This window comes from Panthera leo, chromosome F2 (assembly GCF_018350215.1).
Source record: "Panthera leo isolate Ple1 chromosome F2, P.leo_Ple1_pat1.1, whole genome shotgun sequence".
NCBI classification, from domain to species: domain Eukaryota; kingdom Metazoa; phylum Chordata; class Mammalia; order Carnivora; family Felidae; genus Panthera; species Panthera leo.
In genome coordinates this window covers 1,712,563-1,773,510 of record NC_056695.1, presented here as the reverse complement: position 1 = coordinate 1,773,510, position 60,948 = coordinate 1,712,563, and the positions used below count along the sequence as shown (strand labels likewise).

At 43.8% G+C, this 60,948-nt stretch overlaps 1 long non-coding RNA gene across 1 annotated transcript; it reads right to left on the bottom strand.

Moving 5' to 3' along the window:
- Positions 1–18,527: 18,527 nt before the first annotated feature.
- Positions 18,528–42,565, bottom strand: LOC122210831. Its single transcript, XR_006198298.1, has 4 exons — positions 42,404–42,565; positions 41,119–41,241; positions 31,969–32,189; positions 18,528–19,390 (listed from the first exon to the last, which is right to left on the bottom strand). It is a non-coding gene; the product is annotated as an uncharacterized LOC122210831 (long non-coding RNA).
- Between the last annotated feature and the right edge of the window lie 18,383 nt (positions 42,566–60,948).

The window sequence follows — 60,948 nt, the reverse complement described above, 5'->3', positions numbered from 1 at the left end:
ACAGCTTTGGATCATTCTAGGGTTAGTCTCAGGACCTCCCCCCCACCAGTCATTTGAAACAGTAACCTTCCACCATCACGAGGAGCGAAAGCATAATGCCAAACTGCATGGCGCTCCTAAGATAAAACACAGGGCTCCATGAGAAGATGGCAGGTGAGCTCCCTCCACGCTTAACTGACTGATAAGACAGATTCTTACAATGTTTCTTGCGGAATTCTATTTGAGAACAGCAAATCTGATGAGGAACTTGAACCCCAGATCCCATTAATTCATTTCAGTTAAGGCCTTCAAAATACCTGGAAATCGAATCTGGAGATCTATTGGGCATGTGAGCTTCTCTAAACTGGGAAGGATGAAATAAACCTCTTTCTTAACGTGCTCGTGAGCTATTGAATCGACCAACCCAAAACCTGTCTTATTTCTGGACCTCTTTTTTTTGTGAGGTCATAAAGGTCTTTGTCCTTGGGGTTTTCTCTCACCTGAAGCTCCTTGAATCTCTACTAATTCTCTTCCTGATGTCAAAGATCTTAAAGATATTAAAAGCAGTGAGCCAAGCTCATCTAGGAAACTATACTGCATCTTGGATAGTTTAGTGTGAGACAAAGTGCTATCATCATTTGCAGCATGAAAGTCCAAGAAGTAGGATCTCTTCCACACTGGAAATGATGTCACCTACCGCTCCAGGGGCAATGTAGCTGGCAACTGCCTGAGGACATCTGAACATGATGAGGAGAAGTCTAATCTCTCATCTGTAATTACTTGAGAAACGTCCTAAGCAGAATGTGTTTCCATCTCATTGCTTTATCTTTAACTCTATCTGAGTGTATTTTTCTAAATTAATAAAACTCCCAATAAGGAATGGGAAAATGAGGTCAAGAAAATGATATCACTCGCAATGTTTGTCTGGTACAGATGTGGACCAACCCACAAGGATGACCTCCCCAAACAAGAATCCACCAGTAAAATGGCATTGAGAGTGCTCCATCATGTTTAATAATGATATTTGATAAGGATGATTTCATGTGTCTCATAAACTCAATCAATTATGGTGTTCTGGTTCTAAAATACAGTGGGGTTGGGGAATGTGTCAAGAAAGCATCAGCATCATATCAGAAGCCAGAGTGTCAAAAAGTCAGGCAAAACAAAAAAATGTATTTTTCTTTAATAATGAAAAAGACCGTGTCAAGATGAATTCAAATACGTGCACCAAGAGACATCTATTAATATAATAAAACTTTGAGGAATAAAAACAATGTAGTGATAAAGCATCAGGGGAAAACTCTGGCATGTTCCAGAGACGCAGGAGAAATTGAAGACAGTTCATCTATATAAAATATGACCCTCTGAGTATTGCCAAGGTCGAAGAGACCCAGAACAGTCAGCTTGGTTTAAAACTGGGCTTGTTCGTTTTTCTTATTTGTGCTAGTTCCTCCCTTTCTTGTATATCTGCCACTTTCTTTTACTTCCCTGCCATCCCTCCAGTTTTACCTCCCCCACAGCATATTTTAGAATTGTCCTGGGGGAGATACACCACATGTGCTGAAAACCAGAGGGAAGATAGTATGTTCAAGCCCTGTTTTCGGGGACTTCTTCCGAATGCCTATTTCTTAAGTAGATGCCACTGCCTTTGTTTCCTTATAGCCTGACTCTCAGTGGCAGTGGCAGGACAGATGTGTGTTCTCAAATAATCTGAACCATTTTGTCACAAATTGAGTCAAGTGCTCTCTCCCCACAACTTGGCTTTCCATATTCCTCTCTTCCTTGAGATTTGTTACAAGTTACCAACCTTCCACAGGTGAGATGCTCCCACAAAAGAAAGTTCATTGGCAGGTTATGGGGTGTATGGTTTTGACTGAAGTTTAGAGTTATATATTCAGTACTGAGGAAGGAAAACCTGTCTTTTAGCAAATAGGTTTTAATGTTAACGACAACTGAATTTGATTTTAATTGATTTAAAACCTCCTGGCAAATATTAAGGTAGTTTAAGTAGGAAATGGCCTCTGGAAACAGTAATCATTATCACTCCCCAGGTGTACAATTGACACCCCATCCAACTTTCAGAAACACTGATACTTTTTATTTCTTTTTTAAATTTTTATTTAAAATACCAGTTAGTTAAGAGACAGTGTTAGTTTCGGGTGCACAATATGGCGATTCAACACTTCCGTACATCGCCCAGAGCTCATCACAGCAAGTGCCCTCCTTCATCCCCATCACCTGTTTCACCCAAACCCCCACCCACCTCCCTTCTGATAACCATCAGTTTGTTCTCTACAGTTAAATATCTGTTTCTCAGTTTGCTTCTCCCTCCTTTTCTTCCCTTTGCCGGTTTGTTTTGTTTCTTAAATTCCACATATGAGTGAAAGCATATGGTATTTGTCTTTCTCTGACTGATTTGTTTTACTTAGCATAATACTGTCTAGCTCCATCCATAACAGTGCAAATGTCAAGATTTCATTCTTTTTTAATGACTGAGTAATATTCCATGGTGTGTGTGAATATATATATCACGTCTTTTTTTTCTCTTATCATTTATTCTGAGAGAGCATGCGCCCATGTGCGTTCGTAAGGAGGGGAGGGACAGAGACTCTCTCTGGGAGAGAGAGAGAGGGAGAGAGAGAATCCCAAACAAACTCCGTGCCGTCAGTGCTAAGCCCAACTCAGGGCTCACACCCACCAACCGTGAGATCATGACCTGAGCCAAAACCATGAGCCTGACACTTAACTGACGAGCCACCCAGGCACCTTACTACATATTCTTTATCCATTCATCAGTTGATAGATACCTGCTCTGTTTCCATAACTTGGCTATTGTAGATAATGCTGCTATAAACATCAGGGTGTTCGTATCCCTTTGAGTTAGTATTTTTGTATTCTTTGGGTAAATACCTAGTAGTGCAATTGCTGGATTGTAGGGTAGTTCTATTCTTTTTTTTTTTTTTTTTTTTTTTTTTTTTTTTACTTTTTGAGAAACCTCCATACTGTTTTCCAGAGTGGCCGCACCAGTTTGCATTCCCACCAACAGTGCAAGAGGGTTCCTTTTTTTCCACATCCTCACCAACATCTGTTGTTTCCTGTGTTGTTCATTTTAGTCCTTCTGACAGATGTGAGGTGGTATCTCATTGTGGTTTTGATTTGCATTTCCCTGATGAGTGATGTCGAGCATCTTTTCATGTGTATGTTGGCCATCTGTATGTCTTCTTTGGAAAAATGTCTCTTCATATCTTCTGCCCATTTTTAATTGGATTGTTTGTTTTTGGGGTGCTGAGTTTTAACCGTTCTTTATATATTTTGGATACTAACCCTTTATCAGATATGTCATTTGCAAATATCTTCTCCCATTCTGTAAGTTTCCTTTCAGTCTTGTTCATGGTTTCCTTCACTGTGCAGAAGCCTTTTATTTTGATGAGGTCCCAATAGTTTATTTTTGGTTTAGTTTCCCTTGCCTCGGGAGATGTATCTAGAAAGAAGTTGCTACAGCCAATGTCAAGGAACACTGATACTTTTTAAAAAACATCTTATGTAGTCATGGAAACAAGAACAGATGATAATAAAGAGAATTTTAAAAATCTTTTCATCCAAAGTAAAGCAGAGTTTCAAGTCAGAAACAAATGAGCACCTATTACAATATGTAATTCTGTTGACAAAAATTTTAAAAGTGAAATTTGCAAAAAGAGAAAGCGTTATTACAGTCATACTAGGAAGAGAATGTTATAGTTGGAGTTACATAAATATATTTTCATCAGAACTCCCATGTATCTCATTTTCCTTCATGTATGATTTTCTGAAAAACAAAGTATTTTTTCCTGAAAGCTTTCCACGCTATGAGTCTCTCTTTCTCCAGGGGTCACTTATTTACATTTTGGAAAAATCTAAAGAACATCTGTTCAAGGATTTTGGCTTTTAGGGAAGAATGAAATGGAAGAAGCACAAAATAATAGGCTTGTCCCTAAAAACTATCCATTCATTTTAACTTTGGATCACAAATTAATAAAGAAAAACAGCTACACTTCTTCACAGACCTCATCAAGAAAAGTAATTATGTAAAATGATTGAGCCTAAGTGGAAAAAAATGTATTAGACAGCGAGCTTTTCTCCAAGTGCCCTGTTGTCTTTATAAATCAGCCCCCGGAAGCATGGGCTGGGTGCTCCATGTTTCCCATGGAGCACCCAGCCCATGCTTCCCACATTTCTTTAGCTTGAGAGAGAATATGAATTCCCTGAGGATAAATGCTGAGAGCTGGTAGTCTCGGTTTAGCATTAGGCCATGTAATTATGGCAGTACTTGAACTCGTGTGGCTTTCTGTCCTTTGAGGACTCAACAGCCATTGACATGATGCTACCAACTGACTCCCCAGTGACGCCCATGAAGCACGTGCCACGTGGCTGTGCGCTGGCTCGGGGAGCCTGGTAAAGAGCATCGACAGCCCCCGAGCCTCAGAATGGGGCACGGAGTCTCTTGCTATTTGCCCTGGCCCCGCGCTCACCGGGGTCCCCCTCGCTCATGTTTTCTTCTGGAACCAGGAGACACAGTGGAGACAGAGGACGTAATTTACTGACTTTACATACAGGTTACCTGCGCTTGTAAAGTCTTAGGATTGGAGAATGGCTCTGCCTAGTGACTTGGGGCCAGAGATCACGGCCAGGCTTCCTCAGCATCCACCTCCCTGAGAACACCGCCCTTTCCTTTTCTCCGCAGTTTACAACAAATTTAAATATTAATTCTGAGTTCTAAACTACGTATATTTATCTTGTAATCAACCATACATTTCCTGCAGAGAGTGTCGATCCACTCCTATCAAGGGGTTTGTAAACAGCTGGCAGAAAAGCATTCCTAGGAACGCCGGGAGTGTGTGTAAGAACGGCCTTCAGCCAAAACGCAGCGGAACAACTCATCCAGGCTGGAGAACACGAGTGCCGTAGCCAAAGTGGGGGTCTTCTCTGTAGATGGCCTAGTCCCTGTAGCTGCCATCTGTATTTTGGGGGTAAGCACAAGGCGTCATGGGAGCTCATGACAGGGGAAACCAACCCAGGATGGAAGGGTCAGGAGAGGCCCAAAGGTAGTGCCCAGGTTTAGACGTGACGGATGTGCTCATCTGCTAGGGAAAACGAGGGAAAGCCTTCCAGGGAAAACGATGGAAAAGCAGAGGCATATGTAACAGCTTCCACGTAAGACAGCCAGCAGCAGGAATTGCCACAGCTCAGTACTCCATTAATCCTGAAGAGTGTTTCAAAAGGACAGCAGAAGCTGAGATTGGAAAGTTAAACAGAGACCATCACTTGTGAATAAAAGAGTAAATGATATCTCTGGAATGTTCCTGGTGTGGGATTCCAAGCAAAGACTTAAAATCTCTTCACACGATAACAGAAAATGCCTCCTCCTGAGACCAGTCGTCCATCCCTAATCTAACAGGCAAAAACGTATTACCCACAGGCCGCTTCCTCTTGTGTAAGAGGCCTCACTTCCTTTCCATAATGGGACAGACTTTCCCTTTGCACCAAAACCCATGGCCGCCTTGCCCAAGGGCCAGTGTTTACACAAGCAGTATAATTTCTTTTCATTGGTGATTTTTGGCCCTGGGGTTATATTTCTTACACTCACAATGTTTTGAATGTGACGTTTAAACCCAACTTAGCCCTTTTCTTCCAAAGCGACGTTAATATAGTAGAAGGCTTAACAGACAATCCAGGCAGAAATGCCTGCAAAAGTTCACTGCAAGTGCCACAAAACGTAAATTGTTTTCCTCTGCATATGGGGATTTAGTGTTATTGCAGAGTTTCAGATTTTTATGAGCACTTAAAATTTTGGATCTGATTGGGATCTGGGCTCACATTAACTCGTTTCAAATTATTGAAATATCCATCTTCTGGCTAAAATAAAAAGGTTACCGGATCAGAGCTATTAAGAGCCTGCGTGCGGAGGAAGAGTAGGTTTTCAGATCTCTTAAGAAATAATCATGAAATTGCCATGGAAAACTAACCAAAATGTACACACCTAAGTGGGTCCAAAATAACCTGACTGCATCAGAGAGTACCAATAAGGTTGCATGATTCAACCGAAGGAAGGACATCACTTTTACAGCACATTTACTCTATTACCTAAAGAACTAATGGCTTTAGAAACCATGAATCCCATCCCAGGTGTCTCGGCCCTAGACATTTTGTAATGATCAAGATAATAGTAACTCTCTGAGCCTATGGTATGTGAAGAGGCATGTACGTTGAAGTTTTGCAAGGACCCCGTATTCACTTTTCTCAGCAAGCCTTCTAATCTGGGAGCTACCCACGAGAGTGGTTGTACGTTGGCCTCTCCAGCTGTCCCACTGCATGGTCTCCTCAGATACCCAGGTCCCACATAAACTAGCCCTAGTCCCTGTGCATTCAGACATTATTTCATTATTTCTACACGTTTAAAAGTGAGGTTAGATAACACTATACTCAAATTCCCTCTAGCATGCAAAATACATATTAAGGCATGAAAAAATGTGTTGTAACGTTTATTTATTTCTGAGAGAGAGAGACAGAGTGTAAGCTGAGAAGGGGCAGAGAGAGAAGGAGACACAGAATCTGAAGCAGGCTCTAGGCTCTGAGCTGTCAGCACAGAGCCCGACACGGGGCTCAAACTCACGAACCACAAGATCATGACCTGAGCCAAAGTCTGGCGCTTAACTGACTGAGCCACTCAGGCGTCCCCAAAAAAATTTGTTTAAAAAAAAAAACGACAGAATTTTCAACTTTCTTGGCATACAGAATATCTGATGTTCCCTTGACCAATAAAGCTGACAGTATAAAATTTTGCACAAATCCGATGCAATTTTTAAGCTGCTACCTTGGTTTAATTCTGGACTGTAGTGAATGTGTTTCTTTCTCTTATTTACTTCTTCCTGTTCCATTCAGTGTCTTCCCTTTTGACCCCTTCCTACTTCTCACATAGAAAACTTCTCACTCCTCCAATGGAATTACCAGCACCAAGCTCCCACTCGGTGAATATTACATCTGTTTCCATATTCAGATCTTCTGTTTGATCTAGAGTAACGTTTGCAAGACAAATCAAGTCTAACTTGACCCTACTTCCTAAACATTCAAGAAGGAAAAAGCAAGTACTCTTCCTAAAAATGGGAACAGGTGAAAACCTGTGTCTTCTTCAGTCCTAACCAGGAAGGAGCTGAGAAGCCTCACTTGGGTAAGAAATGGGAACAAACTCACGACAGGACCAGACGCAGAAGTTCCAACTCCCTCCAGCCCGAGGGCAGAATCTGAAGAGGAAAAGCGGCTTGGTGGGTTCTTCTGCTAGGTGGGAGTTTAAGACACTTGAAAGATGTTCTAAAAACTTTAAAGAATGAAGGACATGTGACCCCACCACCTCTGTCATTTGTAACAGTTTTGATAAATAATTTTCATACATCTTATACTAGCTTTCAGCTACGCAGATTAAATCACAGGATTCGTTCAATCAGAATTTCTGAGAAGCAGCTAAGAGCACAGGCGATCGGCCAGCAAGAACGAAAGCTAATTCACTGGTTTTCACTTCTTTGCGTTTACTACTCACAGGTCTATGAAATGGGAAGGGAGGAGACTGAGGGTTGGAAAATGTATTCTGTCGCTCTGAAAAAGCTCAAGAAATCCTTACTTTCTCATTGTGTATATGATGATAGTTCATAGTTAGTACTGCGCAAAATTTTAGAATATTATGTAGATTTCAACATCTATAAGTAGAAGACACATTATTGCATACCCACTCTAAGAAGTTATTTTAGATAAATATTATATATGTGTGGCATATAGTATATTTCATATCTCTGATATATTTAAGTGGGCAAAGAGGCCTTCAATTTAGAAAAAATAAATCATACCAAAAAAAGTACCAAGTCAATGACTACTACTTACTCTAAGATGTAATATGCCACATAGACAAAGGCAAGCTCAAAAAAGTTTGAGTACGTGCATTAATAATTAAGTAATCCTAAATACCATAATGAAAGAAAGTTTGGGGTCAACAGAAGCTTAATGATGATACTGTACATTTGGATGAATCGTCTGTGATTTTAGTGGTGACTGTTCTCACAGACTCCAAGGGATACGTACCCTAGAATTTCAGCCATGTAATGATAGTGGCTATTGACACATGATACCACTGTATGTTTTCCTAAACCTTCCACATCCATCATATATCGAATGACACTTTTTTACGCAATCTTTCTCCAATACTGAGCTATTTTGTTATCTTTTGTCGTCAGAACTTCACATCTGACATTAGAGATTTTCAGAATGTATAGGATGTGGAGATTGCAGATAACTTTGTACATTGTAAGGCAGTTATTGTGTTTTAGATTTTGTCATCGTTTGTTTCCGGTTTCAGTGAGAAACAATTAATACACATCGCTGTGTAATTTTAAGGCATACAGCATGACGGTTTGATTTACACATATCGTGAGATGATTATCACAATAGGTTCCACTAACATCCATCTTCTCATATAGATAACAATAAAAAGAAAGAAGGAAAGCAAAAAGGGGGAAAAAAACTTCTTGTGATGAGAAGTCTTAGGATTTACCCTCCTGACAACTTTCCTGTAAAACATACAGCAGTGCTTAGCTGCCGTCAGTATGCTATGGGTTACATCCCTAGTACTTATTTATCTTACAGCTGGAAGGTGGCAGCTTTGTTTAAAAAAGTTTCTTAGTGTTTACTTTTTCTTGAAAGAGAGACAGAGTGTGAGTGGGAGAGAGGCAGAGAGACACAGAATCCGAAGCAGGCTCCAGGCTCTGAGCTGTCAGCACAGAGCCCGACGCGGGGCTCGGACTCATGAATGGTGAGATCATGACCTGAGCTGTAGTCCGACGCTTAACTGACTGAGCCTCCCAGGCGCCCCCAAAATTTGCAGCTTTTGACCACCTTCTTCCCGTTCCCTATCCCAATCTCCCATCTCCCTCGATTCTGGTGAACCCCAATTCTGATCTCTTTTTCTATGAGTTTGGGTCTTTTTTTGTTTTGTTGTATTTTGGGGTTTTTTTCTATTTTACTGTGGTTTATTTTGTTCTAATATCTTTATTAATGACTTGGATTTTTTTTAGTATAGTTAACGCATAATGTTACATTAGTTTCAGCTGTACAATTTAGTAATCTGACAAGTTTATACCTTACCCTATGCTTACCACAAGGGTAACTACCATCTGTCGAATTACATCACTTTTAACATTGGCTGTATTCTTTATTCTGCTTTTTATTCCCATGACTTACTCATTCCGTAACTGGAGGCCTGTATTTCCCTCTCCCCTTCACCCATTTTGCCCAATCCTCCTCCCTCCTCCTCTCTGGCAACCATCAGTTTATTCTCTGTATTTATAAGTCTGATTCTGTTTTTTGTTTGCTTATTCATTTTTTAGATTCCTTTTATGAGTGGAGTGATATGGTATTCGTCTTTCTCAGTCTGACTTATTTCACTTAGCATAATACCCTCTAGGTCCATCCATGTTGTCTCAAATGGCATGATCTCCTCCTTCTTATGGCTGTGTAATATTCCAGTGTGTATATTTCCTGCATTCTCTTTATGGATTCATCTGTTGATGGACACTGAGGTTGCTTCCAGGTCCGGGCTGTTGTAAATAATGTTGCAATAAACGTAGGAGTGCATACATGTCTTTGAGTTTATTTTTCTTTTGACTATATTCCCAGAAGTGGAATTGCTGGGTCACATGGTGGTTCTGTTTTTAATTTTTTGAAGATCCCCCAGACTGTTTTCCTCAGTGGCTTCCCTACTACCTGGTCCCAGCAACAGGGCACCGAGGTTCTCTTTCCTCAACACCCATGCCAGCGTTCGTTATCTCCTGTCTTCTTGATGATGAAAATGCAGGCAAAACAATAGGGTGTTTTTTTTATGACATTCTCCCGACAAACTCAGAGCATTTTAGATCCACGCATTAGTCATCTGAGTATCCCTGTCTTTTCCTGACCAGTGCTGTTGTCAGAACAGGGCATTGAGGGGAATATTTACCACAGGCCATTTCCTATTTCATTGTTAGTTGCCAAGGGCTGCCTTCTGGCCACTGGCCACCTGATGATGGGGGAGAAATCAACAAACAGTGCATCCTCTTTTTTTTCTGTCCTGGACTATGAGCATTTCCAGCCCTGACAGCAGAGGATTGGCATTGTGGGAAGTATTATTCTCTATTTCTGTAAAAAACAATACCAGTGAAAGGAAGTGAGCCCTGCACATTAGCTTCCCTTTCAGCCAACAGGTAGTTGGCAGTTTTCCAACTTTGATGATTTTTGTAAGAAAAGTGTACTTTTCCATCATGACTAACGTAACAATGGCTATGTATTCAAACCACCAAAAAAATTATGATCTCCTGTGTGACCCTGATGTGAGAAAACTGCATTTGTTCTTCCCAAGAACATATTTAACCGAAGACCATCTTAAAATTCTAGCACTGGAACAGGCCCCAGAAAGCCCTCATGGCAGGACAAACTATTTCATATCCTTTGATTTTTAATTTCCAAGGTTGACGAACCCACCAGATTGTTTTGGACAATCTGTTTTAATTTTTTATTAGTCCTTCCACCTCTTTGAATCCGTCTTCTGTAAAAATAGAAATTATTTGGTCACCCAACCATAGCCATTTCTTCTTTAGGTTCAAACGACACCAATTGGCTCGGCCTAGGCAGCCAGAGTATCTGCCGAGCCAGCGAGTGACCTTCATCCTACGGGCCTGGGGGTCTCTATCGGGCGATGCACCCTTGGTAACTTGGTGAGGGGTCAGGGCAAACAAGGCATCCCCCTTCCGGGGATAAGACTTCTACTTCAGTAGAGAATTATGGGTCAATTTTCTATTAAAGTAAAACATGGATATATTATGTAGTAGAAGAAATATGAACGACTGAAATTAAAAGAAAACATTGTGGGAATTTGACACCCGAGAACCCCTTCTGGACAAGCATGGGACACCCTGCCCGCCCCCCCCCTCACCCTCCCAGCTCTTGTGTAAAAATCATGGAATCTCCTCCAGTCCCAGAGCTGGGCAGTTCCACATGGAAGCAAGAGGGCTTCCTATAATCCTATCCAGAGAGAAATTATTACTCACGACCGTCTACAGATGTGCAACTAGGAGAATTCTACCCAGTGATAAAACTACCCAACCTATTCCCAGCTTGGCTACCATGGGGGGAAAAAATGTACTAGAGACCATCCTCAGTGGATCTTCTCTAGTATTAACGGCTGAAGGCCCTGGAACACATTAGGATTAAAGCTGGACAGGGGAAGAAACACACAGCGACAGAGCTCAAGCAGTTTTAATGAGCAGCTTCAATAAAACGAAAAATCGATCCAAGTGTTATGTGAAAGCTACATTGATCTTTTGGCTCCTAAAAGGAACTGTATATGTGCTAAGACTCCCCTGCCGAGTCATGTGTGCAGGTGTTGGGTTGAATCTAGAAGAAAGTTAGTATTGGCTGCACGGAACTCATGCAACTTCTCAAGACTTAATGACGAAATAACAGATTCCAAGTGTCCCTCTTGAAGGAAATTCGGTAAGCCTGGGAAACCAATCTCACCACCAATCGCAGATCGTGAAGCAAGCACGGTAATGGGGTATTTCCACGGGCAGGCTGAATCGGTGCAGCCCCCGGTCCACAACGTCGCGCAAAGACCAGCCTGGCAAGGTGTTGTCATGCACCCGTCAGTGATAGTGGAAATTGTTCTATGTTTCCTGCTGCCTAGATGATGAGAAGAGGTGAAGAAGAGAGGGGGCGAAGAGGAAAAGGAGGCAGGAGTCAGAGGAGGAAGGGCTTCACAAGTCACCCTAGACAGCACGGATTTCCCAGTCGGTCTCCACACAACACAAAACATACATTCAACCAACGACTCGTGGTCCCAGAAAGCGTGGCGCCTGATGGGATAAGAAGCATTGTTCAACGCACTTAATTTTCTTTTAAAATATTCTAATTCACATGACTATTACGCCCTGCCCCAGAAGGGAGCTTTGAATTTTGCTAATGATAGTTTAAATTTAGCCTAGTTTATATGCGCCCCCCCCACACACACACCCATGTCACTGAGAGAAAGGTAAATCTTAAATTAAAACAGAATCTCCAGACCTCACTCCATATTTCCTAGGATCTAAAATGAAGACAAGGCATTTGAGAGTAAGCCTGAAAATGCAAGCTGGGCTACCTGTAACTCCAGTGGTTTTCCTTTTCATTTCTTATTTTTTACACTGTGGGCTCAGCTGAGATTGAAGTGTCCATTTTAACAGTGAATTTCTTTCTGAGGGAGTTAAATCAGTCTCCTATACATCAGGTAAACCCTGTTCTCAACAAAATTGAATAAATGGAGACTGGGATTGCTAGCAATTTTCCCTTTGTTAAAGATTGATTCTACTAGTGTAGAAATGATATGATAATTTTGAGAGAGCCCTTAGTTTAAGATCAAATAGGAATCTACGACTGGGATCTGAACAAAGATATTTTTCTTTAGTTTCTGACTTGCTCTTGACCGTGTATTATGGCAAACGAATGCATGGAAGGAATTCTCAGGTTCCAGATAGAGCATCTATCCAGGTTTGGCATGGCCTTCAATCTATTGTGCCCTTTCTCGTCTTCTTTTTTTTTTTTTTTTTTTAATTTCTAAGCTCCACAAACTCCTTGGCACATTTTCTAGGCTCTGTTAAGCTTCCTGATGTATTGTCTTAAGAATCATTTTTCCTTAATCATTCAGGACATCTCTGGGGACACAGCTCATGTCAGTCTGATACTCAAGGAAAAGACATTGATTTGTAGCTGCTACAGGAATGTAGCAACGTGGGATGATTTAATAAGGCAGCAGAGGTTGTTAGGCTGAGACGAGGTGAGACCACAGAGGAAAGCGCACAGAGGGCAATGGCCAAGCACTGCACGGAGCTGCTTAACTGCACCTTGGCCGGCTCTGTGTGGAGCTGCATAATTGCGGCGGCCCGCGCCATCCATCACCCGGAGAGAAGGCAAGCCCTGCCTCTCACACAGCGTGGCTTGTCACTTGAGACCCACGATGTGCTCAGTGTCACGTGAGTCTTCTTCAGTTCAGGCTAATGTGCGTCAAGACAGAGCAGTTGTTGGTTGAATTCCTCACATCTGCTATCGTTAAATGATGGGGAAAAATGTCTCTCAAAGGTCGTTTTGTTAATCGAAGATTGTTTGCAGATTAAGTCTGGAAACTCTCTACTTGTATTTGAAGTAGCTTCATGTAACCCCATGCCGAATTTGCTAGTCAATTTTGTTTAGACCATTTACTTTATGGAGCAAAGATAAAGCACAGTGACTTCTTTGGTAAGCATAACCTCTTGGGACCGCAGCCTGGCCGAGATTTCCCTTACAAATCGTTGATGATCCTAAAGATGGTCCTAAAGCCAGCTATGCAAAGTGTTTAGCTCTTTGATAGTAGTATTTTGAGTTTTCTAATGTTTATTTATTTATTTTGAGAGAGATGGAGAGCTCACGTGTGCTTGGGAGAGGGGCAGAGAGAGAGAGGGGGAGAGAGAGAATCCCAAGCAGGCTCTGCACGGTCAGCACAGAGCCCGACGCGGGGCTCGATCTCACAAACTAGGAGATCATGCCCTGAGCCAAAATCAAGAGTCAGACGCTTAACCGACTGAGCCCCCCGGAGCCCCAGTATTTTTAGTCTGACTGCACTTCCCTAACCTTATTGGCATGTCCAGTGATCCATGGCCCTTAGTCACTATGGTCTTCGGGAGCCACTGGCAACAGCTCGTGCAGCTTATGCAGACCAAGCTCCGTGCCCGACGAGAGGTCGAGGGGTGTGGGGGTGCTTCTCCTCCGGCTTCCCCTTTCCGAGAACCCACTCCAGACCTGCGCCTGCGCTCCCCCCGTGGATGCAAACAGAATCAGAGGGGCAGAGGCTGGGCCTCCTGGGAACACCACGAGAAGCCTGCCTGGGGTCACGGATGAAAGCTTTGTTCCCAGGCGTATCCTGAGATGCCAAGTTGCAGCCTGGAATTTTTACAGCGGAGTTTTAAACCCCTGACAATGAGAGTTTATAATGGAAATGCTGCCAGACCTTTAACTATCGCGACGCCACTATAATATTTATAAGTACCTTATACTCTTTCCAAACACATGTGCTCATTACTTGTGTCTCACTTCGGGGGGAACCTCTCTGTATAAACACAACGGATTGGCTTGCTTATACTTCCAGACTCTAATTGCTCTCCGTCTCTATCTGTGAGAAGAAAGCCAGCCCCGGGGGCCGACCAGCGAAGCAACTCACATGGCTACAACGCTCTGCGATGCACGCTTCTCTTCTCGAGTTTGGCCGTCGCCACGAGCCAATGAGCACATCCTTTGGTGTTTTCTTAAAATTATTTCTTTCGGTGCCGCACCTGAAGGGGAGCTGACTGGTGGGTTGGAGACAACCCGTGAACCCACTGGGTCTGACAGAATCTGACCGTTAGGCAGGTTTTAAGTAAACAGGGGAAAAGGCAGTGCACATCAGCGAAAGGCCGCTCGGAGTGCTGACAGCTTATCTGGTCCAACGTAAGTAGGTTTCCAGGGAAATTGATTGCTTAATAGTGATCAGGGATGACAAGGATTTCCGAACCCTTTTATGCAAACCTCCCAGCAATTGTGTGTCTGGGCACAAAGTCACGCTGAGCTGTTGATGCGTAAGACAGCAAGCGTGGCCCGGAGGGAGGAGGACCCAGGGAAAAGGACACGTACCCTCCTCCTGGACAGGCAGACAGTGGAAGCCAGCTCCTCGGCAGGACTCCTGAGCGTCCCCGTCTGCAGGATGGAATGCACACCAGTGCATTGAGAGAGCTGCAACCAGCTTGGGCACCCAGCCCTCGGAAAACAGGTGTGAGTTCATTGGCAGTGGCCTCGTGGCCCGAGACTTTCAGTCAAAACTGAATCGGGAGTGAGAAGCAAGGATTTCAGTGCCAGCTTCCAAGCTCATGAAAATAAGCGAAGAGTGGCACCATTGAGCTGACGCATCAGGTCCCTCAGCACCCAAGGGGCAGAGTGGGTGGGCAGCTTGTCCCCTTCACAGGGCACGGCCATCCCAGGCCCTGCGGCGTGGCCACTGCTAACGGTCTCCGGCCACATGCCATCTCGCAAAAGCAGATGATGGCTCATCGTGACAACACACGGCCATGCGGAACATACCGGAATTGGGCTGATTAATTCATTCAACAGACATTCTTCCAGAGTAAGGTATCCAAATGGGTGCTATGTAGCTAACTGATTGGAAACGGCTCAGTAAACACGCATCACCATAAAATGTAGAGGAATCAGCGAGCACTGTGGCCGGCTGAGCACCTACTTTAGGGATGGGAAGGAGGAAGTCTCGTGGTAAGAGCCTCCCACACGCACAGTCTGGGCGCACTTTGTCCTTGAAGGAAAGAAGCAGGGCTTTGGGGATGAGCCAGGAAGACACGGGAAAGGCACCCACCACATAGGAAGTTCTGTCTGCTCGCACGCTGGCCAACGGCGTCGTTAGTGGCTCTGTGATCGAAACAAGGAAAAGCGCCCCGAGTAACGATCTGATCATTAATATCACTATCGCATTGGTGTTTCTAGTGTTGAACAACGGAGAGTAACCAAGCTGTCATTTTATTCTTAAAAGAGGTTACTATACAACAATTTTACTTACTCCTTCTTGTTCACAGAAGCACATGCCACATATCTGCTCCTTATGGCTGCTTCCTTTTTCCCAAATCTCTGGCATTGTCAGCACAACTGATTCAACTCTCATATTCAGAGCAATGACTGCGATTGGTATATGACGGCAAGCCTTAATGTAAACAAAATGTGCCCCCACTCCCCACCCACAGGCCACGGGGAAGGAAAAGTGATACAGTGAAATGATGGGGAAGCTCCTACAGAAATTGCAGCATGGAGGGACCTCCAGCCCAAGGAAAGATGATGTCAAAAGCAACAGGAGGAAGGAACATTGACTTTTTTCTCTTTATTTGTACCTGGACAAGACGAGTGTCAAGGAAGGAGGGCAATCGCCCACCTACTAAGAAAACCCCAGACCTCACCAGGTGGAGCCTACAGATTTCAGAGCTGTGCACTCGGGACACAAAGTGAGGTGGGGCTGGTGTCCCTGGTCGCAAGCGTGGGTACCTGTGTGAGCCTGGACCTCACGCACACAAGCCCCGATACCTGCCCAGGGACAGAACAGGCGTTGCACCCCCGTGCAGTCTAATTTAAGCACTGTGTTTTCCAACTCGTCTATATTTGAGTAGTTGATCTCAGATAACCCTTGAAAACAGGAAGCAAATGCTATAATTTTAAAGAACTATTTGGCAATCAACCCATAAAGAATAACAATCCTAAAATTTTTAAGTGTAGGCAAAAAAAAAAAAAAAAGCCCTCAGATACTTAACGTTAAAAGTTTTGTGTTTTTTTTTCTAGTTTGCCAGCATTCACTGTGGAAGACATAAGGAGAAGAGTAAAGATCTAAAGCTGACTAAATAAACAAATAATTGAAAAATTCCACAGCCCCTCTTCTCAAGAGAAACGTGAGGTGGTGAGAAATCACTTTATCTCCAACTGTAACACATTTGCAATGAAAGAAAACAAAGGATCATATTCCAAAAGGCAAAACTAAAGTTAATAGAAACACCATGATGAACGTGAAAGAAAAAAAACTTAAAACAGTGGAGAGAATGCTATTCCCTTTCCCACGAAAACGCTGCCATCATATGGCACAGAAGGAAGAAAGTCCAACGGTGCCCTACCCCACTGCTGAAGAGACTTCCGAATTAGACAGGAATGCTTAGCGCCTGCAGGGGCCAATCCACACAACTATGCCACCCAAGACCACGGATGAGGCAAACAGCAGGGAACTGAAGGAAACTTGAAATGAAATCCTCTTTGTTCCAAAACTGGACGTATTCAATCCAGACACACGTGATAGTAAAACCTTGGATTGCGAGTAACTTGTTTTACGAGTGTTCGGCAAGACGACATTTCTAATCAACTTTAACTTGATAAACGAGTGACGTCTTGCAACGTGAGTGGTACCTGACGGCGAACGTCACATGATCACAGCTGAGCCAATGGTTCTTGAAATTCACTTTGATATACGAGTGCTTTGGATTACAAGCACGTTTCCGGAAGGAGTTATGCTCCCAAACCAAGGTGTTACTGTATATAAAATCCATTTCTGCTAGAGCTAAATATTTAATCAAGACAGGGACCTGACCCCTTCAAGCTTCTGAAAATCGAGCTGAAGCAATGGTGAACCTCTTGGCCTTCCAGTATCACTGGCGAAATATGTGTTCCTCATCCCAGTATCAAGGTCACTCATCCAGGAAACAATGCGGTTTGGCCTTGCCCACTGTGAGGTCTCGCCCAGCTCCAACTGGTACCTTAGAAGTATGGCGGCATGGCCTATGTTGAAAAGCAGGTGGCATTAGCTGTATCAGTTCCTGGACAAAGAGAGCTCGTCTGTGAGGACTTTTCCCTTCTGTGAGGAAAGAACAGCTGCAACCCGGTAACCCGACATCTCTCTCTGGAGACTGACAGTACGTCTTTTGGGGGAAATGATGTTTCTGATCTGGGCCCTGAGATGCCCACCAAGACACAGAATTTGAACATAAACCCTAAATTTACAAATTTCTTCCCTTTCTGAATACATCTTGTGATATGAGAAGCATATACTGAAAACATTTTCACTTACTACGAGCTTCTTGGAGAACCCCCACTGATCCAACTACAGGTTTCAATCGGCAGTCAGTTTCCAGCCTCTGGAAGATTTCCTGAAATTGATACAAACCTCACAGAAGATGCATCCCTCTCCCCATAAAGGATGAAACAAGGATCATCCAAGAGATGGAAAGGAATTACTTAGCAAGGGAACTCCCCCCGCTCCCGCCTCTCTTTATAATAAGCACTCTCTCGGGCAGTATTCTTCCAGTCAACAACAGAACAGGGCTCTTCAAGTAAGCATGTGGCTGCATAAAGAAGCAGCCAGAAAACAACTCTCTTAAACAAATAAACAATTCAGCACTTGAACTTTATGTTCGTAATCTCTGCCATCATTAATCACATTCAAAGTTTGTCTTTAACAGCCCGAGTGAAGGAGTGGGGGGTGGAGGGAAAGGAAGGAAAATAAACCCCTGGGCCCAGTGAGATTCGTGAGACAGAGCAGAGATGCAAAGTCACCTCCTCTGCCAAAAGGGACTTCGGGACGCTTGTAAGCGGTGGCCCAAGTGCATATTATGGGATGGCTTTGGTGGAAATCAAACGCCTTGTGAACCCAACACTGAACGTCACTGCAGCATTCCGAAAATGAACCTCATCTGGGTTGCAGTAGAAAACCCGGGAAGGGGTCTGAAAGTACTTCATCCACGAATGTATGCCTTTGGTTTAAGAAAAGGAGAAAGAAAAAACCTCGAGGCACACGTATGGTTGGCCAAGCCCGTGTCATTAAAGAGGTGTGACTGTGGAAGTCACCGACGCAGGGGTGAGGAGAGAGGAGAAGACCAGACCTAGAGTGCAGAAGGCATCAAGTGTCCCTCAGCCCACTTCCCGTAGCCCCTGCTGTCACATCAGAACCAGACGTGCAAGGAGCGACGCACGGCCGTCTCCTGGGCTCGGCGTCGATGCCTTTAGCTTCTTACCTGCTGTTTGTAGTCGTTCTTTTTTCCTTTTTTGCAAATCTTCAGATTCCCTCCAGGTCCTGTAATTTCATCGTGTTCACATTTACAAATGACAGGTTCTGTTCCAGAGAAATCTAAGCGTGAGGTCACTGGGTTGCCCTGCTCCGTCACGCGATGCTCCCCTTCCCCAGGGGAGCCAGGCTGGGCATCGCTGTGTATTTTTTTACATGTCCTGCTTATGACAAAGGAATGTTCTTGATCTATCACAGTTAGTGAAACAGTAGGAGGTTCTTCTTTTGCCTGTTGTTGTTGTCGTCGTCGTCAGAAAAACTGCTGATTGCTTTCTGGCTAACAACTGTCTTGCTGTTGTCAAAGACCACTGTTTAAGTGATGAAGGCCAGCTGGTCGTCATAGGTTGGATGAGGCAACAGCATGTGCTGGGGGCTGACGCAGGCCCAGAGGTTCATCACCAACCCATGGGTGTATCATGAGCTTGATCAGAGATCTAGCTGCCAGCTCAAACCTTTTCGGAACCTGACGATTGTTAGGCAAGGGAACAAGAAAACAGTCCCTTAAATGAATGTCTTATTGCCTAGATATGCCCTATAGGCTTCATCCTTAACTTCGACCACTAAAGCCACCTTAGAAATTGGTCATGTGCTTTGCTAATTTAACAGCAAGAGAGAAGAGCAGCTGACAGTCACCATCCTGATACATATCGGTTCAAAGTTTTATCTTGCAACACAGTGGAAGTCTTGAGTGGACATCTTCCTGGGGATACTTGGAAGTGAACTCTAATAGAGACACAAGCAAAAGTGAACTGAGCCATGAGATCAAGGTCTACTGTTACATAATAAATCAGAGCTATGAAAACAGTGCTTCCTTGCTTGGAGTAAGGACCACTCCAAGTATTGGCCAACTTCAATGAGAAAAAGTTACAATATTCTAATGTGATTTTAATTACTTTCAACAATGTTCTAACATAATTTTCTTTACATAAAACCACACCGAGATCCTGTGTTATCTTTATAATGGCCAAGGATGTGAGGCCAGGGGGCTTTGGGACACATCACATGCACTTATGAAAGGACAACTATCTACTCCACGGGACATCATGATGTGTTTTGATGTGCCTTTGATGTAAATGAAATGTAAACCCAAGAGGCCCCAGCTGCTGAATTATTGTATAGACACCCAAAGGGTCATCCGGCTTTGTATAATCATCGTACGTGGAGCCTTTGGGATGTGAATAAAGTGCATTCTCTCTGATGTCATTTCCATAACAGTTAACTGCAACTTGTACATAGATGAAGCTCCGTGACTGGAAACCTGGCAATGGGATACTGTTTCAATTTTCCACATGAAAGACTCAGCTGTCAGACATAGCTAAAATTTCAAGATCAAAATTAAGCAATAAACCATAAGATGCAAAAGGAGAGGAAAAAAAAAAACAAAGCTGAGCAAGATGTAGGGGAAAGGATAAGAATGGGGTGTATTTTGACTGAACGGTCATGTTTTCCTTATTGGATTACACCACACCCTTTTTCTAAGTGTGCATTGAAAAGTTGGCTACAAATGTACATAAAAAAAAAAAAATCTCTGAAACTGCACTTGCTAAATCTTTCTGGACAATCGTTTGAATTTTAAATCAGGCTTAATTACAGTAAATCTTATTGCAAAAAATCAAGACAGTAGATAATTGGGCTTTTCTGGTTACCTAAATAGACTCCAAGATTTAAACCATTCACCGAAATACGATAAAAGTTATGGATGTAAAACATCCTATGATATGCTTTCTAATCATACCGTAAATGATTCAGGTCCACACATTCGTGGTCTTTCTGTAATTTTTTTCAGTGTAAGTGTTAGCCTGACTAGGTAGGGAAGTTCCTGTCATATGCTGAATCATCCCTTTATGAAAAGGGAGTTAGTGGATCCATGTATAATATAGACAGATTACAGTGAATCTTGAATCTTCTGGAATTATAAAGAAAACTGTGGGGGTGCCTGGGTGGCTCAGTCAGTTGGGCGTCCAACTTCGGCTCAGGTCATGATCTCCCAGTTCGTGGGTTTGAGCCCCGCGTTGGGCTCTCTGCTGTCATCACAGGGCCTGGAGCCTGCTTCGGATTCTGTGTCTCCCTCTCTGTGCCTCTCCCCTGCTTGCCAGCTCGCTCTTTCTCTCTCTCTCAAAAGTAAATAAAACACTTAAAAAAATAAGGAAAACCGTGTTTGTGTTGTAAGCGTTCATATGTGCATTTTTCTGCAGAGAAAGGGCAGTCCCCCCTTTATACTATCCACCAGTTATCTGACCTTAAAGAAGAGGGCTGTTACTGGCATAGCCATTTCATAGGTGTATTTTGTCTATTTATTAGTCAACGAATATGTATTAACTATATAAGTTCCAATGATAGATAAGCCAGATATATTGCCTGCCTGCTTTCAGGGATCTTTGGGCTCATTTGGGGATGCAGGCGTCAAGTGGTGTTATGGAAGAAGTTCAGTTTACTAACCAAACAGGTAAGACTTTCTGTCTCAACCCAGGGCATCAGGGTAGCATGCCCAGGAGATATGGTACGTTCTGACTTATTACAGTTATTATCCTTAATGTCCCACAGAGCATTCCATCTGTAGCGTCTTCCTTCTGACACAACCCCAGCAGACTTTGAGAGTGAGTGTTCTTAATTTCTTGAATGGCAAGATATTCTGGTCTTGGAGGCTTCGTGCCCCATACCTGGAATTAGCCGATCCTCTAAGAAGCTCTGGTCTCTTTCACTAGGAAATAACATTTAGAGATCATCATCTGTACGCTAGCAGTTCAAAATTTAATATTTTTTAAATAATAAAAAGAAACTCAAACTTTACACGGGAGGTTTAGTTCCCCAAATGCTAGAGTCAAATAAAAACGGTGTTATAGGAGATAGCATGAAATAATAGGAAGAAGATGGATAGATCGAAGCCCAAACCCAACGTCTCTCAGGTCTCCAAGTCGGTCTCTCTTAGGGCATCGCCTCATGTCCAAAATGGAGACATCATTGCCTTCTCCAGGATTGTGGTCGAGGTTAGATGAGGAGACGCAGTTAAAGCAGCTGGACCGCATAGATCGTGTCTCATTGCACTCGAAAGGCCACAGATGGCAAGACGCCCGTCAGCTTCCACGGCCACGCGTTGCCGTTAGAACAAAGGCCAAACACCACCTGGCTTGTGAAACTCTGCATGACCGGCCCAGAGCCCTCTGGTCTCACATCCTAGTGCCTCCTCTTGCTCTCGGTTCCAGCTTTACAGGCTCTTCCAGCAACTGGCTGCTGGCCCTTCCATAGGCTGCTGGAAGCTCTCTCCACAGGGTTCATGCCTCCATTGTTCAGACTTCATTTTAAATAACTCATTCTGGCAACGAAAAAAATGACTTCTTTGTTCTAACCTCTCAGTATGTGATACAGGAGGCTGTTGTTTTGGAACTTGGGTTATCAGATCATGTCTTTCCACATTCACCCAAATCTAACACTGTGTCTAAAGTCTCTGTTTGGAACTTGAAGATCAAAAGAGTCAAACTTCATGTAATGACACATTAGGGAGTGCTAACGGCAGGAGTATTTCCAAGCCCTTTCGTGAAAGCACGATCAGTTCTACCAGTGGAATATCACTTTCAGCATGGTGGTGGAAATTCTGGAAACCAAGATAAATTCCTCCCAAATTTTGGTAGTAACGTTAAAATATTTTTCTAAGCAATGATGGAGGTAGTTATAAAATGTTTTTATGGAAGTTAACTAGACATGTCTCTAAAAGGGTTGTAAATACTGCAGGTCCTTGAATTCTACGTCACAGAGAGCAAGTACTGTTTCCACTACTTATTGGGTGGGGCTCAAGGGGAAAACAACATATCTGGGCATCAGTTTTCTCTGCTACAAACTGGGACTAAGAACAGTCCCTACTTCATAAAATTGCTGCAAGGATCAAATAAAACAATGGAGGGAAAACAATTGCAGCATGGCCCGTGGAACTTCCGCTTTCAACCCGGATGGAAATAACAGGGGCCAATTGACCTTGCTGCCTGACCAACTCCCCCGCAAAATACACACAAATTATGTGAAGGAGAGATCTTGAAGACGCTAATATCAGACAACAATGAAAACTAATCCCCAAGAGATGCGAAACAGATTAGGGGAGTCCTGAGATTGCTCAGCTGACCACCCCGGGAGAGTTCCTGGCCACACCTCACAGGGAGGGGAACCCAAGCAAAGCTGGCAGACACCTGAGTTCAAAAGACGAAGCTGAGACTCTACAGAGATCAAGAAAGCTGGTGCTGGCGGAACTGGAGAGGAGAGAAAACTCTGTAAATCTGCAGACACAGACAGAGAATAGGGTTCATTCCCACCAGCCAGAGTGGAAAATATCATGACTCACCAGGCATTGGATAGAGTACTCGGAAGGGTTTTAACTCCAGAGGGGGAGTTAACTTGGGTTTTAATGGGGTTTTAACTCCACAGCCCAAGACTGAGTCCTACCTGGTGCAACCTGCCAAATCTTAAAAACAATACATGAAACAATGGACACAGATGTGCAAATTAGCAGACAAAGACACCAAGATGGTTAATTTAACTGTGTTTCTTATGTTCAAAAAGTGAAGTGGAGACTTGGAAGATACAAGCTAAGACTCAAGCTAACCTGCTATATTTGAAAATCATAACGCCTAAAATGGAAACGATACTGGATGGAATTAATGGCAGAATAGACATTGTTGAAGAAAATATTAGTGAACTCGAAAACAAAAACAGAATCTATCCAAAACGAACCTCAGAAAGGAAAAAGAATCGAAAATGAATAGAGCATAAATGAACTGTGAGACAACTTCCGTATAGGGGTTCCAAGAAGAGGGAGTGGCAACAGAAAAAAAATTAAAGGAATAAGTGGAATTTTCCCAAATTTGATGAAAACTACAAACTTAGAGGTGTAAGAAGGACACCAAACTCAAGCAATAAAAAGGGAAGAAAGTGGAGCAACGCACATCATCAAATTGCTCAAAATCAGCAAAATGAAGAGAAAAATCTCTAAAGCAGCCAGAAAGAAAATTGAAAAGACACACTACATAAAGGACCAAGAATAATAGGACAGCAGGGTTCTAGCCACAGGTAATACAAGCGAAGACAGCGGAGCAACGTATTTAAAATACCGTCAACATAGACTTCTATTCAGGGGAAGAGAGAGGAACCTTTCAAAACTGAAGGCTGAATAAAGACTTCATAAAGACCTATGAAAGCTGAGAGAATTCACCACCAGCCAACCTGCGCTATAAGAAATGATAAAGGAAATTCTTCAGGCAGTCAATTCATCAATGAAACAGGACAAGATTTATGGATCCAGTAAAAGAGCTTCAACATACACGAAGCAAAAACCAATAGAGCTGCAAGGTGACTCATGAGAGAAAAAAATTAATAAATTGGGCTTTATTAATATTAAAAACGTGGGGCCCCTGGGTGGCTCAGTCAGTAGAGCGTCCGCCTTCGGCTCAGGTCATGATCTCGCGGTTTGTGAGTTCGAGCCCCGTGTCGGGCTCTGTGCTGTCAGCTCTGAGCCTGAGGCTTGCTTCGGATTCTGTGTCTCCCTCTCTCTCTCTGCTCCTCCCTCGCTCATGCTCTGTCTCTCTCTCAAAAATAAATCAACATTAAAAAAAATGTTCCTCTGCAAAATATACTGTTAAGAGAATAACAAGTCAAGCCACAGGCTAGGAGAAAATATTTGCAAAACACATATCTGATAAAGGACCGGCATCCAAAAAATACAAATAACTCTTAAAACTCAGCCACAAATAACCCAGATTATAATGGGGAAAACAACTGAACACTTCACCAAAGAAGATGAACAGATGGCCAATAAGCATTCTGTATGAAGAGATGTTCGATATCAGTTTTCATTAGGAAACTGAAAATTAAAACAAGAATGAAATACCATTACACACATATTAAAATGTTTAAAGCTCAAAAAACAAACAACACCAATTTTTGGTGCATTTGTAGAGCAACAAGAACTCTGATTCATAAATGGTAAAAATACAAATGATCCAACCACTTTGGTAGATAGTTTGATAGTTTTTCATAAAAGTAAACACATCTTACCATATAATCCAGCAATTATCCTCCTACTGCATGGAAAATCTGTCCACAAAATCCCTGCACGTAAATTTTTAGAGAAGCTTTCTCAATAATCGCCCAAAATGGAAGCCACCAACATGTTCAACAGGTGAATGGATAGACAAACTGTAATACAGACTTACAATGAGATACTATTCGGTGATAAAAAGAAATGCAATGACAGGGATGAAACTTACACGAGAAAAAAGTTAGCTTGAAAATGCTGTCTAGTTTGGGGCACCTGGGTGGCTCAGTCGGTTAAGTATCTGACTCTTGGTTTCAGCTCAGGTCGTGATCTCACGGTTCGTGAGTTAGAGCCCCGCATCGGGCCCTGTGCTGATAGGAGCCTTCTTGGCATTCTCTGTCTCTGTCTCTGTCTCTGTGTCTGTCTGCCTTTCTCTCTCCCTCTCCCTCAGAATAAACTTTAAAGAATGCTATCTAGTTTACGATTTCATTTACATGACATTCTAGAAAAGGCGGTGCAATAGGTTGAAAACAGATTGATGGTTGCCAGCAGTGTGGGGACAGGAAAGAGTGAAAAGGTGAAGTACAGGGATATGGTGAGGTGGAAAAAGTATTCTGTGCCATACTATATTGGCAGATCTATGACCCTATCCATTTACCAAAATCCATAGAACTTCATAGCGACAAAGAGTGAACAATCGTGTATGAAAATTCTCATAAATGTATTTAGAAGGTCGAGGAATTCCAGGACGAACACACAGTGTGTATGCAAGAACTTCAGGGAAGAAGGGGAGGAGAAAAGCGGTGCTGACCTAATTCACTTCAGATGCGAGTGGACGGTGTAAGACAAATGGCAAAAGAAACTGTCTAGCTGGAGAACGGTACTCTAGCTGATGAAGTTGTTTCCCATAGGGTATCAGTTAGCAACTCTGAAGCCACTATACGTGCGTACTGGAATGGGACAATTACGTAAATGGATGGTGGATCCTGGAACCCAGTTTTCTCGCTGTTGGAGTAGAGGTCATAGACAAGCAAGGGAAGGCTAAAATGCTCTCTATGGTAATGGATGACGTTTGAGACGTAAGCATGGACTCATGTTTAGCTTCCCAAGATGCAGATGATTTCATATGGAATTATGTATAGTTATGCATACAAATGTGTAGTATGGACCTTATTTCCCTACTCTGTCTAGTGGGGGGTTAGAATAAAACGTTCCAGTAGCCCTGTGCACACCCGCTGCCCAAATCTTGGTCTTTAATACCATTTGCCAAAGGAACTGGAGCTCATTAGAAACGCCTGGTTATAGGCCTGGGGCAGGAAATACGCAATATGGGCCAGGAGCATTTTGTAGTACCCGAAAATAATGATGCGCTGAATGACAGTAACAACAACGTAACAAAACCCCACAGTGATGGGGTATGGAGAAAGGGATACAGGGGCCAGCAAAAGAGTTCCCAACGGCCAATGCCACGACGATCTGAGCAACAGAATAAGCCAAAACATAAACAAATATCTGTGATTCCATAATGATATAAATAAATCATGGAATAGGTAAATAAATGGAGAAGAGATAAATCTCTACTACAAAGAATTCCAAATAATTTATATGGCTACTTCTCCCCCTCAGTGAGATGGGACCTAACTCCCCACCCTTTAAGGGTGGGTTTCACAAAGGGACCTGTTTCCAAAGAGTATAGGTATGAAAAGCGGGCGTGGGGGTGGGGGTGGGGGTGGGAGGAGTAACTTTATGGAGAGAAACCAGACAAACGTCCTGTCAGCCAGGTAATCGGGTTGACATTAGAAGCGATAGGTCATTTTTAAGAGTGTGTACCCTCGATATGATGTGATGAGAATGTCCCTTTGGCTCTGTGGTCTTCCTCCCCAAAATTCATAACACCAGTCTCATCATGAAAAAAAAAAAAATCAGACAAATGCCATCAGTCTATAAAAATACCTGACCAGTACTCCTCAAAACTATCCATGCCATCAAAATCAAGGGAAGTCTGAGAATCTGTCATAGACGAAAGGAACATAAAGATATATATGATGATTAAATGTGATGTGCTGCTCTGGATGGGAAGGCATTAGGGAAAACCAAGGAAACCTGAATGAAGTATGGACTTTAGTGAATAATGTATCAACATTGGTTTATTGGTTGTGACAATGTTAACAATAGGGGAAACTGGGTGCAGAGTATATAGGAGTCACCTGTACTATGTTTGCATTTAAAACTTCTAAAATGAAAAGTTTACGAAAAAAATAACTACTTTTTAAAAGCAGTGCTTGGAAGGTGATTTATTTACCCTTGGTATTAATTGATCTTTATTATTATTATGTTTATTCTTAATTAGTAATGGCTCATCGATTAATATTAGTAAGCACCTATTAGTTTAAGCATTTACTCGTTTTACTGTCAGTGAGAATCTCACACGAAAGACTTGAATCTCTTAAGGTAAGGCGGTGTCCTATAGCCAAGCCAGGGACAGACAGATTGTGAGGGACCCATGACGTACATCATTCTAGAGATGCTTATTTTAAAAGTAAAAGTACAATGCCATGCGTACAAAATCAGGGTCAGTGGCTTTAAAGGCTTGCTTTGCAACTTGCAGGCCCTACCGCTCCCCTTCCTCGTTCACCTCTGCATCAACCTATACAAGTATCTCTCACCCAACCGAGCGGTGAGTTCGCGAGGTCAGGAAATTTACCGACCGTTTCTGAGAACGGAGTGTGCGAATTACAGAACTTTAACCCTGGCAATTTAACAGGCCCCATGAAAAGGAACCAACTGGCAGAAAATTAAGTAGATTAAGACGTAGGCTAAAGACTGTAACAAGAGGCAACACGTTAATCCAAGCCAGTCATACAAAAAGCAGGCATGTAGGCACCCTGTGGACCTGTGCCTAAAATGATACCCCGTGGTCGGTTTGCATCCGAATCCTGAGACCTAACAATCGCCGAAAGGGAACGGAAGTCGTTCCCGTAGCTCTCTCGGCCAAGTGTGGTGCTTTCATATCCTGATTCAGCATCTCCGACTGTCAGGCATGGTCCTGGTAGTTTTGCAGGGGAAGTAAAGAAACGCACAGCTTGATCAAAGGCCTGTCCCCAAACGACGCGCAGGTCTAGACACGAGTGCGAGCGCAAGCCATCTTCTGTGCTAACGCCACTCGCCTGTGATACCAGGTCCCCTCACCGGTCGGAACACACAGGTAATTAGCTGCTGTGTAAGCCGAAGGGTCCCAACGTGTTCGAGCAGGTCGGCCTCAAGGGTTTAAGATGCACCTGTTTACGATTAGCTACAATGGATTCCATACACCACACCTCATTTCTCGGAGGGAAGGAAGAACTTGTTTGAGCAAATCGCCGCCTTTTCTCTCCTCCAGGTTTGTTGGTTATCGACAGAGCCATTTCAAACCCGTTCACCTGGTCTGCTTTTAACGTTCTTTCACTCCCAGCCGGCTGCAAAGTAATGTCTCTACACTGCCCAGTTAAACTCACCAAATAACTCCTTCCCTTCACTTGGCTGTCAGAGGGAAACCTGGCCGGCCCCCCGGAATGTGTTGACACCACAACAGCGCACCTGCCCTGGACTGTAGACCCCAGGAGCTGTGCTGTGTCACTTCTTCTCATCAGAGCTAGAGCCAAACGCGAGGAAGAGACGGGACTCTAGCTCCCTCAGAGAGCTTCCCACGGGAGGCTTTGGGTGTCGTTCCTATCCAAGAGGTGCACCCATGTGGGGCGGTGCACCCAAGACCAGGGAGCAATCTGCATAGACTCATGAGCACAGTGTGGACAAGTTCCCATGCCATTGTGACTGATAGAGCTGGGAGCCAAAGAGGAATGGGATCCTTGAATATTTTGTCATCATCTTTATCTACCCGATGATAATTCCAAAGCGACCATCCAACATTAAGAGCGAATTGGATCTTGTTTCTTTTTTTTTTTTTTTTTTTTTAATCTTTATTTTTGAGAGAGAGAGAGAGAGAGAGAGAGACAGATCGTGAGCAGGGGAGGAACAGAGACAAATGGAGACGCAGAATCCGAAGCTGGCTCCAGGCTCCAAGCTGTCAGAACAGAGCCCGATGCGGGCCTCGAACCCACAAACCGCGAGATCATGACCTGAGCCGAAGTCGGACGCGTAACTGACTGAGCCACCCAGGCGCCCCGGATCTTGTTTCTTTCGAGCGTACCTGATCTCTCTCTCTAACTTGACTTCAGAAGATAAATACTTGTTGGAATTCTTCACTGTGCAACAGATATGGATATCATCCCCACTCCCGCAACACATATGCACTTGAGATCCAGGGCGGCAGGCATGGGGGCCGGGGGTGGGGGGCTGCAGAGTTACCGTGCTGAATTTCGCAGGCCACCCACTGAACCACAGGGTCAATTCAGAGCTTGCCAACCCACCTTCAGGTGTGAGAACTGAGACTGAGGAGGCAGAGCTAGAGAAAGGGATGTTCACCCTCAAGAATTTTTTCAGAACTTCTCCAATTAAAAAGACCCACCCCTTTCCCCATAGCCCGGTCAACCTTGGAGAGTTTCAGTAAGAAGGCAAAAGCATGGTCCGGCAGCCCAACCTAAAAACAGATGTCTTCCTCCAGGCTCTGGAGTCCTCAGACACACTGGGACTCCTCTGTCAGCCTGTGACATGGGTGCTGGCCAGGTCTGGTAACGATTTCTCTGTGATCTCTGCAGATCCATAGAAACCTAGCTAGATCGCAGGGGCAGCACTTGTCCTGAAAACAGTGATCCGGGCCCCGGCCCGTCTCCATCTTCTTCTTCGGCCGTCCGTCGCTGCCCTTACATCCTCTGCCCCTCAGCAATTATACTTTGATGTACTTAGTGAGAATTTGAGGTGTCAGGCTTCTGGGGAAAATTTAGGCAGCTGACGGAAAAGATGATGGAGCAGAAGGTCATTTTTAGATCCCTGAAAAGAGTCACCTGGCCAAGGATAGCAGTGATTCCTCAAATTAAGTAGTGCATCAGAATCGCCTGGAAAACTATGACAAAAAGACAGGTCCCATGCCCAGAGGTTCTGACTGACTGAGACTGGAGTTGGGCTGCCTGCCTTTGGGATCCTAGCAAAATTGGAGAATCACTTGGTAGGGTGACTGTCAGGTGCCCCAGTGTGCCAAGACCCTTTGGCACTGGGATCTACACTGAGTGTCTGAGTTGTCATTCTAGTTAAGTTCCACTAGGATGGACACAGTTCATTTACTCAACAAATATTTATTAAATGCTTACTGAACAGAAATATTAGGGAAATAGAGAGATGGAAATCTATACATGTAAATCTCCCCCGAGACTATGTCTCAAAAGTTTAAGTGGCCTGCAGTTTCAGGAAAAAAAAATGGTATTTAAACATTGGACCTCTTTTTCATGTTATGTAAACCAATGCCAGGATCCAGCACTTTCCAGAAACTAAAACACATCCGCACGCAACTAGTTACGTCCATTTGGAGGAAATTATAAGCCAGCTTTTAGTTGAAGGTTTTTCACCCCAACTTCCCCCAAATTCACATTTCAGGATCAAGTTTATTAAGAAGCAAGCATCTAGGGTTGTAGACTACAAAATGATACACAACTAAGGAATCATTGAATCCTACGTTTAAGGTATTTCTATTTCCTTTCACCAAGAATTTTTCCTTTCCTCCTTTTCTCCGTGCCTCGGTTTTGCCACAAAGAATCCTGTTTTTCTTTGGCATGGATTAGGAAAGAGATCATAATTATGTGATATTGAATTTCCTGAATATGGGTGCTGTCTGTTAAGCACCTGTCTTAAGAAAATAAAGCTGGGGAGAATTCCACCGTGGCATTGGGAAGTCCAGGTAAGTCTGTCTTGAGGTGTCTCTTTGTTGATGACAGGATTCTCCTCCGTTTTCACTGAAGGCATGGCACGCTTCTGGACTCACATATTTGTCATGTTCACCCCGGACTTTCTTGGCTGACATTGATCTCAAACAGGGTAAATGGAAGGTTCTTGTCTCTGGTGAGGGTCAAAATCCAGAATGTCTCAGCTGCCGCCTCCGGTCGACCAAGCCGAGGGCCTCAGCTCCGGCCCTCTGCGACTCCTTCAGACATATTCTTTTGTCTTCATTTCACCCACATTTCAAAATGCCTGTTCCGCCTGGATAATTTCACACAAGCTCAGTGAATAAAGCGTAAAAGGGAATTCAGAAATACAATGTGATCTAAATGAAACCGTCTCCCTTTAAACAAAGAAAGGTGATTTCACTGGGCCAGGCTCTGTGGCATAAACAGAGGTTAAAGGACACGGCGTGGGGCTTCCTTAAGCACAAACTCTCATCCTAGGAACTTCTAAGTGTCCAGAGACCAGTGCCATCCAACCTGCGTTCTGTGACAATGGAACGACGCTGCGTACCTGTGCCGTCCGATAGGGAGCCACCGGTCACAGTGACTACTGAGCACCTGAAACGGGGCTGGTGTGACCAAGGAACTAAAGTGTTAGTTTCCTTTAACATTAGTTAATTTAACCTTAAATACCCAGATGTGGCTGGTGGCCACTGGATGGCACAGTGCAGCTCTGGATTCCAGTCTGGAGGGGATCAGGGGCCCTTTGAAAGGCTTATGTGAGAATAAAACAGCGTGTCCATCGATGCCTCAGGAGTCAGGACCTGCAGCTCAGATCCGTTCTAGTGACCGTATGAGGCAATCCAATGCCACCAGAATGGCATCCTTGCCCCCTTTTCTCCCAGAGGGCACAAGGGCGCATGGTTGGCTCAGGAGCACACAGAGGGCGGGTCCTCCACCTTCTCCACTGAGGGCTTGAGCACCACCCTAAGCCAGAAAGAACTTCCTCCTGCTCTGAAGAAGTTTGGAATCAAGTCCATCTGGAATTTACTCTATTCTCACCTACCTAAAAGTTTCACTTAAGTGGCTGCCTCAAGCATGGTGTCTTCCGGTGCATAGCAAGAGGGATTGCCTAATCTAGGAGAAAATATTGAGGGGGAAAACACACTTGGGAATGACACCTACAGAGCCAGATTGAGAATCTTAAGTAGGCTCCTGAAAATCTGATTTGATTTGATTTTTAGTGTGTGTGTGTGTTTGTGTGTGTGTGTGTGTGTGAGAGAGAGACAGAGAGAGAGAGAGAGACAGAGACAGAGAGAGAGAATCTCAAGTAGGCTCCATGCTCATTGCGAGCCCAACACAGGGACTCATCCCACAACCCAGGGATCATGACCTGAGCTGAAAGCGAGTCAGACACTCAACCAAATGAACCACCCAGGCGGCCCATGAAAATCTGATTTTAAAACCATTACCTTACAAAGTGGGGGCACGGGGGCACGGGATTCATCACAGCGTCTTCTTTCCCAAAGTCTTTGACGCTTTTACAGGAGAGCTGGAGGTAGTTTGAAGCGTGCATTTTCTGGAGTGTTCAGTTCGGTTCACAAACCAAACTGCGGGATGAAGCAGGTGTCGGTGCTCCGGCAGAAGGGAAGAGAACGAGGTGACGGTGAGCCAAGGGGAGGGAAGCAGAAGGCTAAGGGAAGAGCAAAGAGGGAGAAGGGCACGGAGGGAACAGGACTGGAGTTTCTAAGGGGCAAAGAGGCCGCTAATAACCAAGGCTATTTCTGAATAAACCCATTTCTATCAGTTCTGGAAATAGACTTTTTCCACCCCATCTAAACCACTCCACGTAGGATGACTTGGGGATTCAACGGATTGGATCAGCAAGCACTATTCTGCGCGTTCGGCACGATCCTAGGTCTGGCAACGCGACCCCGCCTCAGACACCAGCTCTGTTTCCTGCCGGTTCACATCCACAAAATCACACGTGCCCTAATTTCCATCACAGCCTGGTGACACAACCATTAGGAAAGGGGAAACTCTCTGGACAATGACTTGCTTATGAAAATACACAGCCCTTCACACAGTCCTAGGTTTTGACGCACCGATTGCACTCCCCAGACTCCATCCTGGGTCAGTAAAGAAAATAGAGGTGTCCACAGGATTTTAAGGATTTAAGTGTTGAGAAATGTTGAGTGAAAAAATAACGGAAACAGAAACAAAATTTAAAGAAGCAAAAAATAAATTATGGCACATTCAGTACGATGGAGTAAATGTGGCCACTTAAAATCTACAAGAGGAGCTGGCATTCATGACACACATAGTGTGTGCAGTGTAGCCTTTATAGCCATAACACAGAGAATCCTTACGACCACCATATGAGAAAGATCCTATTTTTCAAAGTACCATTTTACAGGACGCTGTAACGGAGGAGAACATAGTTAGCAGCCATAGGTTAGAGCTTAGATCTTATGTGATTACGGAATCTTGAGCTCCTTCCCTGCCTCCCACTCATGATTTCTAACGACATGGGTAAATGCTTATATCATCATATGGAACAGCATGATTCCTATTTTTTAATCACACACACACACACACACACACACACACACACACACACATACACGGTCATGCTTTAGTATAGACACACTAGAGAGGTACCAGACAAATAAAATTTGTGCGGATGTGTGTATATGTGTAACCAGAAGCAAATATCACCAAACGTTAATAATGGCATATTTTGGGGTGCCCGAGTGGCTCAGTCAGTTAAGGGTCTGACTTCACCTCAGGTCATGATCTCACGGTCCGTGAGTTCAAGCCCCATGTCAGGCTCTGTGCTGACAGCTCGGAGCCTGGAGCCTGCTTTGGATTCTGTGTCTCCCTCTCTCTCTGCCCCTCCTCTGCTTGAACTCTCTCTCTCTCTCTCTCTCTCAAAATAAACATTTAAAAAAATAATAATGGCATATTTTTTCAAATTCATAAAATAATTTTGAATTTATTTTTTATGTTTCTTTCCCTAAGCGTTCAATACTATATGTTACTTTTATAATTAAAAAATAAGCATCATCAAAATTTGCTACAGAAAGGAAAAAATGTTTACCTATCATTTAATTTTGATTTTTGTACCTAAGTCTATTTGCATGCTAAATAACTTTTAAACTTTAAAGCAGAATACAAACACTAATAATTTTATTATTCACTTTATGCTTTGATTTTAGTGAATCTGTTTAGCCATGCATGTTTTCAAAACCTTTCTAACCCACTCATCTTGCTGGAGAAACTTTTATCCTGTCTTTGGATGCATTTTAGAAACAGGTATAGAAATCACAAAGTACCTTGAAACAATGAATTTATTGTGGACATTGCTATATACTCATTTCTTTCTGGTCAAAAGTAGTTTGTAAAACCAGTTGCTACAGTACTGCTTTATGAATAGTCTTCCAAAATCCCTGTTCATTTTTCTCTTTTAACAATTTGGTACCAAACCTCAATTCTTTGGAAGTCGTTTGGTTCCCTCAGATGTATTTTGGAATGTGCAAACTGTCCAAATAATAAAACTTTTTGATAACTTGAACGGCTAAAACGAAAAGTCCCTTACAATGCCCACATATATTAACTCTTCATCAACTGTCTTTATTGTGCAGCCCGAGTCTAGCTGTATTGTTGACCATCAAGAATGTCAGATCTGACTATATAATAATGAAGGGGACAATCCGACAAGAAGATAGAAAAATTGTGAATGTTTATTCACCCAACATAGAAACACCCAAATACATAGAACAGTTAATAACAAACATAAAGAAACTAATCAATAATAACACAATAATAGTAAGGGACTCTAACCCTAATTACCTCGATGAACAGAGTATCCAAACAGAAAATCAACATGGAAACAGTGGCTTTGAATGACACATTGGACCAGATGGGTTTAACAGTTATATTCAGAATGTTCCATCTAACACAGCAAAATACACATTCTTTTCAAGTTCACACAAAACATTCTCCAGAATAGATCACATATCAGCCATGAAACAAGCCTCAACAAATACAAAAAGACTGAAGTCATACCATGCATCTTTGCTGACCACAACACTATGAAACCAGAAATCAACCACAAGAAGAAATTTGGAAAAATCACAAATACATGGAGTTAAATAACATGCTACTAAACAACGAATGGGTCACGAAATAAATCAAAGCAGAATTAAAAAATTACATGGAAACAAATGAAAATGACACAATGGTCCAAAACCTTGGGGATGCAGCCAATGCAATACAAAGAGGGAAGTTTATAGCAATACAGGCATACCTTGAGAAGCAAGAAAAATCTCAAATAAACAACCTAACCTTACACCTAAAGGAGCTAGAAAAAGAACAAACAAAATCCCAAACCAGCAGAAAGAAGGAAATAATAAAGATTACAGCAGAAATAAATGATACAGAAACTTTAAAAAAAAAAACCAATAGAACAGACCATTGAAACCAGGAGCTGGATCTTTGAAAAGATCAACAAAAGTGATAAACCTCTAGCCAGATTCACAAAAAAGAAAAGAAAAGAAAGAAAAGAAAAGAAAGAAAAGAAAAAAAAAGAAGGAAAGAAAAGAAAAAAGAAAGAAAGAAAAGAAAACAGGCAGAGAGAGAGGACTCAAACAAAATTGCAAATGAAAGAGGAGAAGTAACAACCAACACCACAGAAATATAAACAATTGTAAGAGGATATGATGAAAAACTATAGGCTAACAAATCAGACCACCTAAAAGAAATGGATAAATTTCTAGAAACATATAACATTTATCTCTAATAATGAAGCACCAGAAAGAGAAATTAAGAAAACAATCCCATTGCAGAAAAAATAATAAGATACCTAGGGGTAAACTAACCAAGGAGGTGAAAGACCTGTACTCTGAAAACCATAAAACATTGATAAAAGAAATCAAAGATGAGACAAAGAAATAGAAAGACATTCCATGCTCATGGATTGGAAGAACAAATATTGTTAAAATGTCCCTACTACCTAAAGCAATTTACACATTTAATGCAATCCTTATCAAAACGCCAAAAGCATTTTTCATGGAACTAGAACAAGCAATCCTAAAATTTATATGGAACCAAAGAAGACCCCAAATAGCCAAAGCAATCTTGAAAAAGAAAAGCAAATCTGGAGGTATCACAATTCCAGATTTCAAGTTATATTACAAAGCTGTAGTGGCTGAAACGGTATAGTACTGACACAAAAATAGACACATAGAACAGTGGAACAGAATAGAAAACTCAGAAATAAACACACAATTATATGGTTCATTAATCTTTGACAAAGCAGGAAAGAATATCCAAATGGGGAAAAGACAGTCTTTTCAACAAATGATGTTGGGAAAATTGGTCAGCCACATACAGAAGAATAAAACTGGACCACTTTCTTACAGCCTACACAAAAATAAACTCAAAATGGATTGAAGATCTAAATGTGAGACTGGAAACTATAAACAATCTTTGAAGAGAGCACAGGCAGCAATGTCTCTGACATCAGTCATAGCAACATTTGTCTAGGTATGTCTCCTGAGGCAAAGGAAATAAAAACAAAAATAAACTATTGGGAATTCATCAGACTAGTTTCTGTACAGCAAAGGAAACAGTCAACAAAACTAAAAGGCAACCGACAGAATGGGAGAAGATATTTGCAAGTGACAAACCTGATAAAGGATTAGTATACAAAATATAGAAAGAACTGATACAACTCAACACCCATAAAACAAATAATCCAATTCAAAATGGGCAGAAGACATGAACAGACATTTTCCCAAAGAAGACATCCAGATGGCCAACAGATGCATGAAAAGATACTCAGCATCATTCATCATCAGGGAAATGCAAATCAAAACCACAATGGGATATCGCCTCACACCTGTCAGGACAGCTAAAATAAAAAACACAAGAAACAACAAGCGTTGGTGAGGGTGTGGAGAAAAAGGAAACTAACTTGCACTGTTAACGGGAATGCAAATTGATGCAACCACTGTGGAAAACAGGATGGAGGTTCCTTAAAAAATTAAAAATAGAGCTACCATTGATCCAGTAACTTCAGTTCTAGGTATTTACCTAAAGAATATGAAGACACTAGTTTGGAAAAATACAGGCACCCCTATGTTGGTAGCAGCATTACTGACAACAGCAAAATATGGAAGCAGCCCAAGTCAAAATATGGAAGCAGCCCACGTGTCCGTAGATTGATGAATGGATACAGAAATTGTGATATGTATGTATGTATGTATGTATTATGTATATATATGTATATGTGTGTATACATATACATACGTGTGTATATATACATATACATGTAGATATATATGTATACATACATACAGTGGAATATTATTCAGCTACAAAAAGGAATGAAATCTTGCCATTTACAACAAGATGGATGGAGCTAGAGAGTAAAATAACAAATGAAGTAAGTCAGAGAAACAGATATCATATGATTTCACTCATCTGTGGAATTTAAGAAACAAAACAAACAAGCAAAGGGGAAAAAACAGAGAGAGAGAAACCAAGAAACACGCTCTTAATTATAGAACACAAACTGATGGTTACCAGAGGGGAGGGGAGCGTGGGGATGGGTGAAACAGGTGATGGGGATTAAGGAGTGCACTTGTCTCGAGGAGCGCACGGTGACATATGGAAACGTTGAATTACTATAGCTTACACCTGAAACTAATATAACACTGTATGGTAACTGGAATTAAAAAAAAAAAAGAAAGAAAGAAAGCAGGGTCTGGATGAACGCTTCGACATTCCACCCTAAATTTGACCCCACCAAGGAGGGAGCGTGTCCTCGGAATCTGTCTGGGGGTGCCCGTCATCTTCTGGAATCCAGTGGCCCTTATCAGGTGCTTTCAAGAAACCACTCTGGGACGGGTGGTAATTGTGTTCCTATCAGTGTCAAACATACCAGAGCTCAGCAGGTGATTGGGAAGAGTTTCAAAGAGCTGATGACAGGAGTGAAGCAGGGTGCTTACCCTGCTGCCTCCTCGGACCCCTCGGTCCTCCCTCTCTGGACTGGCTCGGAACCTGCAACCCAGGCCGGGTCCCTCCTGTGTTTCCAGGGTTTAGTCCAGCTTCATCATCTTGTCCCCTCCCATTTTCCTCCCGAGATATACAAAGTAAACGTTTTTCTAACCCCATTTCCAGACCTGCTTGAAAGGGGTTAGTGGGCAGGCGCATGCACGCATAGACACACACACACACACACACACACACACACACACACCCCTCATATCCTTGTGTTGCAAACTCCGAGTCATATGCGCTTGGACTCTGGCTCCCCTTTCTTTGCCAAGATTCAGATTACTGAGCAAGCGGGAAGAGTTGAGCCAAAGCAAATCAAGCGATTCCACAGGCACGTTGTGAGGTGCACAGCTAGCACTTCTGGTATTGTGTGATTAAGGCTGTAACAAACATCACACAGGGAATTAGCCTCCAGATTGGGACAGAAATAAATCTGCTTGGCTTCGAAAGTCTTCCTTAAAGAGAAATATTTTGCTTCCAGTATCTGTGCAAGAGGGAGAAAGCCTGCTGTCCTTGACACAGGAAGTAGATAACACCTGTCAGGAGAATTCGAACCACCTGCTTGGGGTGCCTGGGGGGATTAAGCCTGCAGCTGGCCACACGCTCTCCCACTTCTGGGCCGCACCTTCGGGGCTACAGACGAGTTTCAGAGTGGGCAGAATTTCTTATATTCGGCATTTAAGACCCCAGATATACAAATCATTACAAATTGTGGAATTTCCCCCAAGGGAGAAAGAGAAGTTAAACTCCCCACCTTCAGGATATCACAGTTTAGTGTTTTACAAGCTAACAGTCAACATGGCATCCTCGTTTCCCATATAAAAAAGCACAATAGTAAAACACAGGTCCCAGTACACTGTGTCTGTTCTTCAGAACTGAAAGCAACCCAGAACCTTTACCCTCAGACTCATGCATAAGAGATTAACCGAAATGCCAAAAGTAACAGCTTCCATTGGATTCCTCTACCCGGCTATAAGGCTGCTCTATGTTATTCTTGGGAAAGCCCTTCCTGGCTTGAACGAACGTCAACGCTTAACGGACTTTTACCACAAGCATTCTTTTTCTTTATGTTATTTTTAAATCTTTAATGAATGCTGAAGACTGAAGGAGGCAGAAAGGTTGGCCCTGGAACCGTACCCTCACACCCACTTTTGCCGTTGAAAAGCCTGAGATGAAGTGGGCAGTTCACTCCCAAATCTTTTTTGCGAAGCACTTCGAGATGGATTTGGGATCTGCCCTTGACGACCTGAAACTAGCAAGAAATAGGGAAAGCATAAAACGGAGGGAAATGAGCTTAGAATCAAGCTCTTGTGGGCCATTTCACTGGGGAGGGGGGAGGAGGAAGGGGATAGGCAGAGTTGGCTGTGCTGCTTCCTCATGGCCACGGTCCACTTGTCCCTCTCTCCTTGCATGCGTCGTAAGAGCCATCCACCTCTTCTTATGAAAATACAGAACACAACTGTTTCATTACAGTTGCAGCTATTGCAAAAGGATATTGCAAACATGAAGTCACCTTCTAAACATAAAAATGGATGCATGAGGTCACATGCCTACAACATAAGAAAAGCAATTGAAATGCAGAACCAAAAGTCTTCTCTTCCCATGCCTTTGTGTGAATTCTTTGTGTAAATGTGTACCACATGTCGGGCTGTTTACAGAGAAAAGGATTTTGCTTTCTGAATCACACGTATGGTAGACATGCCAACTCTGATGGAAAGGAAACTGGAGAAATGGCTCGCCCAGTGATGCCTGTGTTCCTGAACGGGGCCCACGGGCCACCAAGCGTCAGTTACGGCCAGGCGTGGCTCGGGAAAGGTCAAGAAAACACCTGACTCGCAACTCCAGTGAGTCACGATGCCTCTGAGGCAAAGGGATACCTGTGCCAAAGCATGAACCGTCTTCCTACGGTCTTCCGACAGGCTGGGCGGGAACTGAAGAGGACCGCAGAGCATGAGGGGAAAACTCAATGGCTCTGCACACACTCCCCACGTCCCTGTAGGCTGCGGCTCATATGCACACCCTGCACATACACACATAGATGCACATCCCACTCATACCCAGACGTAGTCTCGAGAATACCAGAGGGTGTGTTGGTGCCAGGACGCCCACTGGAGCCGCCCTTTTCGCTTCGTCGCAAAGGGTTTGTGGAGGAAGGAGGTTAATGGTAAGCGGGAGGGACAGAAGAAAGGAAACTGGGGATGAATTGGCCTCTCTCCCATCTTCCTCTTCTCACGTCTCTGAAGAAGAGATGCCCATACTTGCCAAGACGGACTGCTACACCTGTGCCAGGAACGACACCCCCCCCCCACCCGCACACACACACCAACGACCCTGAGCATCAGCTGACTCCTTTCCCAACTGGCCTTCAGCCTCTCCTTCACCACCGAAGCCTCCCCTCCACGTCAAAGGTTCACTTAGCAATTATAACCCTGATGACAGCGAACACTGATTGAACATTTACCATACGCCAGTTTTCAGCTTGGCCCTTTGTGTGCGTTTCCCCCGTTAAATCTTAAAGTTATCCCATTTTAATGCCCGCTTTAGAAATAAAGAAAATGAGGCTCAGGATTGTTAACCCACACAAAATCAAACAGAGCTCTGTTGCCCAGGACCCAAGCAGCCTGACTCCAATTCCACGCTCAGAATTGCCAATAAGTACCTCCCATCTCAGAAACCAAAGCCGAACTTCCCTGACTGGCCATACTTCTCAATCGTTCCATCATCCCTATTCCAACTACAGGGACACGGCTACTTTCTGCAAGCTTTCTGGTCTACCTACCATCCAGGTCTCTAGGCGGTCCTCCCTTCCTGTGGCTGCCCTGCTCTCCCCATTCGGAACGTCCTTCCATGTTTCCTTGCCTCCTCCCTCAGATGCCTCTTACTGTCCCTCGGTCTGGGCTTACACCCATTCATCGACTAGCCCCTCCACCTCAGGCTCACGTCTTTCTCCTGAGCTTCATACCCATACGTATGTCCAGGGGACACCTCCAGTGGGTCCAGAAATACTCAGTTTCCCCCGACCCCTTCCCTCACATTTGCCACACTCCACCTCACCACCCCCGTGGTCAGCCCCGGCACCCGCCTCCTCTTTCAAATCTGAACCCTCATCTCCTCACGCCTCTGCTGACACAATCAAGTCGCCCACCTCTGGTTCCTCCCTCCTTCCAGTTGCAGCTCCTTCCACCTGTCCCTGGACAATGCCTTGGCCTTCCATACCTGCTACATCGGCCTCTGTCCTGGTCTCCTTGCTCCACACTGAACTGAGAGTGATCGTCTTGAATCCCGAACCTGAGAGCATTGAAAGGTGCCCGTGACTCCCATTAGTACAGGATGAGGTCTACATTCCTCAGCCGGCTACACGGGATCCTTCATTTTCTGGGCCACTGCACATGTATGTGGCTCATCACTCACTATTTTCCCCTCGGACCCCATGCTCCAGTCTTCAGATGGCCCACAGTTCTGCTCCCGCCCACATCGCTTAATTTGCCTGAGTGACTTTCGACTTGCTCCCAAGCGCCCAGGCACCAGCTCTTCTGGGACTCCTTGGACAATTTCCATACCTGTCCATATCTTCTGTTGTGTCTACCAAGTGTCCCTCCGTTCCGTCTTCTGTGACGAGTTACCGAACGCTGACTATGGGCCGGACACCACGTCGAGATCCGGGTGTTCAAAACTTCACGGAGCTTGGGATCCATGGGAGGGAAAGGAAGAGACAGAAGTCAAGTGACAGACACTGCCGGCCCACACCAGCAGAGCCTCCCGTGGCTTTGCAGTCCTTCAGGAGCTGAGTGTGAGACGGGGTGGGAAGAAAAGGGAAACCAGTAACCTGTATTTCTTTCGGCCTCCACTGCACTTCAACCCACATACAGGTTTCAAGGCCTGAAATAACATCTGCGAACCTCCTTGCTACCATCCCCAGGGTTATGATAGACCACCACAAATGCAGTCACTCAAGTTTTAGAATTACATAGAAATTTAATTTTCACAATCTGTAACTTCTTTAAAAGGCTTTGCTTCGGTTTGCCTGACATACTTCTGAGTGTCTTTCACTGGGGCACACAAGCAAGGCTTGTGTTTTTAAACATCTTAATCTTGTCTGGAATAAATGATGATAAGAGCACATGTGACCATGGCTGTCCACACAGGTGTTCAGGGTGGCCGGGACAGCCCAAGCTGCATCTGCAGGAACAAGGCTCGACTCCCTCTACTTCCTGCAATTCTTGCCTAGTAACGCCATCCTCCACACTTCGGGGATTTCGCTGGTTTCATGCGAGTGGATTTAAGACCCAGCACCTCACATGACCTGGTTTTAATCTCTCTAAGTGTTGAGGAAGGAGGGCAGCTTGTGCAAATTGCAACCAGCCACAGAGCCAATTGTCGTGGGAAAGACAGACAGAGACACGTGGGCCCAGCCTCGTCGCCCTCTGACCAGTAGAAAAGAAAGATCCTGAAACGAACACACCCAGAAAAGCTGAAATACTACCCTGTTAGAAATCTCATGTGATCAATACAATCAATATAAGTGTGAGGTCTTCTTGGGTTTTTGTTGTTCTTTACTTGTGGGATTGCATGGTTAGAAAAAGAGAGGGGAGCTCCTGGGACAGACAGGTGGGGAATGTGGATGCTCTTACTGTCTTTGTTTCCCTCTAACTTCCTCTTCCGGTATTAATGGGAACTGATCCCTTTTGAAACCAAAAGGCCCCAAAGGAAACGTGATCATTAAGCCTCTACTGTGTCCCTGTCAGTTGTTCTCATCTGTAAGGAAATAGGCGGCTGTCTCCATCCTGATGCCAGTTTGAAAATTGTTTCTGCATAGACATGAAAAAGTGGTGTTCACGCACTTACCTCTCCCACACCGGGGCCCAGCCTCGGAGGCCCGGACAGCTGATGGCGCCCCCCAGGAGCGCTCCTGGCCCGGTCCCTCAGCCCACTGGGTGGGCACACAGGGACACGAGAGATCCTCTCCAGTGGGGAGCAAATCCCTCCTGGGAGGTGTGAGGACCGGCAAGCTGGATTCTCCTCCTCACCAAACCCAGCAGGTGCCTGGGAAACCTTCAAGGAAGGAGAAGAGCTTTTCGCCCCACTGTCCTTTCCAGAGGGACCTTGAGTCCTGAAACCCACCTCCCATGTTCAAAGAACCCTCTATTTTGGCTGCACGTGAAGATCCGTTTTTCACATGTTATCTGTGCAACAGATTCCGAAGGGATGTGACAAGTCACAGGCCTGCCCTTTTTTAGAAGATGCAGGAGACAGGGAAGGAGGAGGGAAGCCCCCTACAGTCCAGGTGACACAGAAGGTGTTCGTGGGAATATGGCAGGTTACGACGGGCACACCGTTAGACCTGGAGGGCCTGGTGCCAGCCTAGCTCCTTGCGTGGTCTTTGTAAATGACAGTGGGAGCAGCAGGGGCATTGCCTGAGGTCCCACTGCGTTCCAGGAGCTGTGCCCGCTGCTCTGGGCACATTGTCTCATTTACTTCTCCTAGGTCACCTAAGCTGAGAGCATTACTGTAATACCCGTTTCACAGATGAAGAAACTGAGGTTCCGAAAGACCAGATAACCTGACCAGCCCAGGAAGGAAGAGCCAGGCCAGTTCCCAGCGCAGATCTGCAATTCTATATCCTGCACTTTTCTTTGAACCTGGCTTCTAATCTGTAAAATCAGATGAAAACTGCCTACATTATAGAATTTTTAGAGGGATTACATGATATATGTGGAAGTATGCTATAAAATGAAAATCGTAGTTTTGAAAACACTGTTTTTATAAACTCGAGTCAATAAGGATACAAAATGTTCGAGCTTGGAAAAACCAAAACCGGGGAGGAATCGAATGTAAGCTGGCGACCGGCCTCTATGCGTGCTTCAAATCTCTTCTCTTTTGGGTTCATCCAACTCTTGGCCACAGGTGCCCCATTCATGCTCTAAGAACTCTTTTTTTTTTTTGAACGTTTATTGATTTTTGAGACAGAGAGAGACAGAGCATGAACGGGGGAGGGTCAGAGAGAGGGAAACACAGAATCCGAAACGGGCTCCAGGCTCCAAGCCGTCAGCCCAGAGCCCGACGCGGGGCTCGAACGCACGGACCGCGAGATCGTGACCTGAGCCGAAGTCGGCCACTTCACCGACTGAGCCACCCAGGTGCCCCAGAACTCTCTTAAATCAAGGTTTTATTCATTAAATTTCCGATACAAAGGATCACTTCCCTGAACTCCACTGCTCGTGAAAATCGTGTAGAATTATTGTCATTGATTCTGACCTAAACGGGTTTGTGTGTCTCAGAAACTAGGAACTCGGCATCTGGCAGATTTCTCACCTGCTCTACTGCTCTGTCTTAAGAATGTAAAACTTCTACAATTTATCCTCACTTGAGTTCTCGACTCTCTTCACGCCTAACGCACAACCTGAGCAAATGTAATTTCTCTTCCAATAGGTGTACTTTAAAAATGCACCAAACAGAATCTAATAAACTAATTTTCCCATAAGGAACCCAGAAGTAAGATGACCAGTCATATCCTGCATACAAAAACATCCTTAACTTACCAACCCGGTGAGGCCTGCCCAGCCACCCACTGTCACTGCTCATCTGCACACCCTTTCCGCTGGGGGGGGCGGGGGGAAGCATTTTCCAGTCCTCGAGTATGGAACGAGACACCAAAAATTGCATCCCTACAAATTCAAGAAAAAATGATGGCTCTTATCCTGGGCTGATTCTGAGCAATGCATTGAATTCTTTACCAAAATCTGAACTCGATCTGTGTATTTTCTTTACTTCCTCCTTTGTTTCCGCCCGTCAGGGAATGTTCCTAAAACCTGGTCGGCAGAAGCACGCCGGCCCCACCGCGAGGGCCCTGCCTTCCCACGTAACTCTGCCAAGCCCCCCGTGGCGTGGCCTCGGCACCTGGGAGAGCTCTCTGGGCCGTGGTTTTCTTATCTCGGAATGAGGAGGTTACGGGAGAGGATTTCTTCCAGCTTTATTCCAGTTGGAAGCATCAGCGACTACCCAGAGCCACATAAAAGGCTATCGCGCTCCTCCGGGCCAACGCCTGCGTCTCCAGGCGCTCTGGCCTTGCAGGATTAAGGGCAGAAGCGCTTGACGTTGAAGTGCTGGACATTCCACCCGGTGCCCGGCTGGACCCTGAAGGATCCCAGAGCCCTGAGAAATCCGGCTGACGTTTCCCAGGGAGATAAGTGAGAGCGAGGGCTTCTTGGAGCCTTCCCAGTGCGGCAGACACATTTTCACCACACTCTAGAAATGTTCCCAATCACTCAAAAGATAAAAAACATGAAAATCTTGAAGTCTGAGTTCCTGCTTCGCTTTATCAAGATAAATGACTTGAATACAAAGAGGCCGTTCAGCAACTTTGGGAAAGATGGTGCCGCTTCTCAGACCTAAGTGGTTTCTGGCATTCTCTTTTAGGTGGCTGGCTGGTGGGACGGTGCAACAATTCTCTGTCTTCAAAAGACGCCTTTGGTAGCAACTAGCCCAGGATTAAACAGCCCCCTGATCACAGTTGCCGGGCTTCCGTTAGAATGAAAACCACCTTGTTAGGGCAACACTTGTCGAAGTAAGTTTTGCGATGAAAACCGTTCCTCTCGTATCTCTGGAATCCACCAGTGCCCGCTCCTGCCGAAAGCTTGCAACCCATGAGGATGTGAACCATTTGAAAAGCATCCACAGGCAGGAAAGAACTGGCCTTCTTTAGAGGAGTTTGCTGTGCAAGATGCCTGGAGCGCATGTCTCAATAATCTGTATTGCAGCATATACATAAAGCCATCGCTACAGAAGCTGAAACCATTTGTCACTTGTGAGATAGTACCACCATATCTTTAAACGATGGTCCATATGACAAAGATAGTTCTCTGGGCTTGGATTTTGCAGAGAGAATCATTGTAGGAACTTTTAAAATTGTGTTTTTAGCAATCTGGCTCTTGGCCCATGAGTTGGGCTCCAGATCTGGGTGCTGCCGGACCATCTACCGGCAAGACAGAGCAGAGAGAGGGACCTGAGGACAAAACAAAACAAAACAAAACAAAAACAAAAACAAAAACAAAAAACACTACAAGAGTGCCTGATTCTTGAAACTTCCCATCTTGAGCCACAATTCAGGGGTCTTTAGAAGTCCCAGAAACTTCAGGGCGCCTGGGGAGCTCAGTCGGTTGAGCATCTGACTTCGGCTCAGGTCATGATCTCACGGTTTGTGAGTTCCAGCCCCGTGTTGGGCTCTGTGCTGACAGCTCAGAGCCCGGAGCCTGCTTCGGATTCTGTGTGTGTGTGTGTCTCTCTCTCTGCCCCTCCCCCACTCATACTCTGTCTCTCTCTCCTTCAAAAATATATAAACATTTTAAAACAATTGTTTTAAAGAAGTCCCAGAAACTTCCAGGAGGAATTATTACAATAACATCATCATCATCATCACCATCACCTTTATGGCTACCATATTTATTAAATATTTGTGGGCCAAATCCTATGCTACGTATTTTATATGTATTTGCTCATTTAATTGCTATGAAAAACCTGTGAGGCAGGTTCTTTGATTACTCCTTGTAATCAAACTGGGGAAACTGGGTCTCAGACATGAGGAAATTGCCCAAGTTTGCAAACCTGAGATTTTAGTGGCTGTGCTACCCAGTGCCTTTTGGCTAGGGTCAAGTCCGGGGAGTATAATTCCCAAGGGCTCAAAACATGTGCTTTATGCTCGAAGGACGTGTGCCTTTTTTGACTACAGGTGACAGAATCTCTACTCAAACCAGCATAAACAACAAAGATAGCTAATGGGCGCCCACTGGGGGGTGGGGGGGGTGAAAGATAGCTCCAGGCTGCCATGGTCCTTGTAGTTAACAATACCATCAAAAAGAAAGGACCTCTTCTCCAATGGGTTGAGCCTGGGTTGAAAATGAATGGGTCACCCTTAGGCCTTTTGTCCATCCCTGAACTAAATATTATGAATAGGCAGATAGTGTTGGTGATGAGAAGCGTCTGAGGTTGTGATCTCCCCACACTGAAGGTGTCTCCAAAAGGACTGAGGTGGGGGAATTTGGAGGCTTTTATCCAAAGATACTCATCACCATAGACTCAATGGCAGGAAGGCAAATGTTGTAGAAAATTCCTGAGAACTTCTAGAGGTCTGGAACTTTAAACAAAATGCCATGCTTTTTTACTTTCATTTACACCATACTTCTCGTTCTCTAACATGGATATAGTAATGCAATTAAGATTATCTTAAAGAATGACCAGCCCACATAATTGACTCCTACTCAAAGTGGAAGTATTTTAAAGTCAGTAAAATGCACAATAAATGCTCTATATGCAATGTAGATTCTCAGAAAACGCCAGTGTCTATATATTGAATAAATATATATATTGAATAATATATATATTATATATTGAATATATATTCAATATATTGAATAAATATATTGAATAAATAAGATCTACATCTTAGCCCATCCCACTGGATCATAAATTCTTACTAATTTTTCATGTCAGTGTGCATACAGCTACAATTTAGAGATAGATAATATGATTGCAGTTTTCGATTACATCGATATTTAGCTTCTCTGTCCTTCAAAATGATAGCATGCTGTCCCATCCCCACACAAGACCCAGAACTTACTCTACAGTCTCATTCTGCAATATTTATTGCATGCCATTATGTTTAAGTGGCAGGTGTTGGGGGTTAAAAATAAATAAATAAACACAGTCCCTATACCCATTAGCAGGAAAGACAAACATATTAACACATCTTTTTTTTTAATAAGTGCTATGATAAAAGTAAACAAGTATACTCTGGAACTCAAATGGGGGTCACTTAACTCAGTCTTGAAAGATGAGTAATTTAGGCAAAATATAAAGGATAGGGGTGTGTTTCAAGCTGAGGGAATATCAAGGACAGAAGTATGAAAGCGTGCAACAACATGACATATTCAATATAGGGCAGCACCGTCCCACAAAAATATCGTGTGAGCCACAAACACAAGCCACAGACACAATTTTAAGCTTTGTAGTAGCCGCACTAAAAGAATGAGAAGAAACAGGTGGAATCAACTTTCAATTTTATTTAACCTCACATATCCAAACTATTACCATTTCAACACATAACCAGTATAAAAATTACTGATGAGGCATTTCACATTCTTTTCTTTAACGACAAGTCTTCAAAACCCAGGATGCATTTTACATATATAGCACATCTCAGTTTGGACTAGCCACGTTTCAGAGACTCAGTAGCCACCTGTGGCTGGTGCCTACCATAGGGGACAGCGTGGCTCAAGGGTAATAAGCTGGAGGTGGAGAGGGTCAAAACATGGATAGAGAAGTGAACGGAGGCAGTCACACACAGTCTTCTGAGTACTTCATTGTAGGAGTCATGGGAAGGCAATGAAGGATGAGTCACTTTGGAAACTGGGTAAAGGATGGTTTCAAAGAGAACAAAACTAGGAATTAGATAGTTACAGGATTGAACTAGATTTGACAAAGGTTGAAATTATACTCAATGGGATGGAGATAGAGCTGGGAAGACACAAAATTATTAAAGACAAAATGTCTGCAGGCGTTTGGTGAATTCAATGTAGAAGAGGAAGCGTAATGGAGAAAAAGTTGGGAATGTGTACCCAGTTTCTGATGGACACAGTGAGAGAACTATGGACATAACTCAAAATGTGGGTAGGAGGAAGACTGGTGCGGTCCCATTATTCTCTATTACACCCCATACAGCATCATGAGTGTGTATTCACTCTAGTGTGGGTCTCCACCCAAACTCAGAGCTTATCAAGAAAAGAGGAGCAGACATGAATGAACATGCCAGGGTTATTTGTACAGGTATCCCCACAAAGGCACCTGGGGGAGAAGAATCCTTCACAAATATGACATTCAGAATTGAGCACAAAAGGGTAGAAACAGGATAACGAGCCTGGTTGAAGGTATGGACACATATCCTAGTCCTTAATGAAATCAGAATTATAATCATGGTAACGCAGCAAGATCCCGACACAGCCAAGCCCCTGTCAAGAGAATGATATACACTATGACACTGAGAATCTTCTAGTTGGTCTGCTGTTCATGAAGGGCAGGCATTAGCAATCCAGTTCCAGGTCTGTAATGCAAGAAAACATCCACCTTAGCAGGAGTATCGAAAGAAGTCATACTCCCAGGACCCAGAACTATGGGGCTTTCCAGCATCATCACAAGACATGTTTAGTGGTATAAACAAAAGCTTCAGGGGTATAACAGTCAGGACTCAGCAGGTCACAGCAGTCCTTACAGGGAACTACATCTAACTGTGCACAGGCACGGTGATTATAACTTTCAAGGGAGAATTCCCTAGCTGGAAGAGAAAGTGGCCAATATTAGGAATCTAAGAGGCATAAAAAAGTGAGTTGTTGACTGGTTCCTGGTGGAAACACGTATCTTGGATAGAGGGTAACTTGGAAAATTCTCAGTAGGAACAGGATAGCATTCTTCTTTATTCTCTTGCTTGAAAACCCAACTTTTTGGAGAGACAATAAACACTTGGTGTTGCGAACTCCGTGAACATCAGTGTGGGTTTGAAGTTAATGCTAGACTAATAACTCAGCTTAGGGGTCATGTGGCTAAGTGAGGACTCTTGACGTGAGTTGAGATCAGGGAGATAAAGAGTGAATCCCTCTCTCCAGCCTTAGATGCTCATGGAACATATTAGAAAGTGAATAGAAGACCAAAAAGGAAGAATATGGTTGTGCCTAATCTGGAGAGAGCCACCACCTCATGGAGACATGAGCATTGGCAGGTAGGATTTTCCAAGTAGGTACATACATTTGTATATAAAGGAATACTGGGGCCTTGGCTTTTCCAGGGGAGTCACAAATAACTCACTTCCCTAGATTTTATTTTAAGAAGCTGACTTAACTCATTAAAATGAGGGGAAGAGGAATCGTGAAAGAATTCCCTGAAATAATTTTTTCAACTTAAAAAACATAAATAACCTTCTTGCATGGGAAGAATCTCAACATGATGTCACCTTCATCATGCAGGCTCCATAGCAGTAAATGTATTTGTTGCTTTCAGAATCAAGAATCATTGCCATTTTCTCCTTTACACAAATACCCAATGTTACTAAGGATACCATGACTCCATGTGCCTTTGTGCATGTATGGATACACAATCACAGAACACACTGAGCAGCCAACCCAGATTTTTCCCCTATTTCTTCCCAGAGACATTTACCTATTGCTGACCTTATAAAAGATAAAAATAGTTATGTTGCTTCATTTTTCCCAAATGCTGTTTGAACAAATCCATGAGCAAAGATCCAGAGCAGTTAATGTCAACTTTTCAGCCTCTGAAGCATTTAAATTATTATTTACTTATTTTCAAATCTCAAATTTTATCCCAAGGTTCAGTTACTTATCTACCTATATCCAAATATTTTGAGCTGAGACTCACATGAAATCAGACTGCCTACCAATTCTACTATTTCAGTAAAGGTATTAGAGGAAAAATAAGTCCTGACCCAAGTAACTTTAAAAATGAAGTCTGTACAATTCAAGGCAAAAGAAAATATACACACATATTCTACTGTAGTTGGCAAATGTTTCCCTTAGGGTTCAGGTTAATAATTGTGCTGTAGATGTATACTGGAATTGAAAAGCTAAGTATTGGATGGTGGGTGGTGGGAACCCGGTTCCTCTATGTTGGAGCAGAAGGTTACAGATAAGCAAGAGAGGAGGCTAGAACAATCCATGGAATAGTGGATGAGAGATGAAGATATCAGTTTGAACTGTTTCACTTACTTATAGATATAGCTGGTTACATACAGAAATTCGTTATAGATAAGTTTAGATACATGGGTAACTACACACAGCGCATATCCTCTGGAGGCTAAGAAATCTCAGAAGCAAAGACACCCCAGTAACAACAAGCACACGCAGCCCCCTGTTCTTGGTTTTCAATGCTATTCTCCAACAAAAGGACCCACGGCTCAGTGGGGAGATGGCCAATTCTAGGTCTGGGGAAGGGACATATGAGATGAGGTTGGATGTATTTATGTATGAGATAAAGTTAGAGTAAAATTAAACAAAAAAATAATGGGATAATTGGATCATAACTCTTCAAGTATAAAATAAACATCCATAATTCCCTACTAATGTAAACAAATGAATGATTGAATAAGTGGGGGAGACAAATCTGTGCAAAAAAAAAAAAATCCCCATGATGTATGATACCTCACCCTGTAGGAGGTGAGTATAACTCTCCACTCCTCATGTGTGGGCCACACGCTGTGACTTCCTTCCAAAGAGGACAGTCAGGAGAGATGGTAAGGAGATGCGAGTAACTTTAGAGTGGAAAAAAACTACCAGACACTCCCAGCCAGGTGGCTGAGGTCAACATCAGCAGGACAAGTCATGTTCACAGTACATAACCTTGGTATGATGTGGTGCAAATGGCAATTTCTCCGTGCCAAAATCCCAGAACACCAACCTAATCCTCAACAAAATAGCCAACAAACCCCAGTTAAGGGGCAATCTACAAAATAGCCGACCAGCACTCCTCAGACCTGTCAAAGTCATCAAAACAAGCAGTCTGAAAAACCAACACAACCCAGAGGAGCCTACGGAGACATGAGGACTAAATATAATTTGGCACTCTGGATGGGATCCTGGGACAGAAGAGGTGTGTTGGACAAAAAATAAGGAGGTCTGAAATACGTATGGACTTCAGTTAATAATAATGTATCAACATTTCATTAATTGTAAAAAAAAAATGTACCATAACCAGATAAGATGTTAGTAAGAAAAATTGGAGATGGGCTCTGCCGTAACTCTCCATATAATTTCCAACTTTCCTGTACATCTAAAACTATTTTTAATTAAGTTTATTTTAAAAGTAAAAAAATAATGAACTATAGGTATGCACACGCTGTAGTCTAGTTGATAAATTGTTTCTCCCAGAGGTGTGAGTTCATTTTAAAAGTACTTTATATGTATATGAATATTGAACGAATAAATGAATATGGAAGGTGATATCAAACAAAGAAATGAATATGGCAGATGACAGGAGTCTCATTGTCAAAAAAAATTTACAAAGAAGCAAGAGAATTCTAGATTGACTCTTGGCCTGCAGGATCAGAGAAATGTGTATAAATTTATGCTTAGTCTCACATATACAAATGAATGGATACAGAAATAATTATAAATATATGTGTATATTTGGGTTAATATATACACATAGTCCCAGATTTGCGTGTTGGGAGAGCCTAGCAAGAGGGATGCCCCAGAAGCAACAAGCACAATTTCTTGGAGAAATTATTGACACTTGGCCTGGGACAGGGAAAATACAAGATGATCTAGAGCATCTTAAAATGCCAAAAATCAAGGAAATGCTCAAAAAAAAAAAAGTAGATAATAACATGCCAAAAGGACACAGTGGCCAACCCTTGCCTAATGGCCAAAGCTGGAATCATCTGAGCAAAATAAATAACATAGTGTTGGATTATGACCTGAAGAATAAAATAAATATCCGAGAGCCCATGCTGGTTAAAATATATGACTAAATAAATGATAAATGGGGCAGAAGAGAAAATATTCCTTCCAGATAAATTCAAAATAATATATGTAAATCCCTCTTCCTCCAAGAAGCATAGCTTAATGACCCTCCTTCAGCTTGAGCTGGACTGCATCACTCATTTGCAGATAAGACATGGAAAGGGAGACATGGTGGCCTGACGGGGGGGAACCCTGGCAGAGCAGACAACCCTTAACCAAGTGAACAACATTCACCTCATCAATGATGAGTCATCTTCGTGTCATGTCCCTGACATAATGTGAGACGGCAACTTCACCTCTGTAGTGTTCTTTCCAAAAATGTACAACCCCGGTCTAATTGTGAGGAAGCACCAGACAGATCCAAACTGAGGGGCATTCTGTAAAACACCTGACCAGTTCTCTTCAAAATTGTCAAGATCACAAAAAAGAAAATCTGAGAAGTTGGCACAGACCAGAGAGGACCCGGGGGACATGATGACTCAATGCAACGTGACATCTCAATGCAGGTCTTAGGGCAGAAAAAGGGAGTTCATGGGAAACAAGTGAAATCTGAATAAAGTCTAGAATTGAGTTAATGGTAATTTCCTAATGTTAATTTCTTAGTTTTGACAAATGTTCCATGGTTATAGGAGATATTGACATGAAAGGAGATGCGCGAAGGGTCCACAGACACTTTCTGTATTATCTTTGCAACTTTTCTCTAAAACCAAAGTTATTCAAAATGAAAACTTAATAAAAAGCTCCAAGTTCTTTCAGCCCACATTCTCCTACTTGGTCACAGTTTAATTGGTCATAAGAATGAAGTCTGAACATTTTATGATTTTAGTGGAAAACATATTCTTAATTGTAATGCATATTCTAAGAATACACAAGTTTCTAATAAGAAACATATGTGCATTGAGAAATGTTTGAAGGCAAAGTAACCTCCAAGCTTTGAAACATCCTGGGCCCAAGGGGGCCAGACCTCCAGGGATAGTGCAGCCTGTGGTCACTGCACAGTGCACGCACAGAGCCTACTTCTAGCCAAGTTTGAGCTCTGAACTGTATTGGGGCGTCGGTTTATGGTGGCCATACTGTCTAGGAAATCCTTGTAGATTTCAAGTTGCTTTTCGAAGAAGCCAGAAGGATGAAATATAAACTTGACCTTGCTTAGAATGATCTGGGAGCCCCTGGAAACTTTCCCTACTCAGCAGACATTCTAAGAAACTGACTGGGGCAAAAAGCCCATTCACCAGCATGACTCTGGGTCCTTCCACCCCATCCCTGTCTATGGACCCCGTGACCCTAGAAACCCGCCTGAGACATCTACAGCACCATGGTCCCATGACTGGTGGGCCCACGTCAGTATTCATCTCTGGGCTTCACAAGGCAGGTCAGAGCAAATGGGAAGTTTAAGGAATCTCTATTCTGAAACCCACCCCATTTCATTGGTTCTAAATGACACATTCTGTATAAAAGCAACTTTAACATCTCTGAAGTTAGAATGTGTCATATTTCATAACATCTTAGAGTCAATGGATCCCTACAAATTACATTCCAGTGATATGATTAATAAAATTGACTAAAGTATACAGAGAAGAGAGGGGAGGGGCTACAGTACCTATTATAGTGACTATCTGGGACCAGTAGAAAACAATAAGTAAGGATTTACTTTGGGGTAACGAAAGTGGGAGTAAGGGGATGTCAACTGGAGGCCATGGTGCAGGGGCAGGACCGTGGGCAGCTTCCCTGACCCGGGTCTGTGTCCTCCCCCTTTTCTTCCCCACTTCCCTTGTGGTGTCCTCCCAGGTCCTCACCCACAGATGCCCAGAACCCCACTGTGGGCTCCCCTCGAAGCCTATCTTTCCTCAAATGCCCCAAGTGTCTTTGCTTCTTTATGCAATCCACTCTTTTTCCCCCACCCTTTCAATTCCTTACCCATCACACACACACACACACACACACACACACACACACACACACAGAGTCAGTGCACAATTTCAAACTCAGGAAGTCTGACCTTGGGATCAATGTTTGTAACCACTATGCTCTGTCAACTAATAAAGTTCCAAAGCACAAAATCTTTGTCATGAAAGTTTACTAGGGACATGAGGAGTTTCCCTGGGGCTCTCCGAATCTGTATCTTGAGGACACTGAGGGGAGGGAGGGGCGAGCCTAGACTGGAGGGAGGAGGCAGATGCTGCCTGGCTTTCCCTCCCCACCCAGGCCCGCCGGTGGCCGTTTGGGAACCTCAGGCCCCCACCAGCCATCCTACTGTGTGAGGGAGGCAACTAGAAAGGAGAACCACCCATCCTCAGCCAGAGAAATGGGGTTCAGCTCCTAGGGTCTACCTGAGCTAATTCTTTAGAGACCTCAGCCTGTGAGCTGTGCCCGTCCCTCAGGGAGACATCTGTCCATTATGGTGGCCATCAATATCTCTCTTCTCATGTCATATATGCCATTTGGAGAGGGATACAATAACAAAGCACAGAATCACCAAGAACATGTCTGACACTGTTAAATGAAGGGCAGAGCATGAAAGCAAAGGGTGCCATAGAGTGGGTGGTTCCCTTAGGTTATTTGCTTAGAGAGGTATCTCCCAGCAGGTGTCTCCTGGATGAAAAAGGACCCAGTCATGGTGAAGTGAGGGCAAGAGCATTCCAGAGGAATGGACATCATAGGGAGCCCACAGCGGGGACTAGCTTGTGCTCCAGGGAAAGGAAAAGAGATCTATGGTCAGGTAGGGAGACAGGGACAGACCAGAGCTTGGAAAACTAGGATAAAGCAGACCAACCACATCCACTGTTGGGAGAAAATGCAGGCCTACTGTCCAGGGCAGTGCTGTAGTCTGATCAAGATAGTAAAAGACCCTTTGGCAGCTGTATGGAGATGGCACCGGAGAAAGCCAGATGGAGACAGGGAAACCACATGGGGACCTGTTGCCAGTCCAGGCCAGACAGGATGAGCAGGGCTGACAGCAGTGGGGATGGGCAGAGAGGATGCTCCTGTGTGCTTGAAGCCAGAGGAAATGGGGCTTGTCAACGGACTGGATGTGTGGGAGTGGGGACGGAAGGCATCACGGAAGCTTCTATTGTTTCAACTTAAGTGAACTGAGTAGGTGGTGGTCTCATTTCCTGAAATGGGAATTCTAGAGGGGAGGAAGGGTGGTGGCCATCAAGACTTACGCTGTATCCATGTTGACTGAAATTCCGATTAGATATTCTAATGGACATGGCAGGAAGGCAGGTAGATATGTAAACAGGGTGCTCTTAGGACAGGCCAAAGATGGACAAAAGGATTTGGAAATGGTTGGTTTATAAATGAATTTTAGGATGAGGATATGGATGGGACCTTCCAAGTGGGAAGTATTTTGTGGAAGATACATGGGGCCCAGGCCAAGTGAGGTTTGCAGAGGCTCAGAGGCCGTATAAAGGGCTAGAAGTAGCACAACAAAAGAGGTGGTCACCGGGGAGAGAGCACGGCTGTGCAGTGTGAGTGAAGAAGGCACATCCAAGAGAGCTGTTCACGCTGGCGTTTCCTAGAAGCCAAGCTGGGCTTGGCAGGAGTATGTGCACGGGCCTCGCCTCATCAGGTCGCCTAGACCACCTTAGCAAAAGGATCCCCAAAGAACCAGGTCCAGGCGGTCAGACTGCTCTCTCCACAAGCACTGGAACCGAACCAAGATACCTCTCTGTGTGAAAGGTGGAAATTGGTGGCTATTTGAAACTATTTTCCCCTCTGCCTGTGCTGGTCGGACTTTCTCTCCAAAACGTAGGCTTGCGCTTCCACTCAGCCATGGGCTGTCCCATGGATTTCTGGCAAGTTCTCTGCCACCCAGTGCTCTGTCTCCAGGTGTAGATTATCACCTTGCAGCTTCACCACCATGAAGACTGTTGAAGTCCTGAGTGATGGCTCTGTGCTCTCTGATCCTCTGTGGTACATTATGTCTTCTCATTAAAGTCAGTCAGGAACATTAGCTCATTCAACTTGTCGGCTTAATGAGCTTCACATTCAAAAGGGAGTCCAACATTTTTGGAGAGTGAATTAAAGTGGATTGTCACCTACTGGCCTGGATTACATCACCAATTCCTATCCGAGAAGTCATGGCCCTAAGGTGTCCCTGGATGCTTTTCAGGATGTCTTTGAAGCTCTGAAACCATGGATGACATTGTGCATTGATGTTCATAGATGCATTTTTTTGGAGGAGAGCCCAGAGTTTTATTGGAATTAAGAGAAATATGGGACTAAATTTTTTCTTAAATTGCATTTCAGCTACTGGATACTAATCTTATGTCCTCCATAGTGAACCATAAGCAATCCCTGATAAAGGACTGTCACTTTCTTTTTTTTAAAGTTTTTTATTTTGAGAGAGAGAGAGACAGACAAACAGACAGAGCTCTAGCAGGGGAGGGGCAAAGACAGAGAAAGACACAGAATCCAAAGCAGGCTCCAGGCTCTGAGCTGTCAGCACATAGCCTGATACAGGGCTCAAACTCATGAACCGTGAGATCATGACCTGAGCCAAAGTTGGACACTCAACCGAGTGAGCCACCCATGTGCCCGAGAGGACCATCACTTTCTAAACTTTGTGTTGTCCATGTTTCCTAATGCAACACCACCTGTGTGCAGCAGGCATGATGCTGACTTGAACAGACATGCGGCACATCACTTTGTCCAGGGATCTTGCCCTGCTACTTCTCTGGTTCTTCTCACTGTTGAGTTGTCAACTCCTGAGTGACTTTGGTGCCAATTCCTCATTTCTCCTAACGCTCAAGGAGATGCAAATATTCTGTTCAAGACTAACCCTGAAAAATCACCTCAATCCCTAGCCCTGTCCTTCAAAGGCTCAACAACCCAAGAAGACTAGGAACAGAAAGCTTCAAAATGGCATCTTTCTAGCCTCTACCTCAGCCCCATTCAGATTTGCTTGGTCTTTTCACTTACCTTTAGACAACATGGTGGTATCTGTTATGTCCTGAACCATGCATGAGCACCTGCCATATGTTCACCCTGTTCCAGACACCACTGACTCGACTGTGAACAAAACAAAGATCAGTACCCTAATGGAATTTATCTTCCAGTGGGTCAGAACATAAACAAAATAAGAATATATATATATATATATACAGTACGTAAGATGCTGATAAGCGCTAAGGACAAAATAAAACAAGACAATAACATTAAAGAGTATCATCGTAAACACTTTTATAGCCAATGCCATGTGCCAGACATGTCCTAAATATTCTGTGGGAGTTTTCTCAGGACAACCCTGAGGCTGGTATGACTATGATTCCTGTTTCAATCTGATACAGCTGAGGCACAGGGGCGAGCACCTTGCCTGGTGGCTGCCAGCCTGCAAAGGGAGAGCAGAGAAGGGAGCAGCTTGGATTGGGCAACCCAGGAAGGCCCCTTTGCACACTGCATGCTTCACAAATGTGATGACCGAAGCGAGCTCGGGTAAATGCTTGAAACCTTAAAGCTAGCTGGAACTCTAACCCCTTAGAGGACCTATTCGCTCATGGGAGCTGAGGATACTTGCCCACCAGCCTTCTCCCTACCTACCCACCCGTTATTGCTTTCCAGGAAAGAAAAAGAGACATTTGTTTTTTAAAGTGGGAGTTGGGGGTAACAAGAGCTAATGACAACAGAATGATGGTCTTAAAACATCCTGCTAAGTTTAGGTCGTCATTGTTTTTCTCAACTCTAAAAAGGAGAGAAAACAGTACATAGTCCCTCACAGGATGACTAATGAGAAAGAGATTATGAAGAATTTGAATGCTGTAAAAACCTAATACTTGCAGAGCAATTTAATTTAAGGAAAATAAACAGTGGGTAATGTAAAGAGGTAACAAAAGGCTAGCATATGTTTAGATGGGAAGAATTGTTTCCAGAACAAACTGTGGAATGACAACTTCCACAGCTTGAACATAAACTAAGATTTACAAACTATGAAAAAAATTTAAAATGCTACTTTCCTTAGATTTAAAGAATGAGAAGTTCAAAAAAAAAAAAAGTTTAAGCACAGAAAGGAACTGGAGGGACAATGGGTGTGTAAGGCACGGTCTTACAAAGACTCAGCAGAACAATGAGGAAAAAGAAGATTGATCTACTTAGAGGGATTCACTAAACCCCATCTCTAAAAGCAAAGAGTCTTGCTAAAATGATGTCTGATTGAGAGATAATTATGGGGGAAATGCCAATTCCACATTTCGTATCTGGACACTTTACCGCATATTGTTGGAGCCCCATGGAGACGGGATATGAAAAGAATAGCATGACAGGGGAGGGATGGGAAGGAAAGTAGTCTTGGAGCAGAGCCAGATAATGTGGAAGTAATTGAGATTTACCAGCATAATTTCCATAATCGCTTTTGGATGCACAATAGCTCAAGAGTGTGCCATAGATTCGCATTTATTAGTGTTCTGGGGTTACGATGCGTTCCTAGAAGATGGCTGATCTATTGCCTTTGCAGGGATTCCTGGAGTTTTCCTCAAGAAGCAATGTGATAGAGATGAGCTCTTCTGTCCCTTTCTGCACTGTGTGCTGTGCGAGCTCCATGCCTCCCACCTGCACCACTGTGTGCCGTTGGTCAGCCATCCACATCGTCTGTGATCATGGTAAGAAATGACCGCAATAAAGGTCCATTGTTTTCTACTGAGAAGGGAGAACACAAGTGGTGCGAAAACCGAGGAAGCGCTAAAAACCGTTGAGTCTCAACATGAGCATTGAAACCCGCTGTGTAAGAACTGATCAACCCCGGCCTGTTTCCCCTTCCTCTACAACACTGAACTACCATGTTAAATAGACAACAGGTGTGTATCACCACGCAGCTTTTCACCCGAACCCACGCGAATGAAAACTCATGCAGGCGCTACATCCTGCTGATGCCCTGGCCACACCGACAGTCCTCAGAGATGCTTGTGGTTCATCCCACCAGGGTCCTGCCCATTCACCAAACCTCCATATCAGCATGGAAGTAACTTGAACAGGACCTTGGAGGCAGCACACCATAGACTGATGCTAACTTCTCCTGACAGAGAGGAGAGAAACATCCAAAAGGCTACTTGCAATGTTGTTTGGTGATTTCCACAGAAAGCATAAAGGGAAACCTCAGAGAAAGTCTCCTTACACAGGATGGCAACTACAGCCCCACTGGACCCAGGGCAGATGCTGGTAACCTACTGTGGACATAGAAGGTGGACATTCCCACTGAGGCTAAACTTATTCTCAAAGTCTTTCCCTCCTGGACACTCCAGGCAGCCCAGCCAGTCATTCAGGGTTGAATTTAAGATAAAATCTATTCACCATCTCTCTGTTCACTTAAAGAAAGAAAAACAAAGAAAGGAAAAAAAAAGAGCTGAGTTTTCTGGTTCCAGTGCTTTCCAATTCTGGGGCCTCTGGGAGCAAGTGACCTACCTGGGGCCAGTCTGATCTATAAAGTAGGGATGTCCGTAGATGCTGAGTATTCCTGCACAGGACAGTAGGAAGGGACCATGTGGGGAACAATGTGACAGGAGCCCGTGAACTGTAAAACCACACACCCACGTCAAGTGGTTTTATCATCCTGATAACGATCCTCAATCTAACTTGTGGTCGGACTCCTCAAAGCCAATGTACTGTCTGTTTCTGGACAAAGAAGACACATAAGTTTGTTTCCGGTGCTCATAAAGGATGTAAGATGGCTGCCACATTGAAGGACTAATTTGGGTCAATACAGTTCAATAATTATGAGCATGGACTCTGGAGCCAAACCACTTGGGCCTTAAACCCTAATTTACCACAATACTAGCTACGTTTCTTGCCTCTCGGTTTATTCATCTATACAATTGGATTGTTATCGGGAGGAATAAATTGATTAACATTCGTAAAGTACGTACTCAGAATGGCCCCTGTCATACGGGAACCAAGCACTCAGTGTTAGCCGTTGCCGTTACTGCTGTAGCTGTCACTAGCAGGTGTAACCATAGCTGCAGGAGGAGTGGCTGAAAGTAGAAGCAGCAAGACCAGGGAAAGGCTCCGAAGGAGTCCAACAGTTCAAGGCCAGAGCTGGCAATGAAGGAGGATCCCCCGGTCCCAAAGAGGGGCAGGCTGAGAGGCTCAAGGCCGTAGGGGAGGTGTGTGGGCATCTTTCGTTTCCAAGCCCACAAGAGGTCTAGAACATAAAGACCTAGGCATGCCTGGGAAGCACATCCAACAAGAATCTGGACTCTTAATTCCTCTCAGATCCAATTCTTCCTACTAACACAGGTTCTACCTGAATCCTTGCTTCTTTCTGACTCTTCCTTTATCGTTGTTCCTCTGTCTAAGAACCCCCAGTTTCATCTCTAAGTGATTTATAAGGGCTGGGCTATTACCCAGAATTTCCACTGTGCATCAATCTCCCTATAAGATACACACTAATGCAGAAGTCAAAATCCTCGGGCTCAAAGAAGTTGATGTGATAGGTTGCCTTTCCGACATGTCATCCCAGAAACCTCTTACCCTATCCCCTCACGTCCCCGGCTACAGGTCCCCTACTCTACACAGGAGGGGCCTGCTGGATAGGAGCCATCCTCACGCATCCTCACAGAGACAAGTTTTACTTGTCGACTTCCTCTGCGTCTCAGGAGACCATCAAAATGGAGTGAAATATAGACATCTTATGGCAAAATACAAAGTACAATTGGATACACTTATCTCATGGAAGCATACCTCTAATTAGCTGAATCATTCCCGAAGCAATGGTAAGGAAAGACTGGAACAGATCTGCAACGCTGATAGGCTTTGTGCAATCTGGCAGTGGATTCTGCAATCTGAAATCATCCGCGGCAACCACTTTTAGAACAGCGCCAATGTGCAGACCTAAATTACTTCTGGCTCCACAGTAGCATCTGCCCATGAAATAAGCTTCTA